We start from the raw sequence: 64,231 nt of genomic DNA on the forward strand, positions 1-64,231 counted from the left end.
CCATCAGGCAGAAGATACAGAAGTCTGAAGACCCGTTGAAGTGAAGGGCTGGTTTAGCTCAGTGGGCAGTGATGTAAAACAAGGCCAACAGCGCGGGTTCAATTCCCGTACCAGCCTCCCCGAACAGGTGCCAGAATGTGGCGACTAGGGGCTTTTCACAATAACTTCATAGTTGTGACAATAAAAGATTATGTTATTACATCCAGACATAGATGTTGGCCCATTCTTCCCCACAGCTACTAGACTCATCAATGACTCCCCCTCAGACACTATTCACGACACCCTATGCTGCTCTGTTTGGCCCTTTTTCCACACTGTAACCAGTCACTATTTGTTGATGTGCCATTTGTCAATGTACTCTGTCTACTATGTACGTGTACATACTGTGTACGTGGCCGCAGTAAAATACTTTTCACTGTACTTCGGTACAGGTGGCAATAAATATCAATCACAGGGAGAATGCACAGACTCCGCACAGTGACTCAAGCCGGGAATCAAACCAGAGACCCTGGCACTGTGAAGCAACAGTGCTAACTACTGTACTACCATCTCTCCATGTCTGCATGGGTCTCCCCCCCACAAAACCAAAGATGTGCAAGTTACGTAGGTTGGCTATGCTAAATTGCCCCTTAATTGGAAAAAAAAAAGAATTGTTACCCTAAATTTAAAAAAAATTTTTTTTTTTTTTTTTAAATCATTGGTGGTGGGGGCAGGTCCAGACTGTGAAGATGATGGTTCTCCTGAAGTTTTTGTTTGTCAGAATCTGCCAATTTTCGTGGCAAAGTCACGCAAAGTAAACAGGATGATCACAGACTTTATATGGATGGAGAAGGGGTCCTGGATTCAGAGGGTATTTTTGGAGGGGGAAGAATTACTGGATGGCAAATGGCAAGAAGGTGTAGATATGGGTCGTGGAGGAGGGGTCAGTGTGGGGGCAGATGAAGGAAACAGAAGGGACAAGTCTGAGGGCATTGGTGATGGCACCCATTCTATTTGCACCGGCTCAGTACTCCACAGGTGGTAGCCACTTTTTAAAAAAAAATTTAGATTAGCCAATTATTTTTTCCAATTTAAGGGGCAATTTAGCGTGGCCAACCCACCTATCCAGCACATTTTTTGGGTTGTGGGGGTGAAACCCACGCAAACACAGGGAGAACGTGCAAACTCCACACGGACAGTGACCCAGGGCCGGGATTCAAACCCAGGTCCTCAGCGCCGTGAGGCAGCAATGCTAACCACTGCGCCACCATGCTGCCCTAGGTGGTAGCCACGTTAAGGGCCTGGAATCAGTGCAGGCAGCATTTCAAGATTGAGGACATGTCGTTGTGGGCATCGATCTGTGGCAATCACATGATTTATTCCAGCAGGTTGGACATAACGTATGGGGCGTGGGAGCGGATAGAGAGGTTTAGGGGTTTACTCCTGGAGAGTAGGTTTGCAGAGTTGGGAGAATTGGAGAAGTTTCAGTTGCCAAAGGGGAACGGGCTTCAGTTCTTACAGATTAAGGATTTTATTAGGAAGGAGCTGGTCAGGGCAGCACGGTGGCACAGTGGTTAGCATTGCTGCTTACAGCGCTGAGGACCTGGGTTCGAATCCTGGCCCTGGGTCACTGAGGAGTTTTCACATTCTCCCAGTGTCTGCGTGGGTTTCACAACCCAAAGATGTGCAGGTTAGGTGGATTGGCCACGTTAAAATTGCCTCTTAATTGGAAAAAAATAATTGGGTATTCTAAATTTATTTTAAAACATTTTTTTTTAAAAAAAAAAAGGAGCTGGTCATGTTTCCACGGTTGTCGCAGGCTTGGAGGGCTGCAATTTTAGTTCCCGCCCCCTTCCTTGCTCAAAAAGTTTATGCCAGGGTGAGAATGGGGAGGGAAGTCTTTTATCTACAGGCAGTTGATAGAGGGATTCATTGGGGGAAGTGAAGAGAAAGTGAGGAGCTGGATGGGGTATTTGACAGGAAGGTTGAGTGAGGCCTTCCAGCTGGTAAATGCGACTTCCTCCTGTGCGCAATTGTTTAATTCAATTTGAAGTGTATGGACAGCACTGTGGCACAGTGGTTAGCATTGCTGCCTACGGCGCTGAGGACCCAGGTTCGAATCCCGGCCCTGGGTCACTGTTAGTGTGGAGTTTGTACATTCTACCCGTGACTGCGTGGGTTTGGCCCCCACAACCCAAAAGATGTGTAGATTAGGTGGATTGGCCACACTAAATTGTCCCTTAATTGGAAAAGGAAATTGGGTACTCCAAATTTTTTTATTTTTTTTTAAAATTCGATTTGAAGTGGGTCCCAGAGAATGTTGAAAAAAAATAACATATTGCAATCATTCCCATTCCTTACCTGTAATGGTCAGAAGGTCACATACGCAGATGGAAGGTCATTGATGAAGCAGATGATGATAGTTGAGCCGAGGAGATCTCCTGCAGCTGTTAGTTCAACAAACGGAACCATCTTCCCTTCTGACACACAAGACTCCAACCAATGCAGCGTTTTCCTCGATTCCCATTGACTCCAATTATGATAAAGTTCCTTGATGCCATTAAGACAACTGGATTAGTTTGGTTAACAGAAGTGGAAATAAGTTGTTTTATGCTATGTAAAACAAGATATCAAAACTAGGAATTTCAGCAGCAATTGGTCCCAGCACTATGTTGATACTTATTTAACGTGCACTCTATTGCACAGAAACATTACCCATGTAGTTTTTTCAGCACCTTGGGACAATGGCTCGGAGATTGGTCAATAGGTATCTGACCAGAAACCTAAAGATAATGTGGATGGCTAAGTACCCAAAGTTAACAATGAAACTCCATAGCAGTGGTTAGGACTGTTGCTGCACAGCGCCAAGGTCACAGGTTCAATTCCTGCTTGGGTCACTTGTGTGGAGTCTGCATGTTCTCAGTGTCTGTGTGGGTTTCCTCCAGGTGCTCCGGTTTCCTCCCACAAGTCCTGAAAGACACGCTGTTAAGGAATTTGGACATTGCAAGGACAGCACAGTGGCGCAGTGGATAGCATTGCTGCCTCATGGCGTAGAAGGCCCTGGTTAGAAGGCCCTGGTTCGATCCCGGCTCTGGGTCACTGTCCATGTGGAGTTTGCACATTCTCCCAGTGTTTCCGTGGGTTTTGCCCCCACAACCCAAAGATGTGCAGGGTAGGTGGATTGGCCACGCTAAATTGCTCAATTGGGAAAAATGAATTGGGTACTCCAAAATTAAAATTTGGACATTGAATTCATTGAATTCTCCCTCAGTGTACCCGAACAGGCACCAGAGTGTGGCGACTAAAGGATTTTCACAGTAACTTCATTGCAGTGTTAATGTAAGCCTACTCGTGACAATAAAAATTAAGGGTTTTTTGTATCCCGATTAAACTGCTCATGCCCCAGTCAAGTGTTTGATTGTTTGAGGAAATCAACCAAAAATAGATTCCAAAATTACAAATTTTCATTTTCTACTTATTTTTTCGCTAAGCTACCCGATAGTGAAAATTACAAAGAGGGCTGGTGGAAAAAAAAATTGGGACCACAAACAAACTAGCCAGCAATGAACCCAATAGGAAATGGAAGATAATCTTCCTTGTCTATAAAATGGCGAGAATGATAGGAGTAGTCCAAGGAGGCTGGTTCCCGTACCAGCCTCCCCGGACAGGCGCCGGAATGTGACGACTAGGGGCTTTTCACAGTAACTTCATTGAAGCCTACTCGTGACAATAAGCGATTTTCATTTCATTCCAGGAGTAGTCAAAGCAAATAAAGCCAGATAAGGGAACTATGAATAGAAAAAACCCAGGTGAGACCTGTTGGTCCAAATGGTCTGTTTGCACTTCAGGCGGGCTGGTCAGGCGGGCTGCAGGCAGCCAGCAATGGGCTGGTCAGGCGGGCTGCAGGCAGCCAGCAATGGGCTGGTCAGGCGGGCTGCAGGCAGCCAGCAATGGGCTGGTCAGGCGGGCTGCAGGCAGCCAGCAATGGGCTGGTCAGGCGGGCTGCAGGCAGCCAGCAATGGGCTGGTCAGGCGGGCTGCAGGCAGCCAGCAATGGGCTGGCCGTTTAACAAACGCCCTAATCTGCATATACCGGAAAGCATTTCCAAGGGCAGGCCCCACCTCGCCTCCAAAGTCGCAAACTTCCCATCGAGGAAAAGGTCCCCCATCCGTCTGATGCCTGCCCTATGCCAACTCAAAAAACCACCATCCATTCTCCCTGGTGCAAACCGGTGATTGCCCCGTATCGGGGCCCACACCGAGGCCTTCACTTCCTCCCTTCTTCGCTCCAGGAATACCCTCACTCTCGGGGTCTTCCGCGCCCACATGAACCCCAGAATACTCTTATTCACCCTCTTGAAAAAAGCCTTCGGAATCATGATGGGTAGACACTGGAAAAGAAACAAAAACCTCAGGAGCACCGTCATCTTAACCGACTGGATGCTGCCCGCCAAAGAGAGTGGCAGCGTGTCCCACCTCCTGAACTCCTCCTCCATCTGTTCCACCAGCCTCTAAAAGTTTAGCCTGTGCAGGGCCCCCCAGCTCCTAGCTATCTGGACCCCAAGATATCTAAAGCTCCTCTCCGCCCTCTTCAACGGGAGCTCTCCTATCTCCCTCTCCCTCTCCTGGTCCCCCAGGTGCAGCACAAACAGCTCACTTTTCCCCACATTGAGCTTGAAGCCCGAAAAGTCCCCAAACTCCCCAAGTATCTTCAACACCTCTGGCATCCCCCCCTACCGGATCCGCAATGCACAACAGTAAATCATCTGTGTACAACGACAACCGGTGGTCCCCCGTCTCTCTTCCCCCCCCCCCCCCCCCCCCCAACAATCCCCCTCCAGTTCTTCGAATCCCTCAGCGCCATGGCCAAGGTCTCAATCGCTAACGCGAAGAGCAGGGGAGACAAGGGGCACCCCTGCCTCGTCCCCCGGGAAAGCCAAAAGTCCTCGGACCTCCTCCCATTCGTCACTACACACCACTGGGAAGCTGTACAGCAGCCTCACCCAGCTGATGAATCCCTCACCAAACCCGAAACTCCTCAGCACTTCCCACAGGTAGCTCCACTCCACCCTGTCAAAAGCTTTCTCCGCATCCATCAATGCTACTATTTCCACCTCCCCAGCCGCCGACGCCATCATCATAACATTAAGAAGCCGCCGTACATTGACATTCAGCTGCCTCCCCTTCACAAATCCCGTTTGGTCCTCATGGATAACCATCAAGATCACATCTTCCACCCTTCTGGACAGTATCTTCACCAACAACTTTGCATCCACGTTGAGGAGCAAAATCGGCCTGTAAGACCCACACTGGAGGGGGTCCTTATCCCGCTTCAGGATCAGCAAGATTATTGCTCTAGACATCAGGGGCAGAGCTCCCCCTTCCCTCGCCTCATTCAGGGTCCTCACAAGCAGCAGACCCAGCAGATCTGAAAACTTCTTGTAAATCTCCACCGGGAACCCGTCAGGTCCTGGTGCTTTCCCTGTCTGCATGCTCCCCAGCGCCTCCAACTCGATTGGGGCACCCAGACCCTCCACCCGCTCATCCTCTTCTCTTGGGAACTCCAGCCTATCCAGAAAGCGGTCCATCCCACCCACCTTCCTAGGGGGCACCGCCCGGTACAGCCCCTCGTAAAAGGATGTGAGCACTCCATTAATGTCCCTGCCACCCCGCACCAAGTTCCCTCCTGCATCTGTGACTCCCCCTATCTCTCTTGCTGCCTCCTGCTTCCAGAGCTGGTGGGCCAGCATCCAACTGGCCTTCTCCCCATACTCATACCACCCCCTGCGCCCTCCTCCACTGCGCTGACGCCTTCTGGGTGGTCAGTATACCAAACTCCCCTTGGAGACTGCGACGCTTCCTCAAAAGCCCCACCTCCGGGACATCCGCATACCTCCTGTCCACCCTTGCCATTTCTTCCACCAGCCTCCCTCTCAATCCTCTCCCTGTACGGCCGAATGGATATCAGCTCCCCTCTAACCACTGCCTTCAGCGCTTCCCAAACCATCCCAACTTGCACCTGCATTATTGTTGGCTTCCAAATACCCCTACGGACCCGCCCACATACTTCCTCCTCTGCCAGAAGCCCCACATCTAACATAGAACGATACAGGCCCTCGGCCCACGATGTTGCACCGACATGGGAAGTCAAAAACTAAAGGCCATTTAACATACACTATGCCATTATCATCCATATGTCTATCCAATAAACTTTTAAATGCCCTCAATGTTGGCGAGTTCACTACTGTTGCAGGTAGGGCATTCCACAGCCTCACCACTCTGTCCTATATCTATTACCCCTCAATTTAAGGTTATGTCCCCTCGTGCTAGCCACCTCCATCGCGGGAGAAGGCTCTTGCTGTCCACCCTATCTAACCCTCTGATCATTTTGTATGCCTCTATTAAGTCACCTCTTAACCTTCTCTCTAATGAAAACAACCTCAAGTCCATCAGCCTTTCCTCATAAGATTTTCCCTCCATACCAGGCAACATCCTGGTAAATCTCCTCTGCACCCGTTCCAAAGCTTCCACGTCCTTCCTTTAATGAGGCAACCAGAACTGTACGCAATACTCCAAATGCGGCCGTACCAGAGTTTTGTACAGCTGCAACATGACCTCATGGCTCCGGAACTCAATCCCTCTACCAATAAAGGCCAACACACCATAGGCCTTCTTCACAACCCTATCAACCTGGGTGGCAACTTTCAGGGATCTATGTACATGGACACCGAGATCCCTCTGCTCATCCACACTACCAAGAATTTTACCATTAGCCAAATATTCCGCATTCCTGTTATTCTTTCCAAAGTGAATCACCTCACACTTCTCCACATTAAACTCCATTTGCCACCTCTCAGCCCAGCAGCTTATCTATGCCCCCCTGTAACCTGCAACATCCTTCCGCACTGTCTACAACTCCACCAACTTTAGTGTTGTCTGCAAACTTACTCACCCATCCTTCTGTGCCCTCCTCTAGGTCATTTATAAAAATGACAAACAGCAACGGCCCCAGAACAGATCCTTGTGGTACACCACTCGTAACTGAACTCCATTCTGAACATTTCCCATCAACTACCACTCTGTCTTCTTTCAACTAGCCAATTTCTGATCCACATCTCTAAATCACCACATCAACTGCTCTACCCTCGTCTACCTGTTCAGTTACCTTCTCAAAGAACTCGATAAGGTTTGTGAGGCATGACCTATCCTTCACAAAACCATGCTGACTGTCCCCAACCTCCACAGCGGGCACAGATCCTTCCCCTCCCCCAGCTCCACCAAACGCAGAGCATGGTCCCCCACCACTCTCGGGATTAGCACTCTGCTGAGAACATAAATCAATCCGGGAATAAGCCTTGTGGACATGGGAGAAAAAGAACTCCCTACCCCCCGGCTTCAAAAACCTCCAAGGGTCTGCCCCTCCCATCTGATCCACGAACCCCCTCAGCACCGAGGCCGCCGCCGGCATCTTACCCATCCTAGACTTCGAATGATCCAGAGCCGGATCCGACACCACATTGAAGTCCCCTCCCAAGATCAACCCCCCCCCCCCCCGGTCCGGCTCAACATTCGCCGCATGAAGCCCGCGTCGTCCCAGTTGGGGACATAGACATTGACCAGAACCACCCACTCCCCCTGAAGTCTACCACTCACCATTACGCATCTACCTGCACTGTCCGCCACCACATTCGACGCATCAAACGACAAGCTCTTGCCAACTAAGATCACCACCCCTCGATTCTTCGCATGAAGCCCTGAGTGAAACACCTGCCCCACCCAGCCTCTTAGCCTCACCTGATCCGCCACCTTAAGGCGAGTCTCCTGGAGCATAGCTATGTCCGCTCCCAGCCCCTTCAGGTATGCCAAGACCCGGGACCGCTTCGCCAGTCCATTCAGCCCCCTCACGTTCCATGTGACCAGCCGAATCTGGGGGGTCTTCCCCCTCCCTCTGCACCGGTCAGCCATAGCTCTCCCTCGGCTCACCACATGCCCAGAGAACCCCCAGGCCCGTTCCCCATGGTGGCAGACCTCCCCCCTCCAGTCTCTCCCTTCACCAGCCATTCCCCTACAGCAGCAACTTCCATCCCAAACCCCACCAACCCAACACGTGGGGAAAAAGACGGGCACCTGACCCAGCAGGACCGCGAACAGCTCCCCAACCCTCCACCAGTGAAAAAACTAAAAAGCACCCCAATAAATAAATAACAGCCCCAAAAGTGAAAAAGCAGAACAGTGAAAAGGCAAAATCAAACACAGCCAATAAAAACGAAAGGGTACGGAGGACAGAGCCTCCGGACTATGTACGTCATTCCCCAGTTCGAGTCCAACCTCTTCTGGAGAGTCAAAGTGGAGCTGGCGATCCTTGTAAGTGACCCAGAGGCGAGCCGGCTGTAACAGGCCAAACTTCACCCCCTGCCTGTGAAGCACTCCCTTCGCCCGATTAAAACCAGCCCTTCTCTTCACCACCTCCACACTCCAGTTCTGATAGATCCCGATCTCTGCATTCTCCCACTTGCTGCTCCTTTCCTTCTTTGCCCATCTCAGCACATGAGTCGCCATGAGCTCGTCCAGTGAGGCTTTAAACGGCTCCAGGATCTCAGCTTGCAGCTCCTGCGCCCACTGCTGCCACGCTGCCGGTTCCCCGCCCGCCACCATCTTGGTTTTCCTGCCTCACACCTTTCTCTGCTCCAAAGCCGATTTTTTGACCGCCCCACTCCTGGTCCAGTCCATCCACTGGCAGATGAGCACAGTGGATGTGTTCCCACCAGGGGAAAAGTCCAACCAGCACCGCTGCAGGCCCTTAAAAGAGCCCGAAAGTCCAAAAATAGCAGGAGCTACCAAACGTGCGACTTAGCTCCGCATTGCCGCAACCAGAAGTCCTACATAAGCTAAATTTGACCTGACTGGCAAGCCAAATGAAGGAAGACTTCCAACGGTGGGACATGCTCCCAATATCACTGGCTGAGAGGGTACAGATGGTGATAATTACAGTCTTCCCAAGATTCCCGTTTGTTTTTCAGTACCTCCCCATCTTTATTCCACAGGCCTTTTTTAAATGGATAAACAAGATGATCTCTGGCTTTGTATGGGCAGGCAAGACCCCACAAGTAAAAAAGGGATGCTGCAGCGTAGCCAGGCAGAGGGTGGGTTGGCACTGCTGAATTTTAGCAATTACTATTGGGCAGCAAATATAGCCATGATTAGGAAATGGGTAGTGGTTTGGGGGGGGGGGGGGGGGGGGGGGGGGGGGGTCAGTGTGGGAGCAAGTAGAGGCAGCATGTCAGGGCACGAGTTTAGGGGCATTGTTAACAGCACCTCTGCTGTTCTCACCAGCATGGTACTCCACCAGCCCTCTGACGATGGCGGCCCTGAGGGTTTGGGGGCAATGGAGGAAGAATGTGGGAGCAGAGGGAGCATTGGTTTGGTCTCCAATCTGCAATAATCAGTTTGCCCCGGGAATGCTTGGAGGGTTTCGGAAATGACAGAGCAGGGATTGAGCAGATGGGAGATCTGTTCGTAGAGGGGAGCTTTCCCAGCCTAAAGGAGAAATTTGAGGGAATGAATTTAGGTACCTGCAAGCACGTGACTTCCTATGCAGGCAGGTCTCAACCTTCCCACTCCTACCACCAAGGGGGGATACAGGACAGGGTAGCTTCCAGAGTATGAGTGGGAGGGGGGAGGGTTGTGGACATCTAGAACGACTCATGGGGTCAGAGAAAACCCGGACCAAGGAGCTGAAACACATGGGTAAGAGTTAGGAGACAGGCAGCTGCATCGAGTAGTCTTTTTTTTCCCCAATTAAAGGGGCAATTTTAACATGGTCAATCTACCTAGCCAGCACATCTTTTGGGTTGTGGGGGCAAAACTCAGACATGGGGAGAATGTGCAAACTCCACAGTCGGTGACACAGAACCAGGATCGAACCTGGGACCACTGCGCTGTGAGGCAGCAGGGCTAACCCAGCGTTGAGTAGAGTCAATGCGTCCACATCATTCACCAGGCTCAGCCAGATTTAAAGGTCATTCACCAGGCACACATGACAGTGGCTTGGATGAGCAGGTTCTTTGGGATAGAAGTCAGGTGTGCAGGAGGACCAGCAAACCACGTTCATATGTTCTGGGCATGCTCTAAGTTTAGGGGATTCTGGCAGGGGTTTGCGGATGTCATGTGAAAGGTGTTAAAAACAAGGTTGGTACCGAGTCCAGAGAAAGAGGCAGACGTTCTGGCCTTTGCCTCCCTGGTAGCCCAGAGACAGACCTCATTAGCTTGGAGGGACTCAACAACAACCCCCCCCCCGATGTTAAGAGACCTGGCTCAGTGACATGGCTAGCTTTCCCTGTCTGGAGAAAATAAAAGTTTGCCCCAAGAGGGTCAATGTCAGGGTTCATCCTGAAGTGGCAGCCGTTCATCGACTTCTGAAAGTTAACTGTCCGGGGGGGGGGGGGGGGGGGGGGGGGGGGGGGGGGGGGGTTTAGTTTAGAGCGCAAGAAATAGAGGAAGACAGCCTTTGCACTATCTTCATATTTGTATTTACACTTTCTTCTGTTATTGTTACAAAAATCACAAATACCTCAATAAAATGTTATATATAAAAAAAGCAAAGTCTCAAGTCCATGTCCTGTTTGACACTAGATTGGGGTCTAGATTTTGACCATTTGTAACATAAGAACTAGGAGCAGGAGTAGGCCATCTGGCCCCTCGAGCCTGCGCCGCCATTCAATTAGATGATGGCTGATCTTTTGTGGACTCAGCTACACTTTCCGGCCCGAACACCATAACCCTTAATCCCTTTATTCTCAAGTAAGGAGACCAAAACTGAACACAATACTCCAGGTGTGGCCGCACTAACACCTTATACAATTGCAACATAACCTCCCTAGTCTTAAACTCCATCCCTCTAGCAATGAAGGACAAAATTCCATTTGCCTTCTTAATCACCTGTTGCACTTGTAAACCAACCTTCTGTGACTCATGCACTAGCACACCCAAGTCTCTCTGAACAGCGGCATGCTTTAATATTTTATTGTTTAAATAATAATCCCGTTTGCTGTTATTCCTACCAAAATGGATAACCTCACATTTGTCAACATTGTATTCCATCTGCCAGACCCGAGCCCATTCACTTAACCTATCCAAATCCCTCTGCAGACTTCCAGTATCCTCTGCACTTTTCGCTTTACCACTCATCTTAGTGTCATCTGCAAACTTGGACACATTGCCCTTGGTCCCCAACTCCAAATCATCAATGTAAATTGTGAACAATTGTGGGCCCAACACAGATCCCTGATTGCTTCTCAAACTTCACCAAAATCCCCAACTTTTCCAATCTGTCCTCATCTAAAGCCCTAATCCTTGCAACTGCATCTTTAACCCTTTAAGCTGCATCCATTAATACTTCCCGTTTACTTTTCTTACCAAAATAGCACTTCACATTTCTCTGCACTCAGTACTATCTCAAAAATGTTTGTGTCCTGCAAGTCCAGAAACACCTGTCCTAGTGCAAGCTCCAATGCATACCTCACTCCAGCAGCCATTCGCCATTACTCTCAACCGCCTCAGGCAATTTAGTGTCTCTGCAGCTACCATTAACTGAGTAGGTACTGCCCCAATTTGATCTACCAAAATGTCAGTCCTTGAACCACTACTCAAGCCCGAAAATTGTTATGAGAAACAGCCAGTGGTCAATAAGTGGCCACTTTAAGGGCCTCTATTGAGGCAAGGGTAGGCCAGCCTAGGCTTTGTCCAACCCAGTAACTTGAGGTCAGGGTGGCAGGAACCAGTGAAAGGCCAACCAAGGTGTTTTAATCCTGTCCCTCCACCAGGTTCAAAGTTAATGGTGTTATCACAGAATCATATACTAGTTGATAAGCTAAAAGTAGAATGGTTTTGTAAGAATAGGAGACAGCCATTCAGCCCCTGGAGCCAGCTCCACCATTCAAATTATTGTGGCTGATCTAATTATGGCCTTAACTCCACTCTTCTGCCACCCTAGACTCACTTCAATAAAGATTTTCTCCCCCCCCCCCCCCCCCCAATTCTGATAAACACTAGGTATGGCCCAACCTTTCAGCCTAGAGAATCTTCTAAACATCTTCCAATACGTTCTTCCTCACCAAGTGTACACAATACTCCCAACAGGTGTGGTCTCACCAATGCCCTACACAGTTGCAGTTGTTACCTATATTTAGTGGATAGCATTTCAAAATTTTGAATTAATACTGCAAGCATGCACTTAAAAGCCACAATCAACTCTAATCTTAGCACTCATGGCACCAAGGACCCGGTTTCAATCCTGACCCTGGGTCACACTGTGGAGTTTGCATATTCTCCGTGTCTGCATGGGTCTCACCCCAACCCAAAACGATGTGCACGGTAGGTGGATTGGCAATGATAAATTGCCCCCCATTACCAATTTTCATGTGGTTCAGAGTATTCCAGGTCATTACTTTTGTGTGTTTGAAAATCTAGCTTCTCACGCTTCAGACTTATCCTACCTTAGTCATTGGTATCAAACTTGGATCAAAACTGAATCCTTCATCCTCACACCAGAGGCAACACGGCCTTTGGGAGTCACATCACAGCTGCAGAGAACCTTATCTAACCCCATAAAAATGTTATGATGTGGAGATGCCGGCGTTGGACTGGGGTGAGCACAGTAAGAAGTCTTACAACACCAGGTTAAAGTCCAACAGGTTTGTTTCAAACACGAGCTTTCGGAGCACGGCTCCTTCTTCAGGTGACTGAAGAAGGAGCCGTGCTCCGAAAGCTCGTGTTTGAAACAAACCTGTTGGACTTTAACCTGGTGTTGTAAGACTTCTTACCATAAAAATGTTGTCCCCTAACCGAGAGCAGAGTGGCACAGCGGAAGCATGCTGGGCCCAAAAATGCTGTCCCCAATTTCATCTACTTTTGTTAAACTCATGGATCATTGTAATTGTGTAATGCTGGTGACCTCAGTTTAGAAATAAGTCTTAGAACACCAGGTTAAAGTCCAACATGTTTGTTTCAAACACTAGCTTTTAGAGCATTGCTCCGAAAGCTAGTGTTTGAAACAAAAATGTTGGACTTTAACCTGGTGTTGTAAGACTTCTTACTGTGCTCACCCCAGTCCAACGCTGGCATCTCCACATCAGTTTAGAAAGGCTGCCTAATGGTGGAACAAAGGAAATCCACAAGGGCTGGAAAGTTTAACAAGTTACAGGGATTGGAAATAATGAAAATAGAGTCCAAAGCAGATAGGAGATGTAGCACAGTGGCTAGCACTGCTGCCTCCGCTCCAGGTTCAATTCCAGCCTCAGGTGGCTGTTTATGCGTGCAGAGTTTGCACTTTCTCCCAGTGTCTGCATGGGTTTCCTCCGGGTGCTCCAGTTTCCTCCCACAGTCCAAAGATGTGCAGGTTAGGTGGATTGGTCATGCTAAATTGCCCCGTAGTGTCCAAAAGGTTAGGTTGCGTTACAGGGATATGGTCGAGGTATCGGGGTTCTTTTCCCAGACAGCATGGTGGCACAGTGGTTAGCACCAAGGCCCCAGCTCTGGGTCACAGACCTTGTGGAGTATGCACATTCTCCATGTTTGCGTGGGTTTCGCCCCCACAACAAAGATGTGCATGGTAGGTGGACTGAACACTAAATTGCCCCAATTGGAAAACAATTTAATTGGGTTCTCCAATTTAATTTTTAAAAAGTCCCAGGATATAGAACATTACAGCGCACTACGAGCCCTTTGGCCCTCGATGTTGCGCCGACCTGTGAAACCATCTGACCTACACTATTCCATTTAATATATGGACACGATTTGCAGAATTATCCCCACACTATCCTCCACCCCTTCAAAAACCCTGCTCATGCCTTGTGGACCACCTTATCAGGCCAAGCCTGGCACACAAATGAGGACACATTCAGACTGCTTACTTGAAAAGGATATAAATGCATCAGTTCAGAAAAGGTTCACTCATTCTTGAGATGAGGAGTGTCTTATATCATTGAACAGGCTGGCCTGTATTCATTTAGAGTTCTGAAGAATGAGATCTTATGAAATACAAGGACAGGAACTTAACAGGATGACTACAAGATTGTTTCCTCTTATTGTAAAACTAGGGGAGTTTAAAAGTACTGGTTTTAATATGGAGGTTAACTTTTTTGATGGTCACATTAGTCTAATTCTCTTCCTCGAAGCAGGAGACTGGGTCGTTCTATTCAAGGAGCCAAATAGACTTTTGATAGCAAAATCATTAATAGCTATAGAATCATAGAATTTAGTGCAGGAGGCCATTCGGCCCATCGTGTCTGCACCGGCTCCTAGAAAGAGCACCCTACCCAAATTAACACCTCCACCCAATCCCCATAACCCAGTAACCCCATCCAACACCAAGGGCAATTTTGGACACGAAGGGCAATTTATCATGGCCAATCCACCTAACCTGCACATCTTTGGACTGGGGGAGGAAACCCACGCACACACGGGGAGGATGTGCAGACTCCACACAGTGACCCAAGCCGGAATCAAACCTGGGACCCTGGAGCGGTGATGCCATTGTGCTATCCACAATGCTACCGTGCTGCCCACGGTGCATAGGGAGGCACACAAAGGGTCACATGGTCTATCCCCAATTTCCTCCTAGGAAATCTACAGCAAATTCTTCTCAACTACCTTTATTTCAGGAATTCCAAACTATCCAAGCTGGTTTGTTATTTACATAAATTAACTGCTCTAACTATATTTGTGAAACAAGGCACCAACATTTTACTGCTGAAAGTTACTGGTAATTCATTATGTACTTACTGCAATTTCTTATACCTGCAATTGTGTGTATCCTGCTCCTTCAGTGCATTGTTCCTCCTCTCGATCCTTGAGTGCCCCAATAGCCAGTGTGGTAGTTGGGTGTGCAACAGGCTATTTGTAAGGTTCCTGCTCCCAGTTGGACCAGCAGCCGACTGGCACTCAATTTATGTTCACCCATATAATCTGGGCATTAATATATGCACAGAAAGCAAAATACTGCAGACGCTGGAAAATCAGCAGTCCAGGCAGAATCTGTGGAGAGAACAGAAATCAACATTTCCAGTGGAATACTCCTTCACCAAACTGGAGGACTTTTCATATTAGTCATTAGTATATTTTTGGTTTCTAAAAGAAAGTTTATTCGAGACATCAACTGAACATTTCAACACTTTATTTTTCCATTTGACATCAGTCTCCAAAGCGGCAAGTTTTTTGTACAAAAACAGTCCATGCTAACTCATGAAAATTCAATAGAAACAGCTTTCAACTTCCTAGCAATATGCAATTTTAAAAAAACTCAATATTAGTTTAAAGAAAGGATATTGTATTGTCTAGAATAGGATGGCATAATATTTCACTGCAGGCTATTACTGGATGAACCAGAGGCCAAACCAAAAACAGCAGTGGCATCCCAGCTGGGTTGGCACCAGTCTTTTCAGGTTACACAGAAAGCAGTTCGTCTGATTTTTTGTTTTAAAACACGACCCACTAAATGCTAGGCAAGTAAAAATTGTAATCGATGGATCATGTCACAAACCAGCCCCCCCCCCCCCTCCCCCAGATTGTTAAAGCCCTACAATCGCTAAAGCATGGTATTTTCTGTAACAGCAGACAAGTTTGAGAAACATTTGTACACACACCATAATCTTGAAATTGGTAGTGTTTTCCCAATCGGCAGAAACACTGGGGCTATCCCAGGTTATTCTTTGGAAAGAAAAGTCGAAACAGACACCCTTCCCCCCACTTCAAATCAGAAAACCGGCAAAAAGGAGAATTGAGCGGGGAAACCCCACTTCCAAAATTGGTCGAAGACAGGCGCCAAAGTTAAGGTTTGATGCAGGAAGCAACTCGCCCAGGCACCCTGGCGGCCCAGAAGGTTACTGCGGCCAGCCAGCCAGGCGGGAGCACGTTGTGGAGAGAGACTGTGCGCAAGGTGAATGCGCCATTTTAAAACCACCAGAGCCACCCGGGGAGGCAAAGCAAAAACCCGAGGAATGTGAGGGAACAACACCATCGAGTCCCAATGCTGGGAAAAGCATACAAAAACAGGATAAAGTTGCAAGTACAAACCAAGTGCAACTTACCCAAATAATTCCCCAAAAAAATCGTGATTTATTTTTATACTTAAACGGAATAAACACTAGTTAAGTTATTGTGGTCTTGTGAACAATAGCACTTAAATTTCGGAACATGGCCCCCCAGTTGGGACTGAAAACCCCTTTACTGCCATTCTAGAGTAGGTGTGTGTGGGTGGGGAGAAGTTAGACAGCGTCCCGAATAAGCAAGATTGAATTCAAGAGATTAGACGGCGTTCGCCCCAAAAAAAAGTCCCTTCAGAAACAGTTAAGCGGCCGATGATCATGACGACCTGGAAAATGTCTGGCTGGCCACCATCCCTATCTGGAGCTGTATCGTTCGTAGCTGCCGCCACGGGAGTTGCTGCTTCCCTTGTATTCGTATTGCTTGTAGCCGCCGCCTCCCCCGTAGCCACCGCCGCCTCCACCGTAGCCGCCGCCTCCCCCGTAGCCGCCGCCGCCGCCACTGTAGCTGCTGCTGTAGCCGCCGCCGCCGCCGTAACCGCCGCTGCCATAGCTGCCACTATAGCCGCCGCCGCCCCGGCGGTAACCGCCGCCGCCGCCGCCCCCGCGGCCTCCTCCGTAGCCGCCGTCGCCCGACTTCTTCTCGGCGTGGTCCACCCGGATCTGCCGGCCGTCCAGGGACTGGCCGTTCAGCGCCTTCATGGCGTCGCTGGCGTTCTCCGAGCTCTCGAAGGTGACGAAGCCGAAGCCGCGGGATGCCATGGTGCACTTATCCTTGATCACTCGAGCATCGACAACGTCGCCGTACTTGGAGAACACCGCCTCCAGGGCCTGCTCGTCTGTATCAAAGCTGAGGCCGCCGACAAAGAGCTTTCGGTCGTCGTTCCGATCAGTCATGTTGGTGTTTTGTTGTAAACAGCTCAGGAGACCGCCTGAACACTCGTCTCCTGATCTCCTTCCTCCTCAGCAGCAGTAATGCGCAGATATTGGCGAGGACACCGCTTTTATAGCCCTGCCTCTGTGCACCACCTGGTAACTGTCCCCCGGTCGCCGCTGCCCGGACCGTCGTTCCGCTCCACACGTGGTGTGCAGATGGAGGGCCACGTGACCATTGTTCATGAAGAAGACGCGCGGTTTGGCGCTGGCGGCCATTTTGGCGGCGGGGTTTTAATCCTTCTTCAACCCTCACAGCAGCCAGTGCTCCGAGCATTTAATGTCTCTCTATATATTTATGTACATTAATACTAATAAGAAATATTAATTCACCAAAGACCAATTTCGTTTGTCATAATATCCACTCATTTATATAATGAGATGCAGACAGGCAGTGATTGACACACAGGATAACCAATGAACACACACGACACATAACAACCAATCACCGGACAGGACAGGACTATGAGGCCGTCGGCTTTCACGCTCTCCCTCTCACAGGACACGGCTAGGCCCTAGTCACAGTGCACAGGCCAATGAATTTCATCAACATGTGATAGAGAGCTAGTCTGATCAAGCCAGTCTGAGGTTATCAGTTAGGTTAATAGAGTGTCAACCCACAGCAGATTATGTGCAACAATCAACAGGTTCAATAAAACAGTGTTGGACCGTCTCCTGTGTCAGAAGCCTGTTTCTCGTTTTACTGCATCCAGTTGCAGTCGATGTTAGACCAACACAGATAACACATCACCGTTCTGCCGCCATTTCTCTAATGACCGGGTAAAGTGTGGAAACCTTTAAGGAGTCTTTAATTTCAAATCAACGTATTTTATGTCGCCGTTGCTGTGCACCTGATTGCAAGCCAGGCTCGAGCGCTTGAACTCTGTATAGAATAAATAATGCCTGTTTGTTGCCAAAACAAAACTCGTATCAACCCACCCCAACCTACTGATCAGCTGTGCCTGCTCAGCCTCCTACAAACCATGGTAGTCTTATGTTTGACATTAAAGGCCTCCATGTTCAACAAAAGACCTAATATACAGAGCAGTTATTGTCACCACGCTTCTGGACTGCAGTGAGACCTGGATTGTGTATATAAGTGACACGTAAGGGCCCTATAGAAATTCTGCCATCAATGCCTCCGCCACGTCCTCTAGATCAGTGTTTTTCAAACTTTTTTTCCAGAGACCCATTTTTACCTACCGGCCAACCTTCGAGACATAACCTGGCCGACCTTCGCAACCCACGCCGGCCGACCTTCGCAACCCACCATTTTCTCTTACCTTGTTTGTTGCTGACAAAAATGGAGAAAATGATTTTGGATCCCTTTGGCCCCCAAACTTGGAAAAAGAAGTCTTACAACACCAGGTTAAAGTCCAACAGGTTTGTTTGAAACACGAGCTTTCAGAGCACTGCTCCTTCCTCAGGTGAATGTGCAAAGACTTCTTACTTGGAAAAAGAAGGCTGCGACCATATAGCAAAAATGTGGCCGCACTGCGTATGTGTGCCCGATCTTCGGTGCACATATGCGCAGTGCAGCCAATTTTTTTTTATCTGTTCCTGGCCATTTTGAAGGCCGCTCGCAGCCAGCATTATTAGAAGCCACAATCGGGAGCGTCGCGACGGACAGCTTCGCGACCATCCGATAACCGCCCGTGACCCACCCGCGGGTCGGGCCCCGGAGTTTGACAATGCCTGCTCTCGATCAGTATTTTTCAAACTTTTTTGCCAGGACCCATTTTTACCAACCGACCGAACTTCGCGACCCAAGCCAACCGACCTTCATGACTCTCACTGGCCAACCTTCGTGACCCACCATTTTCACTCACCTTTAATGTGACAGGTGAGCCTGGCTTGGTCCTCACTATCTTGCTTGCTTTGTTATTCAATGTTACATTTCTGATAATGACTTCAGCTGATGATTTAAGATCTGCATCAGATAGAATCCAACGCTGGGCGTTGCTACTGGCAGCGTATAGATACGATCTGGAGCACAGACCGGGAACGCGAGTAGCAAATGCAGATGCTTTGAGCAGACTTCCCCTCCCGGACACTCCGCCGCAAATACCAAAAGTAGAGGAGACAGTAATGACTCTAAAGTTTTTGGACACCCTACCAGTAGACGCACAACATATTCGGTTATGGACGCAAAAAGACCCAGTTTTAGCCAAGATGAAGCATTTACTGTTAACAGGGGAACTGGAAAGACCAGTGGAGCCCCAGATGCACCCATACTGGAGCAGAAGGGACCAAATAACCGTAAAAGACGGTATCCTATTATGGGGAGCCCGGGTAATAGTCCCAGCTCAGGGCCGTCAGGCAATCTTAACTGAGTTACATCACGGACACCCAGGGGTGTCTAAAATGAAAATGCTAGCTCGAAGCTACGTTTGGTGGCCAGGTTTGGACACAGACATAGCAGCCTTGGTACGTCGGTGCCAGGAGTGCCAACAGGGGCAAAGAGTGCCACCAGCGGCGCCATTGCAGCCGTGGGAATGGCCAGGCAGACCGTGGACCCGCCTGCATATTGACCACGCCGGCCCTTTCATGGGCTCAATGTTTTTGGTGATAGTGGACGCCCACTCCAAATGGTTGGACGTCCACCGGGTAAACGCGGCAAGCACAGCATCGACAATTGAAAAGCTCAGGGCCTCATTTGCAACACATGGACTTCCGGAGGTATTGGTGTCGGACAACGGAACGGCATTCACAAGTGGGGAATTTGGAAAATTCCTGAAGGAAAACGGAGTCCGTCACATCAAAGCAGCCCCTTACCTTCCAGCGACCAACGGCCTGGCAGAGAGAGCGGTCCAGACACTTAAAGCGGGACTCAAGAAGCAGCCCGCAGCGTCAATGGACACAAAGCTCTCCCGCTGGCTGTTTAATTACAGGACCACACCGCATTCCACAAAGGGCATATCGCCAGCTGAACTCTTAATGGGAAGGCAGCTGCGAACGAGGCTGAATCTCTTTTGCCCAAATTTAACGGGGAAAGTGGAGAAACAACAGGAGGCCCAACGCAGGGGGCATGATAATAGTCGGCAGCAGAGACATTTCCAGGTGGGTGCACCGGTTTGGGTCAAGAATTATGGGAATGGACCAACGTGGGTCAAAAGCACGGTAGAGTCCCAAACAGGGCCCATATCCTATGAGGTTTCGACAGGAGGTAAGGTGCTGAAGAAACACCTAGACCAAATAAAGGCAGCAGAACCACACCTGGAGGCAGGCGAAGCAGGACCGCCTCAAGCTGGGATAGCCCAGACGGAAAAGATCCCCAGCCCCGAGCAATTTCTCCAGATCCAGTCATCAGAGTCGGAGATGGACACGTTCGACGAGGCCACCGCGACACCTCTCCCCCAAGGAGGAGGAAGAACAACTTCCAAGGAGGTCGTCGAGGAAATGACGGGCACCTATAAGGTACACTGCGCCCACTTCGGAGAACGACCCGGCAGACGACACAGAGGTGACAGACCCAGACATGAGGAGCAGGAAGAAGCTCAGAGGAATGCCAGCTGGCAGGAATTCCTCTGACCTTGGGGGGGGGGGGGGGGGGAGGTGTGTAATGAACTCCAATTAGCTTTATTGGTTGGCCAATTGGAGTATGAGCTCCCTCAATGATAGCTCATTGAGGGGGGCCATATAAGCACCTGTGTAGGCTTTGTGAGCCAGTCTTAAGTTGACTGGACTGCTAGCAGCACTGTTTGTTCCTGTAATATTGTTATTGTAAATAAATATTGGTGTGGTGACGGAACTCCTGCCTCCCGTGGATTACTACAGGATGGGAGACTTCAACTTCCCCAATATTGAGTGGGACTCACTTAGTGCTAGGGGCTTAGACGGGGCAGAGTTTGTATGGAGCATCCAGCAGGGCTTCTTAAAACAATATGTAGACAGTCCGACTAGGGAAGGGGCTGTACTGGACCTGGTATTGGGGAATGAGCCCGGCCAGGTGGTAGAAGTTTCAGTAAGGGAGCATTTCGGGAACAGTGGCCACAATTCAGTAAGTTTTAAAGTGCTGGTGGACAAAGATAAGAGTGGTCCTGGGTGAATGTGCTAAATTGGGGGAAGGCTAATTATAATAATATTAGGCAGGAACTGAAGAACCTAGATTGGGGGCGGATGTTTGAGGGTAAATCAACATCTGACATGTGGGAGGTTTTCAAGTGTCAGCTGAAAGGGATTCAGGACCGGCATGTACCTGTGAAGAAGGATAAATACGGCAAATTTCAGGAACCTTGGATAACGAGAGATATTGTAGGCCTAGTCAAAAAGAAAAAGGAGGCATTTGTCAGGGCTCGAAGGCTGGGAACAGATGAAGCCTCTGTAGAATATAAGGAAAGTAGGAAGGAACTTAAGCAAGGAGTCAGGAGGGCTAGAAGGGGTCACAAAAAGTCATTGGCAAATAAGGTTAAGGAAAATCCTAAGGCTTTTTACACGTACATAAAAAGCAAGAGAGTAGCCAGGGAAAGGGTTGGCCCACTGACGGACAGGCGAGGGAATCTATGTGTGGAGCCAGAGGAAATGGGCGAGGTACTAAATGAATACTTTGCATCAGTATTCACCAAAGAGAAGGAATTGGTGGATGTTGAGTCTGGAGAAGGGTGTGTAGATAGCCTAGGTCACATTGAGATCCAAAAAGACGAGGTGTTGGGTGTCTTGAAAAATATTAAGGTAGATAAGTCCCAGGGCAGCACGGTGGCGCAGTGGGTTAGCCCTGCAGCCTCATGGCGCCGAGGTCCCAGGTTCGATCTCGGCTTTGGGTCACTGTCCGTGTGGAGTTTGCACATTCTCCCGGTGTTTGCATGGGTTTTGCCCCCACAACCCAAAGATGTGCAGGCTAGGTGGATTGGCCACGCTAAATTGTCCCTTAATTGGAAAAAACAAATTGGGTACACTAATTTTTTTTTTAAAAGGTAAATAAATCCCCAGGGCCTGATGGGATCTACCCCAGAATACCGAAGGAGGCTAGAGAGGAAATTGCTGAGACCTTGACAAAACTCTTTGGATCCTCACTGTCTTCAGGTGATGTCCCGGAGGACTGGAGAATAGCCAATGTTGTTCCTTTGTTTAAGAAGGGTAGCAAGGATAATCTAGGGAACTACAGGCCGGTGAGCCTTAACGTCAGTGGTAGGGAAATTACTGGAGAGAATTCTTTGAGACAGGATCTACTCCCATTTGGAAGCAAATGGACGTATCAGTAAGAGGCAGCATGGTTTTGTGAAGGGGAGGTCGTGTCTCACTAACTTGATAGAGTTTTTCGAAGAGGTCACAAAGTTGATTGATGCAGGTAGGGCAGTGGATGTTGTCTATATGGACTTCAGCAAGGTTTTTGACAAGGTCCCTCATGGTAGACTGGTACAAAAGGTGAAGTCACACGGGATCAGGGGTGAGCTGTCAAGGTGGACACAGAACTGGCTAGGTCATAGAAGGCAGAGAGTAGCAATGGAAGGGTGCTTTTCTAATTGGAGGGCTGTGACTAGTGGTGTTCCTCAGGGATCAGTGCTGGGACCTTTGCTGTTTGTAGTATATGATTTGGAGGAAAATGTAACTGGTCTGATTCGTAAGTTTGCAGATGACACAAAGGTTGGGGGAATTGCGGATAGCGATGAGGACTGAGGATACAGCAGGATTTAGATCGTTTGGAGAATTTGGCGGAGAGATGGCAGATGGAGTTTAATCCGGACAAATATGAAGTAATGCATTTTGGAAGGTCTAATGCAGGTAGGGAATATAAAGTGAATGGTAGAACCCTCAAGAGTATTGAAAGTCAGAGAGATCTAGGTGTACAGGTCCACAGGTCACTGAAAGGGACAACATAGGTGGAGAAGGTAGTCAAGAAGGCATACGGCATGCTTGCCTTCATTGGCCGGGGCATTGAGTATAAGAATTGGCAAGTCATGTTGCAGCTGTATAGAACCTTATTTAGGCCACACTTGGAGTATCAATTCTGGTCGCCACACTACCAGAAGGATGTGGAGGCTAGAGAGGGTGCAGAAGAGATTTACCAGGATGTTGCCTGGTATGGAGGGCATTAGCTATGAGGAGCAGTTGAATAAACTCGGTTTGTTCTCACTGGAATGACGGAGGTTGAGGAGCGACCTGATAGAGGCCTACAAAATTATGAGGGGCATAGACAGAGTGGATAGTCAGAGGCTTTTCCCATGGGTAGAGGGGCCAATTACTAGGGGCCATAGGTTTAAGGTGCGAGGGGCAAGGTTTAGAGTAGATGTACAAGGCAAGTTTTTTACACAGGGTAGTGGGTGCCTGGAACTCGCTGCCGGAGGAGGTGGTGGAAGCAGCGGCAATAGTGACATTTAAGGGGCATCTTGACAAATACATGAATAGGATGGGAATAGAGGGATACGGACCCAGGAAGTGTAGAAGATTGTAGTGTAGGAGCGTGTGGCAGCATGGTCGGCACAGGCCTGGAGGGCCAAAGGGCCTGTTTCTGTGCTGTACTTTTCTTTGTTCTTTGTTTGTTCTTAGTCAGGAAGCTTGTGAGGATATTTGACAGGGCCTTCGAGCTTAGAACATAGAACATAGAACGATACAGCGCAGTACAGGCCCTTCGGCCCTCGATGTTGCACCAACATGGAAAAAAACTAAAGGCCATCTAACCTACACTATGCCCTTATCATCCATATGCTTATCCAATAAACTTTTAAATGCCCTCAATGTTGGTGAGTTCACTACTGTTGCAGGTAGGGCATTCCACGGCCTCACCACTCTTTGCGTAAAAAACCCACCTCTGACCTCTGTCCTATATCTATTACCCCTCAATTTAAGGCTATGTCCCCTCGTGCTAGCCACTCCATCCACGGGAGAAGGCTCTCGCTGTCCACCCTATCTAACCCTCTGATCATTTTGTATGCCTCTATTAAGTCACCTCTTAACCTTCTTCTCTCTAACGAAAACAACCTCAAGTCCATCACCCTTTCCTCATAAGATTTTCCCTCCATACCAGGCAACATCCTGGTAAATCTCCTCTGCACCCGTTCCAAAGCTTCCACGTCCTTCCTATAATGAGGCAACCAGAACTGTATGCAATACTCCAAATGCAGCCGTACTAGAGTTTTGTACAACTGCAACATGACCTCATGGCTCCGGAACTCAATCCCTCTACCAATAAAGGCCAACACACCATAGGCCTTCTTCACAACCCTATCAAACTGGGTGGCAACTTTCAGGGATCTATGTACATGGACACCGAGATCCCTCTGCTCATCCACACTACCAAGAATTTTACCATTAGCCAAATATTCCGCATTCCTGTTATTCTTTCCAAAGTGAATCACCTCACACTTCTCCACATTAAACTCCATTTGCCACCTCTCAGCCCAGCTCTGCAGCTTATCTATGTCCCTCTGTAACCTGGAACATCCTTCCGCACTGTCTACAACTCCACCGACTTTAGTGTCGTCTGCAAATTTACTCACCCATCCTTCTGCGCCCTCCTCTAGGTCATTTATAAAAATGACAAACAGCAACGGCCCCAGAACAGATCCTTGTGGTACGCCACTCGTAACTGAACTCCATTCTGAACATTTCCCATCAACTACCACTCTCTGTCTTCTTTCAGCTAGCCAATTTCTGATCCACATCTCTAAATCACCCTCAATCCCCAGCCTCTGTATTTTCTGCAATAGCCGACCGTGGGGAACCTTATCTAACGCTTTACTGAAATCCATATACACCACATCAACTGCTCTACCCTCGTCTACCTGTTCAGTCACCTTCTCAAAGAACTCGATAAGGTTTGTGAGGCATGACCTACCCTTCACAAAACCATGCTGACTATCCCTAATCATATTATTCCTATCTAGATGATTATAAATCGTATCTTTTATAATCCTCTCCAAGACTTTACCCACCACAGACGTTAGGCTCACCGGCCTATAGTTACCGGGGTTATCTCTACTCCCCTTCTTGAACAAAGGGACCACATTTGCTATCCTCCAGTCCTCTGGCACTATTCCTGTAGCCAATGATGACCTAAAAATCAAAGCCAAAGGCTCAGCAATCTCTTCCCTGGCTTCCCAGAGAATCCTAGGATAAATCCCATCAGGCCCCGGGGACTTATCTATTTTCACCTTGTCCAGAATTGCCAACACTTCTTCCCTACGCACCTCAATGCCATCTATTCTAATAGCCTGAGTCTCAGCATTCTCCTCCACAATATTATCTTTTTCCTGAGTGAATACTGACGAAAAGTATTCATTTAGTATCTCGCTTATCTCCTCAGCCTCCACACCCAACTTCCCACCACTGTCCTTGACTGGCCCTACTCTTACCCTAGTCATTCTTTTATTCCTGACATACTTATAGAAAGCTTTTGGGTTTTCCTTGATCCTACCTGCCAAAGACTTCTCATGTTCCCTCCTTGCTCGTCTTAGCTCTCTCTTTAGATCCTTCCTCGCTTCCTTGTAACTATCAAGCGCCCCAACTGAAACTTCACGCCTCATCTTCACATAGGCCTCCTTCTTCCTCTTAACAAGAGATTCCACTTCTTTGGTAAACCACGGTTCCCTCGCTCGACCCCTTCCTCCCTGCCTGACTGGTACGTACTTATCAAGAACATGCAATAGCAGTTCCTTGAACAAGCTCCACATACCCAGTGTGCCCAACCCTTGCAGCCTACTTCTCCAACCTACACATCCTAAGTCATGTCTAATGGCATCATAATCGCCCTTCCCCCAGCTATAACTCTTGCCCTGCGGGGTATACTTATCCCTTTCCATCACTAACGTAAAGGTCACCGAATTGTGGTCACTGTTTCCAAAGTGCTCACCTACCTCCAGATCTAACACCTGGCCTGGTTCATTACCCAAAACCAAATCCAATGTGGCCTCGCTCTTGTTGGCCTGTCAACATATTGTGTCAGGAAACCCTCCTGCACACATTATACAAAGAACGACCCATCTAATGTACTCGAACTATATCTTTTCCAGTCAATATTTGGAAAGTTAAAGTCTCCCATAACAACTACCCTGTTACTTTCGCTCTTTTCCAGAATCATCTTCGCCATCCTTTCCTCTACATCCCTAGAACTATTAGGTGGCCTATAGAAAACTCCCAACAGGGTGACCTCTCCTTTCCTGTTTCTAACCTCAGCCCATACTACCTCGGAAGAAGAGTCCCCATCTAGCATCCTTTCCGCCACCGTAATACTGTCCTTGACTAGCAGCGCCACACCTCCCCCTCTTTTGCCCCCTTCTCTGAGCTTACTAAAACACCTAAACCCCGGAACCTGCAACAACCATTCCTGTCCCTGCTCTATCCATGTCCCTGCTTAATCCTTTGTTCCTAATCCTCGGTCTCTCAAATGGGAGAACTGTTGGCGTTAATGAAGAAAAGCTGCATAACATCCTAACGATTGAAGCACAACCAGAGAATTGGCGCCAATCGCGCCCACGCAGTCGCCGCGGCACTGGTCGGGGGCCGCTGAAATAGCCCCCCGTGGCGATTCTCCACGGGCGATGGGCCAAACTCATTTCCAGCTTGGGTCACTGTCTGCGCGGAGTCTTCACGTTCTCCCTGTGTCTGCGTGGGTTTCCTCTGGGTGCTCTGATTTCCTCCCACAGTCCAAAGATGTGCAGGTTAGGTGAATTGGCAATGATAAATTGTCCTTAGTGTCCAAAAAGGTTAGGTGGGGTTACTGGATTACGGGATAGGGTGGAGGCGTGGGCTTAAGTGGGGTGCTCTTTCCAAGAGCTAGTGCAGACTCAATGGGCTTAATGGTCTCCTTCTGCACTGTAAATTCTATGATTCTATTTACAAGGCTTTATCCTTTTTTTCCCCCAATTAGTTTTTTTTCGGATTTTTCCAGTATGAAAACTGGAGGCACTAGTTCAGAAAGTCTGTTATTCTAAAGTCATCCTGTTGTGTTCATTCTTGTATTCACAAATAATTCTTGTTCTGTACTATATCAGTTTTGCATTGAAAGTATTTGTTTTGTTGGGTTATTTGTAATAAAATTTGTACTCTTTATTTTCTTTATTTTCTATTGTCTCTCCATTTCCTTCCGACCAAAATACATCACCTCACACTTTTCCACATTGGTCGGCTCATGAAGAAAGTAAGGAGGTGTGGGATGGAGGGAAATTTGGCCAATTGGATAAGTAACTGGCTATCACATAGAAGACAGAGGGTGGTAGTGGATGGAAAATTTTCAGACTGGAGACCAGTTACCAGCGGTGTACCACAGGGATCAGTGCTGGGTCCTCTGCTATTTGTGATTTTTATCAATGACTTGGAGGAGGGGGCTTAAGGGTAGATCAGTAAATTTGCTGATGACACCAAGATTGGTGGAGTAGTGGATGAGGTGGAGGGCTGTTGTAGGCTGCAAAGAGACATTGATAGGATGCAGAGCTGGGCCAAAAAATGGCAGATGAAGTTTAACCCTGATAAGTGCAAAGTGATTCATTTTGGTAGAAAAAATTTGAATGCGGATTACAGGGTCAAAGGCAGGGTTCTGAGGAATGTGGAGGAACAGCGTGATCTTGGGGTTCATGTCCACAGATCTCTGAAGGTTGCCACTCAAGTGGATAGAGCCGTGAAGAAGGCTTATAGTGTGTTAGCGTTTATTAACAGGGGGCTTGAATTTAAGAGCCGCGGGGTTATTGTGTGCAGTTCTGATCACCTCATTATAGGAAGGATGTGGAAGCATTGGAAAGGGTGCAAAGGAGATTTACAAGGATGCTGCCTGGTTTGCAGGATAGGTCTTATGAGGAATGGTTGAGGAAGCTAGGGCTTTTCTCTTTGGAGCGGAGGAGTATGAGAGGTGACCTAATAGAGGTTTATAAGATAATGAGGGAGATAGATAGAGTTGACGTTCTGAGACTTTCCTCGGGTGGATGTACTATAAGATTCAGGGTGGGAGATATAGGAGGGATGTCCGAGGTAGGTTCTTTACTCCGAGAGTGGTTAGGGTGTGGAATGGACTGCCTGGTGTGATAGTGGAGTCGAACACTTCAGGAACTTTCAAGCGGTTATTGGATAGGCACATGGTGCACACCAGAATGACAGGGAGTGGGATAGCTTGATCTTGGTTTCGGACAATGCTCGGCACAACATCGAGGGGCAAAGGGCCTGTTCTGTGCTGTACTGTTCTATTACAATGAAGACCTCTCAGACGATGATATAGCCAGCATGAAATCTTTTGGTATGGAGGAAAAGCTTAGTACTAACTCACACAATTCAAGTTACTTGCACTTTATGAAACAAAAGAATAGGTGTATTTTTAAACGTACAGTGAATCCCGTTTGAATTGCGATTGTAGCAGCAGTACTGCAGCCGGTCAGTGGACTCTGCCCAAGTCTCAAATTTCCCGCCATGAAGGCAGGCTCTGGCTTCAGAATTTGATGAGCATTGCCATTATCTTACAATCCAACTCATTATTTCTCCCTTTGTGCATTGAAATATTATGCTGTTGAATCAATTTCAAAATGAGATGACGCCTAAAAAAGATGGATGGCTGATGCACTGTAAATGAGTGTATCATATAAATTTATTTTTAAAAAGAATAACATTTATCGCATTTCTTTATAGCTGAATTCACGTTGATACAGTGCTCCCAAATCAGAGAATGTGTTCAGGTATGTGAGATGGTACACAGCCTGTCAAATCTTCAGATCGATTAAGCAGCCTTTTCAAACTTTGGAGCCCAGAATTAAATCTCTGCTTTGAGTTGGAAATGTGCCATTGGACAAACCAGCGATTTCAGCGTCGAGGATGTAAAACTGTTTGCAAGTTAAATTTGCACAGTACAAGGTGGAATTATTTTGTTGCCATGCAACATCTTGGCTTTAAGTATGCAGAACTGAATGCAAGTGAGGAAGATCAAGTGTATTAATTTTGAATGCCTAAAAGTGAGGACAGGCCCACCTGAATAGTAAGTGAATGTGGTGTGTGTCACGAAGGACAGCCATTTGGTAAAAGTGGGTTGCCAGGAAAAAAGTTTGATAAACACAGGTCTATTCAACACTTCCTCCTGGTGAATTTTGAACCCTTCTTGGGATAGAATTTGCTCACTGCCACAATGTTCTGGGTAGCATCTACCTCCTTGGTAAAGATGGGTGCAAAATATTCATTTTATATTTTAGCTATGCTTCCATGTGTAAATTCCCTTTTAGGTCCAGAATCAGCCCTACTCCTTTTCCCACCCGTTCACTATTTAAATACCTATAGATGATTTTGGGATTCCCGTTTAAGTCGGCTGCTGGTCTTTTCTCATTATCCTTCTTCACTTCCTGAATGTGTTTTTCGCCTCCCCTCTGAACCTTCTGTATTTCTCTTGATTCCCAACTGTATTTTCTATCTGAAACCTGTTATAGGGACAGTTTTCTTCCATATCTTACTTTCTATCTCGTTTTTCGTCCAGGGACTCTGGATTTGTTTGCCCTACCGTTTCTTTTTAAGGGAATATACCTTGACCATGTCCGGACCATTTCTGTTTTGGAGATAGCCCATTGATCAGCTAGAGATTTTCCCGCCAACCTTTTGTTCCAGTCTAACCGGCCCAGCTCCATTGATATCAGCTCTCCTGCGGTTATTTATTTTTACTCTGGATTGCCTATTTTCCTTTTCTATCATCATCCTAAACCTTACAATACAATGATCACAGTCTACAAAATGTTCTCCCATTGACTCTTGATCTACTTGCTCATCTCATTTCCTTTTTTCTTTAATTTAGAGTGCCCAATTCATTTTTTCCAATTAAGGGGCAATTTAGCGTGGGCAATCCACCTAGCCTGCACATCTTTGGGTTATGGGGACAAAACCCACACAAACACGGGGAGAATGACCCAGAGCCGGAATCGAACCTGGGACCTCAGTGCCGTGAGGCAGCAGTGCTTACCACTGCGCCACCCTGCTGCTCCTCTCATCTCATTTCCAAGAACCAGGTCCAACATTGCACCCTTGCTTGTTCAACTGGACACATACTCTGCAAGGAATTTTCATGAATACATTCGAAGAACCATTTCCCTCTCTGCTTTTCATATGACCACTGAACAAAGTGTACATTCGGGTAATTAAATTCCCCCATTATAGCTAATCTATAATGTTTGCATCTCTCTGTAATTTCCCTGCAGATTTGTTCTTCTACATTCCTCTTACTAGTTGCAGCCGAGAGATTATACCTAGCAATGTACTTGCAGCAGTTTTGTTCCTTAGCTTTCGTCTAATTGATCCTGTCCTTGAAAGCTCTGGGAGATGCTTTCCTTTACCAATACCTAGCTTTCTGAACACCTTGTGCCCAGGAATATTTAACACCCAGTCGTGCCTCCCTTGAGCCAGGTCTCTGTTATTGCCACAACATCTTATTTCCACAATGCAATCTGCACCTGTTACTCCCCAATCTTATTTACTATACTTTGTGCATTCACATACATGCACACTCGCCCTCAGGGAGTAACCCCAATGGGAGCGCGGTGTGGCTGGTAGATGCCGGGTGAAGTTTCCCGCAGGCTTCCCGACAGCCAGGACGCCATGGGTGGGACCAAGCCGCGCTCGGGTAAGTAGACCTTCAACCTACGTGAGGCCTACTTACCTGGTAAGTGCCATTCAGTACTGGTCCACACAAACGTGGACCAGGTGGAACAGCAGCCAGGGGGTCACCCAGGCCATCGGAGACCCCTGGGTGGCCAGCGATAGAGCAACATAGCCCCTGGAATGTGGGCACTCTGGCACTGCCAAGATAACCAGGTGGAACTGCCAAGCTAGCAGAGGCACTGCTAGGTGGCACTGGCAGGGGTCAGGAGGGGGGGGGGGGGGGGGTGCAGGGCTGACAGGTTCTGGAAGGGGGAGGCCCCCAGAGACCCCAAAGTGGGGTTTCCTACTTGAGGGGGTGTGGAGTAATGCCCATATGTGTAGGGGGTGACAATGACCGGGGGGGTGGGGGACCCATAAGCCTACTTAGAGATCATGGCACACTTTCAAAATGGCGGGCCGATTTGAATTCAACTCCCCAGTGATAAAAAATATTCTAAGTGTGGGCTATACTGGTGAGAAACTCCCCAGGGCCCAAAAACAGTGACTGTCATTCGACAGCGGTGGGGAACTAAAACCACCACAACTGAACTTCAAAATGTTCCATTAAATAGCGCCTAAGTGTCATTCCTTTCCCACACTCCAACTTCACCGATTAACTTACTATTCTTTATACTCGTAGTTTCTGTCTCTCCCAGTATTTTGTGCATCCTGGTATTCCTCGCTAATTTTCTCCAGAGGCAAGCCAATCACAGACCATTTTCTGGGCTGCACAGTTCTGTTAGGAAAAGGGATTGAAGATAAATTGGTTCCATAGACAAAAGGTATGTCTTTGAACAGTGGGAAACTGAGGGATGTTGAGGTGGGGTGGGTTTGATGGTAGTTTGCTATTGTAAAATATCTTCTATTTTCTTGTCCTATACAGTACTAACAGCTCCAAGGAACTTAAAACCCAGAAGCTTCCATTCAGTATGTGAACAGGGAGGCAAAAAGACAATCAGACCACTGAAAAGTATATTGTAGAAAATAAACATTTATTATAGGTAAGGTTCTACATGAAAGCAATTAGCCATGATGCTTGTTAATGGCAATTCAGATTCAGTTAATCCACAAATTTGCATGTGGGATTGCTCCCACGTCTAGCTGAAAGAGCTGGGCATCACAAAGCAAGAATCAGATTTCTCATGAAAACAAAGTAAGTACCAACAATATTAACAGACTGGAAAGGTTTCCTTCAGCTAGTTGAGCAGAGGTGGAAGGTTATAATCTACTTCGCAACATAGTAAATGGGAACGGATTTGCCAATTTGTCTTTGGAGGAGCTTCAGTGAAATGGTTGAGAATTTTAGACAGCAGTAGTTTGCAGGTGAACTTCAGCCAAGACAAAACTTTTCTCTGACATTTGTCAAGCCGGTTTTCATTGGATGATCATCAGTTGAGCTCAACACATGTCCTTCAGAAAAGAGTTTCCAAGAAGTTAAAATTGAATTGGAGAGATAGGTGGGGAGTTGATATTCCCCATCACTTTTTAGCCAGATATTACACTAAGAGCTGCAGTTTACAACTATCTTAAATTGAAATGTGTATTTGAAGTCTTGGACAAACACTCGACAACATGTTTTGTGTTCTGCAGCAAAAATGTGTGTGTCTTCTCATCCCCTCACTAAAGATTGTAAAATGGGAGGTTGTGTGCTGGCAAGTTAGATATCACAATTTACGCAGCATTTTTTATTTAGATTGGTCAAGTTTTCACCTTCAGTTCTTGCAGATCCAGACTTGACAGTCATGGAACATTCCGGCCAAAACCTTTCCCTGGGATTGTTTTTTAAAAATAAATTTTGAGTATCCAATTTTTAATTTTTTTTTCAATTAAAGGGGCAATTTAGCGTGGCCAATCCACCGAACATGCACATTTTGGAGTTGTGGGGATGGGGATGAAACCCTGGTATTGGTTAACATGACCTCTGGTGCATGAGGGCATTGATGGAAAATTCCCAGTCTACAAATATATGTTAAATGCTGAAATGCCACCCTAATTGTAGTTACTTTCATGGCAAACAATACTGTAGTGTTTGACTGAAGGTACAGAGGTATTTATTTTGTTGGTACAACTCAAGGGTTTGAGCAATCAATGCTCTGTGTATTTAAGTATGAAACTTCTCATTCAACTTCATCGGCCACACCTAAGGAACTATGGTGAGCATTTGGTTTGGGCTGAGAATCTCTATCCAGTAACCATCCGGATCCTGAATGAAAGCGAGCCCCTTCATTTTACCTGATGCAAGAAGAAAAAAAGCAACCATTGGTATTGTAATTTACTCCATTTCCCATCTTCTCCATCTTGTTGAAGTCTTGCCTGTGACTTGCCCCACGAGGCATTATTGTTTTTTAAAAATATTTTGATTGGCATTTTCATTTATACACAGTAACACTTTACATTCAATATTTACAATACGCGTGGCACAGTGGTTAGCATTGCTGCCTACGGCGCTGAGGACCCGGGGTTCGAATCCTGACTCTGGGTCACTGTCCGTGAGGAGTTTGCACATTCTCCCCGTGTCTGCGTGGGTTTCACCCCCACAACCCTCTACCATAGGATAGCAAATGTGGTCCCTTTGTTCAAGAAGGGGAGTAGAGATAACCCCGGTAACTATAGGCCGGTGAGCCTCACGTCTGTTGTGGGTAAAGTCTTGGAGAGGATTATAAGAGATACGATTTATGATCATCTAGATAGGAATAATATGATTAGGGATAGTCAGCATGGTTTTGTGAAGGGTAGGTCATGCCTCACAAACCTTATCGAGTTCTTTGAGAAGGTGACTGAACAGGTAGACGAGGGTAGAGCAGTTGATGTGGTGTATATGGATTTCAGTAAAGCGTTAGATAAGGTTCCCCACGGTCGGCTATTGCAGAAAATACGGAGGCTGGGGATTGAGGGTGATTTAGAGATGTGGATCAGAAATTGGCTAGTTGAAAGAAGACAGAGGGTGGTGGTTGATGGGAAATGTTCAGAATGGAGTTCAGTTACAAGTGGCGTACCACAAGGATCTGTTCTGGGGCCGTTGCTGTTTGTCATTTTTATAAATGACCTAGAGGAGGACACAGAAGGTTGGGTGAGTAAATTTGCAGATGACACTAAAGTCGGTGGAGTTGTAGACAGTGCGGAAGGATGTTGCAGGCTACAGAGGGACATAGATAAGCTGCAGAGCTGGGCTGAGAGGTGGCAAATGGAGTTTAATATGGAGAAGTGTGAGGTGATTCACTTTGGAAAGAATAACAGGAATGCGGAATATTTGGCTAATGGTAAAATTCTTGGTAGTGTGGATGAGCAGAGGGATCTCGGTGTCCATGTACATAGATCCCTGAAAGTTGCCACCCAGGTTGATAGGGTTGTGAAGAAGGCCTATGGTGTGTTGGCCTTTATTGGTAGAGGGATTGAGTTCCGGAGCCATGAGGTCATGTTGCAGCTGTACAAAACTCTGTAACGGCCGCATTTGGAGTATTGCGTACAGTTCTGGTCGCCTCATTATAGGAAGGACGTGGAAGCTTTGGAACGGGTGCAGAGGAGATTTACCAGGATGTTGCCTGGTATGGAGGGAAAATCTTATGAGGAAAGGCTGATGGACTTGAGGTTGTTTTCGTTAGAGAGAAGGTTAAGAGGTGACTTAATAGAGGCATACAAAATGATCAGAGGGTTAGATAGGGTGGACAGTGAGAGCCTTCTCCCGCGGATGGAGGTGGCTAGCACGAGGGGACATAGCCTTAAATTGAGGGGTAATAGATATAGGACAGAGGTCAGAGGTAGGTTTTTTACGCAAAGAGTGGTGAGGCCGTGGAATGCCCTACCTGCAACAGTAGTGAACTCGCCAACATTGAGGGCATTTAAAAGTTTATTGGATAAGCATATGGATGATAATGGCATAGTGTAGGTTAGATGGCCTTTAGTTTTTGACTTCCCATGTCGGTGCAACATCGTGGGCCGAAGGGCCTGTACTGCGCTGTATCGTTCTATGTTCTATGTGCAGGATAGGTGGATTGACCACGCTAAATTGCCCCTTAATTGAAAAAAATAATTGGGTCCTCTAAATTAAAAAAAAAATATTTACAATACGTGAGGTTCTTGTATACATATAATCATTTTTGGTGTTCCCTTCTCCCTGCCCCCCTCTCCCTGGCCCCTCCTTGGTATCCCCTCTTTCTTTCAGGATGTTCTGTCCCCTAGCCCCCGCTTCTCCCTGTAGTTTCGCCACGTTTCCTCCTCTCTTCCTCACCCCCCTCCCCTAGAGTTGTGTGTCCCGGTCTGTTTTCTCACGTCTCTCTCTTTTTCCCTACTCACTGTTGGCTTAGAACAGGCCGACAAACTGCCCCTATGCTTTGAGGAAGCCTTCTTCCGACCCTCGGATGGTGTATTTGATCTTCTCCAAATGGAAAAATTCCTCCAGGTCTGCCAGCCAGTCTGCAGCTGTGGGTGGTGCTGCTGATCACCAGCCGAGCAGGATTCTCCAACGTGCGATTAGGGAAGAGAAAGCTAGGGTGTCGGCCCTCTTCCCCATGTGTAGCTCTGGCTGTTCTGGTTGCCACTCTTGGGCACAGCTCCACCCTAACCCCCACAACCTTGGAACCGAAGAAGGCTGTCCAGAACCCTACAAGTTTGGACGGGCCCAAAACATATGGGTTTGGTTGGCCGGGCCTCTCTGGCACCTTTCACATTTATCTTCCACCTCCGGGAAGAACCTATTCATTCGAGTTATGGTTAGGTGCACTCGGTGCACCACCTTGAACTGCAGGAGGCTGAGCCTTGTGCAGGAGGAGGTGGAGTTGGCCCTGCTCAGTGCTTCACTCCAGAGTCCCCAGCTCACTTCTGTCTCAGTTCGTCTTCCCATTTTCGTCTGGCTTCATCCAGTGGCAGTCTTGCACTGTCCAGTAGCTGTCCATAGATTTTCCCACAGTTTCCCCCTTCTTTACCGCCCACATTTATCAGCTCCTCTAGCAATGTGATTCCTGAGGCATCCTACGGTCTCCTTGCAGAGAAAGTGCTTTACCTGGAGGTGTCCAAGTTCCTGTCCAGTCGGTAGATTCTGGTCCTCCCATCAGTTCACTCAGTGCCGCTAATCTGACTCCCCTGACTGTTAGCGTCCCCCCGTCCTGTCTCCATTTTTCGAAGTGGTGTGTAGCATGGCTGGTGGGAACTTGTGGTTTCCGCAGATGGGTGGCATCTCGGTCAGACCAAAACGTTGCCTCATCTGGTTCCATGTCCTACTTTTCCCCGAAACTATGCATGTGGTTTCCATTCAGATAATTGGCTATCACCACTGGGCAGGATGTGTGTTTCGTCATGGGGGAATGGGAGCGCTGCTGTGTCGAGGGCCCGGAGTGTTGTTCCCTTGCAGGAAAACTCCTCCATCTGCACCCATTCCACAGTGGGTTCGTGTATTCATCCCCTCACTCTACCGTAGCTGCCCAGTGGTAGTGCTAGGCCTATGTCTTTTCTCTTCTGCAGTGTTAATTTGGGGATTCTTGGGTTCTTTCCCTCCCACACAAACGCCATGATCATTTTGACTATGTTGTGGAAGAAGGCCTTGGGAATGAATGATCTGAACAGGAAGAGGAACACCAGCAGTATGTTCATCTTGATCACCTCAACTCAGATGTGCAGGGTAGGTGGATTGGCCGCACAAAATTGCCCTTAATTGGAAAAAAGAATTGGGTACTGAAGGTCTGGAATGCATTGACTGGCAATGTGGTGGAGGCCAGTTCAATGGAGACACTAAATCGGTTCGGATTATATTCTTTGAAGTTTAGAAGAGTGAGAGAGAATCTCATAGAAACGTACAAAATTGTAACAGAATTAGACAGGGTAGATTCAGAAAGAATGTTCCCGATGGTGGCAGATCTGAATACCGGCCCTTGTGGAACACCACTACAAACATTCCTCCACCCTGAAAAATACCGATTGACCATTACTCTCGCTTTCCTCTTACTCAGCCAATTTAGTATCAACTTCCTCTTGATTTCCTCTCAGAAATCCATGCTGGCACCCCTAATCAACCCACATTTGTAACTATTAATTCCATCCCAAATAATAGTTTCTAGAAATTTGCCCAGAACTGAATTTAAACTGACTGGTTTGTAGTTGCTGGATTTATCCATATAACCTTTAAAAAAAATTTAGAGTACCCTATTATTCTTTTTTTCCCAATTAAGAGGAAATTTAGCGTGGCCAATCCACCTACCCTGCACATCTTTGGGTTGTAGGGGTGAAACCCAAGCAGATACGGGGGGAATGTGCAAACTCCACACGGACAGTGACCAAGGGTCGGGATTCGAACCCGGGTCCTCAGTGCCATAGGCTGCAGTGCTAACCACTGGGCCACATGCGCCCTCCGTGGCTCTTTTTTGAACAAAGGTGAAATGTTTGCAATTTGCCATTCTTCTGGCATGTTCCAAGCTTAGGGAAGATGAAAAGATTATGGCCAGTTCCCCTGCAATTTCCACTGACTTCCTTCAATACCCTTGGATCCACCTCATCCAGTCCCAGTGCCTTGTCAAATTTCAGTACCAACAGTCTATTCAACGGGTCGTTGGTAGCACCTATGCTCTTGGTACAGTGGCACAGTGGTTAGCACTGCTGCCTCAGAGTGCCAGAGACCTGGGTTCAATTCCAGCCTTGCTTAACTGTGCGGAGCCTGCACGTTCTCCCCGTGTCTGCGTGGGTTTCCTCTGGGTGCTCCGATTTCCTCCCATAGTCCAAAGATGTGCAGGTTAGGTGGGTTGACCGTGCTGTAATTTTCTTTGTTCTTTCAACAGGTTTAGATAAAGGATCTGGATCGTCACAGGGTGGGAGGGCCGAAGGGCCTGTTCCCGTGCAGTAATTTTCTTTGTGCTAAATTGTCCCTCAAGTGTCCAACAAAGTGGGGATAGGGACTAGGTAGGGTGCTCTTTCAGAGGGTCGGTGCAGACACTCGATGGGCCAAATGGCCTCCTTCTGTCCTGTAGAGATTCTATGGCTTTAAAAATAGATGCAAAGTATTAATTTAATACCTCAGCCATGCTCCCTGCCTCAATGTGCAAATTCCCTTTTAGGTCCCCAATGACCCTGTTCCTTCTTTTACCATTTAGAGAGGAGACTTTGGTATTCCTCTTTATCACAGAATCATTGCTGCACAGAACAAGGCCATTTGGCCATCGTGTCTGCATCAGATCTCCAAAAGAGCATCATGGCTTAGTGCCATTTTCCTGTACCCCTGAACATTGTTGGCTGCCAATCTTTTCTCATTATCCCTCTCCACTTTTCTAATCTAATGATGTGGGTAGGTTGTTTCCACTGGCGGGTGAAAGCAGAACTAGAGGGCATAGCCTCAAAATAAGGGGAAGTAGATTTAGGACTGAGTTTAGGAGGAACTTCTTCACCCAAAGGGTTGTGAATCTATGGAATTCCTTGCCCAGTGAAGCAGTTGAGGCTCCTTCATTAAATGTTTTTAAGATAAAGATAGATAGTTTTTTGAAGACTAAAGGGATTAAGGGTTATGGTGTTTGGGCCGGAAAGTGGAGCTGAGTCCACAAAAGATCAGCCATGATCTCATTGAATGGTGGAGCAGGCTCGAGGGGCCAGATGGCCTACTCCTGCTCCTAGTTCTTATGTTCTTATGTTCTTCTGTAATCCTCTTGGTTCGCGACTGTATTTTCCACCTGACACTTTCTGAAATGCCAGTAATCAGTTCTGGGGCCTCAGCTCTTTACAATGTCTATATTAATGACTTGGATGAAGGGGCAGAATGTATTGTAGCTAATCTGTTGCCGATATAAAGGTAGGCGGTGAAGCAAGTTTTGTGGAGAATACAAAGTCAGCAAATGGATACAGATAGGTTAAGTGAATAAACAAAGGTTTGGCAGATGTGGAAAATTTGAGGTTGTCAACTTTGCCAGGAAGAATAAATAAGCGCTATATTATTGGAATGGAGAGAGACGGCAGATCTTGGTTACTGAGGGACCTAGATGTCCTGGTGCATGAATCACAAAAGGTTAGTATGCAGGTACAGCACGGAATTAGAAAGGCAAATGGAATGTTGGCCTTTATTGCAAGGCTATGATGTTCTTGCCATTACACAGACTTGGTTAAGGGAAGGACAGGATTGGCAGCTTAACGTTACAGGACACATATTTCAGGCGGGATAGAGGGGGATGTAGAAGGGGTGGGGGAGTTAAGGAGAATATCACAGCTGTACTGCGGGAAGACACCTCAGAGCTCATACAGCGAGGCAATATGGGTAGAGCTCAGGAATAGGAAGGGTGAGGGCAGCATGGTGGCGCAGTGGGTTAGCCCTGCTGCCTCATGGCGCCGAGGTCCCAGGTTCGATCCCGGCTCTGGGTCACTGTCCGTGTGGAGTTTGCACATTCACCCCGTGTTTGCGTGGGTTTCGCCCCCACAACCCAAAGATGTGCCGGTAGGTGGATTGGCCACGCTAAATTGCCCCTTAATTGGAAAAAATGAATTTGGTACTCTAAATTTATTTATTTTTCTAAAAAAAGGAATAGGAAGGGTGTAGTCACAATGTTGGGGGTTTACTACAGGCCTCCCAACAGCCAATGAGAGATAGAGGAACAGATATGTAGGATTTTGGCAAGTGTAAAAGTAACAGGGTTGTTGTGGAGGGTGATTTGATTTGATTTATTTGTCACATGTATCGAAGTACAGTGAAAAGCATTTTTTTGCAGCCAAGAAAACGTACACAATAGACTTTAACTTTCCCTATATTGACTGGGCCTCACTTAGTGCATAGATGGTGCAGAGTTTGTAAGGAGCATCCAGCAGGGCTTCTTAAAACAGTATGTAGATCGTCCAACTAGGGAAGATGCCATACTGGACCTGGTATTGGGGAATGAGCCCGGCCAGGTGGTCGACATTTCAGTAGGGAAATAGTTCAGGAACATTGACCACAATTCAGTTAGCTTTCGGGTACTGATGGATAAAGATAAGTGTAAGGGCAACACGATGGCGCAGTGGTTAGCACTGGGACTGCGGCGCTGAGGACCCGGGTTCAAATCCCGGCCCTGGGTCACTGTCCATGTGGAGGTTGGACATTCTCCGTGTCTGTGTGGGTTTCACCCCCACAACCCAAAAGATGTGCAGGTTAGGTGGATTGGCCACGCTAAATTGCCCCTTAATTGGGAAAAAAAATAATTGGATACTCTAAATTTATTTTAAAAAGATGATAAGTGTAATCCTCAGACGCCAAATTGGGGGAAGGCTAATTACAACAATATTTGGCAGGAACTGAAGAATGTAGATTGGAGCAGATGTCTGAGAGCAAATCAACATCTGGCATGGGGGAGGCTTTCAAGTGCAAGTTAATAGGAATTCAGGATGGGCATGTTCCTGTAAGGATGAAGGACAAGTATGGCAAGTTACGGGAACCTTGGATAACGAGAGATAGTGAGAGTCTAGTCAAAAAGAAAAGGAAGCATTTGTCAAGGCTAGCAGACTGGGAACACATGAAGCAAGTGTGGAATACAAGGAAAGTGTAAAGAAACTTAAGCAAGGAGTCAGGAGGGCTAAAAAGGGTCACGAAAAGTCATTGGCCAGCGGGACGAAGGAAAATCCCAAGGCTTTTTATACTTTTTTTTTTTTAATTTAGAGTACCCAATTATTTTTTCCAATTAAGGGGCAATTTAGCGTGGCCAATCCACCTAGCCTGCACATCTTTGGGTTGTGGGGGCGAAACCCACGCAAACACGGGGAGAATGTGCAAACTCCACACGGACAGTGACCCAGAGCCGGGATCAAACCTGGGACCTCAGCGCCGTGAGGCGGCAGGGCTAACCACTGCGCCACCGTGCTGCCCTGGCTTTTTATACTTTTATGAAGAGCAAGAGGGTAGTCAGGGAGCGGGCTGGCCAACTCATGAACAGGGGAGGGAATCTATGCGTGGAGCCAGAGGAAATGGGCGAGGTATTAAATTAGTACTTTGCATCAGTATTCACCAATGAGAAGGACTTGGTGGATGATGAGTCTGGGGAAGGGCGTGTAGAATGTCTGGGTCACGTTGAGATAAAAAAGGAAGTATTGGGGGTCTTGAAAAACATTAAGATAGACAAGTCCCCAGGGCCTGATGGGATATACCCCAGAATACTGGGGGAGGCAAGGAAGGAAATTGCTGGGGCCTTGAGAGAAATCTTTGAGTTCTCACTGGCCACAGGTGAGGTCCCGGAGGATTGGAGAATAGCCAATACTGTTCATTTGTTTAAGAAGGGTAGCAAGGATAATCCAGGTAATTACAAGCCGGTGAGCCTTAAGTCAGTGCTGGGGAAATTATGGAGAGGATTCTTCGAGACAGGATTTACTCCCACTTGGAAATAAGTGGACGGATTAGCGAGAGGCAACATGGATTTGCCACACTACCTGAAGGATGTGGAGGCTTTGGAGAGGGTACAGAAGAGGTTTACCAGGATGTTGCTTGGTATGGAGGGCATTAGCTTAGAGGAGAGGTTGGTTTGTTCTCACTGGAACGACGAAGGTTGGGAGGCGACCTAATAGAATTTACAAGATTATGAGGGGCATGGACAGTGGATAGTCAGAAGCTTTTTCCCAGGGTGGAAGAGTCAATTACAAAGGGCATAAGTTGAAGGTGCGAGGGGCAAAGTTGAAAGGAGATGTATGAGGCAGGATTTTCTACACAGTGGGTGGTGGGAGCCTGGAACTTGCTGTCGGGGCAGGTAGTGGAAGGAGATACGATAGTGACTTTTAAGGGGTGCCTTGACAAATACATGAATAGGATGGGAATAGATGGATATGGTCCCCGGAAGGCAAGGGAAGTTTAGTTCAGATGGGCAGCATGATAGGTGCAGGCTTAGAGGGCCGAAGGGCCTGTTCCTGTGCGGTAATTTTCTTTGTTCTTTGTGAACGGAATATAAAAGTAGAGAAGTCTTGCTGAAGCTGTACAGGACATTGATGAACTGCATCTCGAGTACTCTGCAGTTTTGGTGTCTTTACACAAGGAGGGACATACATGCGTCGGAAGCAAATCAGGGAAGATTCACTCAGCTGAGTCCCAAGATGAAGGGGTTGTTTAAAGAACAAATGTTGAGCAGGTTGGGCCTATATTTGGTATTTAGAAGAATGAGAGGTGACCGATTAAAACAAACAAGATTCTTTGGGGGCTTGACAGGGTAGACGCTGAGGGGATATTTTCCCTCATAGGGGAAAGCAGGAACATTTGAAAATAAGGAGTTTCCCATGGTAAAAAAAGAGGAGGAATTTCTTCGGAGGACTTTTTTCTCTTTGGAATTCTCAACCCCAGCAAGTTGGGGCATTGAATATTTTCAAGATGGGGATGGACAGATTTTCAATTGACAAAGGAGGGTTATGGGGACAGGCAGGCTAATGAAATTCAGGCCTCAATCAAATCAGCTATGATATAAGTGAATGGCAGAGCAGGCTCAATATGTCAAATGGTTATCCCAGCTCCTATTTCTGAAGATCGAGAGGATCGTAGAGGCTGTGGTAGAGGCAAGAATTAAAATGGTACAAAATCACAGCCTCTGTATCGTGGAGCATATTATTATTATTATTATTATTATTATTAATAAAAATAAATTTAGAGTACCCAATTATTTATTTTATTCAATTAAGGGGCAATTTAGCGTGGCCAACCCACCTAACCTGCACAACACGCAGACAGAGGCTGTGATTTTGTACCATTTTAATTCTTTCCTCTACCACAGCCTCTACGATCCTCTCGATCTTCAGAAATAGGAGCTGGGATAACCATTTGACATATTGAGCCTGCTCTGCCATTCACTTATATCATAGCTGATTTGATTGAGGCCTGAATATATGGGGAGAATGTGCAAACTCAACACAGACAGTGACCCACGGCCGGGATTCGAACCCGGGTCCTCAGGGCCGCAGTCCCAGTGCTAACACTGCGCCACATGCCGCCCGTGGAGCATATTAGTGTTCAAACAGAAGGCATTCATTACCCTTCAAATTCGATATGATGGTTCCCCAACCATCAAACACTACAAAAGTACAAGTGAAAGGAGAAAACGTTTTGGGCAGCAAATTTAAATTGTAGTTATGCAGCACCATCTCCATTCAATGGAAGAATTTTGAGAATACTTCTGAGAACAATAATCAAATGATTGTAAAATTTGCGAGTGCAAAGTCTCAGTTGAGATTGCTCAAAATAAACAAATATCGGGGCAGCACGGTGGCGCAGTGGGTTAGCCCTGCTGCCTCACGGCGCTGAGGTCCCAGGTTCGATCCCGGCTCTGGGTCACTGTCCGTGTGGAGTTTGCACATTCTCCCCGTGTTTGCGTGGATTTCACCCCCACAACCCAAAGATGTGCAGGGTAGGTGGATTGGCCACACTAAATTGCCCCTTAATTGGAAAAAATGAATTGGGTACTCTAAATTTATATTTAAAAAAATAAAAATAGATAAACAAATATCAGCAACTGCAGTGATTACTCACCATCATCTGGTTTCTTTACAAACTTTACTCCCAGTTCCTCAAAGCGTTTACAGGCAGCATAAACATCAGGGACAGCAATGCCCAAGTGACCTGCAGGTGAACATGAGATCCAAATGAAAATTCAAAACACTGACTGTCAGTTAGATTGCTCGAGTATCCTCTTCCATTAAGAACAGCACAAAAACAGAAAACACTGGACAATCTCAGCAGGCCTGACAGCATCTGTGAGAGAGAAAGAAACTAACGTTTTGAGTCTGGGTGACTTTGACAAATACTTGAAACAATCCACTTTGTCCTCAAGTTAGCTCTCAGCCAAGGAGCAGTATCCAGTGCACATTTCAGTTAGAAACCAGGCGCAGTGGTTAGCCTCACAGCACCGAGGACCCGGGTTTGATCCCGGCCACGGGTCACTGTTTGTGTGGAGTTTGCACTTTCTCTCCCTGTCCGCTTGGGTTTCCTCCGGGTGCTCCGGTTTCCTCCCACAGTCCAAAGATGTGCAGGTTAGGTGGATCGGCCATGATAAATTGCCCTTAGTGTCCAAAAAGGTTACTTTTTAAAAAAAATTTAGAATACCCAATTTATTTTTTCCAATTAAGGGTCAATTTAGCATGGCCAAGCTACCTATCCTGCACATCTTTTGCATTGTGGGGGCGAAACCCATGCAAACACGGGGCGAATGTGCAAACTCCACACGGAAAGTGACCCGAGAGCCGGGATCGAACCTGGGACCTCGGCACCGTGAGGCAGCAATGCTAAACACTGTGCCACCGTGCTGCCCTTCAAGGTTACTTGGGGTTACTGGGTTATGGGGATTGGGTAGAGCTGTGGGCTTAATAAGGGTGCCCTTTCCAAGGGCCGGTGCAGACTCGATGGGCCGAATGGCCTCCTTGTGCACTGTAAATTTTATGAAAAACAGTGGCAGGTACCAGAGCCAACCATTCCTCTAAAACACACAAAAGGAATCTGGAGCAAGGACCTTTGCAAGTTTCCTCACCCTCCTAAAAATATACACTCGTCACTGTTTTCCCATCTAGAATATTGAGACCAATTAACATAATAGTGGCCCAACAACGAAATGTCACTTCATCAATGTGGGAACTGAAGCTGGGCCTTCTCTCTCTTTGTGCAGCACAGTCACTTATTACCAAAATGAGGAGTCGAACTCACCAAATCCTCGAGGATCAGAGTTCCCATTATGATAGGCCTGGTTTTCATCATTCTCAGTTCCCCAGTTGCTGTAAAACACAAACCAGAACATTAAGGGTTCAAGATCACACGGTTCCTTTCTGCAAATATATATCACACCATCGCATCAGCAAATCACTCGTGGCCTAACCCACTCAGCTGTGAAATCTTCACCAATTCCAGGTCCAGCCGTGCACCCACTCCTCCAAGGCAGTAGAGTCCTCTGGACCCGATCCTCTGGAACTCCGTCCTGAAATCTCATCGCTTTGCTACTTCCCCCTGCTTTTAAAACACATCTCAAAACCAGACTTTCTTCCATAACAACTTGCATTTATACTGTGCCTTTAATATAGAAAAATGCCCCAAGGCGTTTCAGAGGTTTAATAAAAAAAATAAGTTGATGAGCCAATTAACTGGATTTTATAAAATGGTGACCAAATGCTTGGTTAGAGAGGAAGGTATTTTTAAATATCCAAAAGGAGAAATTTAGAAAAGGACTTTATCTCCCATTAATCCTAATTTTGTCTACTATCAGCTTGGATGCCCTCAGCAGACACTAAAGTGAATTACTGTAGCTGTTTTGATGTTGGCTCTCCCACAAGTGTTAGGTTGGGAATTCCAAGGTACTGACTTTACAACAATAAAGGAGCACCAACTTGAAGCAGTAGGAATGGCAGGCACAGGAACAGGCCATTAGATTCGTTTGGAAGCTGCGGAGGATGATCCCGAGAAGAGGGCGTGGGGGAGCAAAGCTAATCCAGAGTTTAAGGTGCAGATTGTGGGAAGATCAGCAATTCCATATTGAGAAGCAGGAGGGGGGAAATCTGTTCCATTTGGAGAGTTCCTCTCAGATTGCAAGATAACCTCAGTTCTTACATACAGCAGATTGTCAGACCATTTTTTCACCTGCTAATATGACCAAAACGCAGTCAGAGTTTTTTAAAATTTGGAATACCCAATTCTTCCCCCCCCCCCCAATTAAGGGGCAATTTAGTGTGGCCAATCCACCTAGCCTGCACATCTTTGGGTTGTGGGGATGAGACCCATGCAGACACGGGGAGAATGTGCAAACTCCACACGGACAATAACCCAGGACCGGGATCGAATCAGGGTCCACAGGACTGTGAGACAGCAGTGCTAACCACTGCACCACCGTGCTGCCTTCGTCATAGAGTTTTACAGTATGGAAAGAGACTCTTTGGCCCATTGTGTCCACGCCAGCCATCAAGCACCTAATAACTCTAATCCCATTTTCCAGCACGTGGCCCATAGCCTATGCTATATTTCCCTTAAATGTTGTGAGGGTATCTGCCTCCATCACTCTTTTAGTCAGAGAGTTCCAGATTCTCTCTGGGTGATTCTTCTCAACCTTGCCCCTTGCCTGAGGTGTGGTGACCCTTCAGGTTAAATCACCCGTCAGCTTCCCGCCTCAAGGGAAAGCAGCCTATAGTCATCTGGGACTATTTTGACTTTACTTTACTCTATGCCTCAACTAATAAAGGCAAGTATCACAGGACAGCACAGCGGTTAGCACTGCTGCATCACGGCACCAAGGTCCCAGGTTCGCTCCCGGCTCTGGGTCACTGTCATTCTCCCAGTGTTGCGTGGGTTTCGCCCCCACAAACGGTAGCATTGTGGATAGCACAGTTGCTTCACAGCTCCAGGATCCCAGGTTCGATTCCGGCTTGGGTAACTGTCTGTGCGGAGTCTGCACATCCTCCCCATGCGTGTGTGGGTTTCCTCCAGGTGCTCCGGTTTCCTCCCACAGCGCAGGTTAGGTGGATTGGCCCTGATAAATTGCCCTTAGTGTCCAAAATTGCCCTTAGTGTTGGGTGGGGTTACTGGGTTATGGGGATAGGGTGGAGGTGTTGACCTTGGGTAGGGTGGCTCTTTCCAAGAGCCGGTGCAGACTCGATGGGCCGGGTGGCCTCCTTCTGCACTGTAAATTCTATGAAACCAAAAATGTACTGTGTAGGTGGATTGCCCACGCTAAATTGCCCCTTCATTGGAAAAAATGAATTGGGCACTCTAAATTTATAAAAGATTTTTAAAAAAATTTTTAAAGAAAAGTATCACATACGCCTTCTCAGCTGTGGGATTTCTCCAAGTCTGAGCAAATAATGAGGAGGCTATTTCATTAAGTCTCACATACAGTCAGGTCTCGGCTCGCTTCTCAGTGAATAACTCTCCTCAACTCCCAAAGACACAAAAGGGGCCATCAATTAATCCAGGAACACCTCAGCGCCTGAAAATGCATTCCATAACCACTAATAACATCCCATTACTCAGCTACTGTCTGAGGCTCAACAGAGAATTCACAACCTCGTCATCTTATTTGATCCCAAGCTTCTGACCATGCAGCTTCTTACCAGCTACTTGGTAAATTGTCCCTTAATTTTTTTAAATATAAATTTAGAGTACCCAATTCATTTTTCAAATTAAGAGGCAATTTAGTGTGGCCAATCCACCTACCCTGCACATCTTTGGGTTGTGGGGGCGAAACCCACGCAAACACAGGGAGAATGTGAAAACTCCACACAGACAGTGACCCAGAACCGGGATCGAACCTGGTACCTCGGCGCCGTGAAAATTGCCCCTTCATTGGAAAAATAAAAGAATTACGTACTCAAATGTAAAAAGGCAGTTATAAGTTATTAACTTGCTTTTGTACATTATTGTTTGCCATGTATTTTTTGTATTAGCTTTGAAGATAAATTTAGAGTACCCAATTTGTTTTTTCACCCAATTAAGGGGCAATTTACCCTGGCCAATCCACCTAGCCTGCACATCTTTGGGTTGTGGGGGTGAAAGCCATGCAGACATGGGGAGAATGTGCAAACTCCACACGGACAGTGACCCAGAGCCAGGATTCAAACCCGAGTTCTCGGCGCCGTGAGGAAACAGTGCACCACCGTGCTGCCCTACTGTTTGCCATGTATTACACATATCTGTAAAGTTCAGCAATCATGGAATGTCTTATTAAACCTTTTTATTAAGACACATATAAAAGGAGATAGGAAAGAACAAGTACCTTCAGAGGCAGGGCATTCTAATTGATAATAACCGTGTTTACCCACTTGAATTAAATGAAAATCGCTTATTGTCACAAGTAGGCTTCAATGAAGTTACTGTGAAAAGCCCCTAGTCGCCTGTTCAGGGAGGCTGGTACGGGAATTGAACCGTGCAGCTGGCCTGCCTTGATCTGCTTTAAAAGCCAGCTATTTAGCCGAGTGTGTTAAACCAGCCCCCAATGACACCTCTAGTCATTGACAGTGGAATGAAGTTCCAATCTTCAGCACTCAGTGAAGGCAGAATAATCTCTTGCAGTTGAATTCAAATTCCCTGTCTCCAAACTATACTCACTGTGTCAGCTCAATAGTCCCGGTCCTCGAGAAGGTCCAGGCAGTGTGCTCATTCTTATCGGCTGGGATTTCCTTTTTGTCCTCAAAACCCAAAAAGTAGAGTGTGAATTTCATAGAAGGGAAGTCAAATTTCTGCAGGAGTCTGTAAACAAATTGAAGGGCCATCAGAAGGAGTAGAATAAGGAAAGATAGGAGTGTCTCAAAGGAAGAAAGCAAAATAGAGATAAAAGAGAGGTGTAGGGCCGAAGGCAACTGGAAGTACAACCACCAACATGGAGCAATTATAATTTGGAATGCTCAAGATGCCAGAGTTCAAAGGTTATCCGAGAGAGAAAATTATGTTCAGTTATTGGTTAGGCCACATTTGACCAATTCTGGTCACCACACTACCAGAAGGACGTGGAGTCTTTGGAGAGAATATAGAAAAGGTTTCCCAGGATGTTGCCTGGTATGGAGGGTATTAGCTATGAGGAGAGATTGAATAAAGTGGGATTGTTCTCCCCAGAGAGACAGGGATTGAGGGGGGGTGACCTGATAAAAGTTTGTAAAATTATGAGGGGTATAGATAGGGTGAACAGTTGGAGGCTTTTTCCCAGGGCAGAAATGACAATTACAAGGGGGCACAAATTCAAGGTGAGGGGGGATAGGTTCAGTGGGGATATGCAGGGAAAGTCTTTTTTGCATAGAGGGTGGTGGTGGCCTGGAATGCACTGCCAAGTGAGGTGGTTGAGGCAGATAAGTTAGCGACCTTTAAGACTTATCTGGATAGGCACGTGAACAGATGGGGAATAGAAGGATACAGGCAGTTAGTTGGCCTAGGTAGGACACGTGATCGCCGCAGGCTTGGGAGAGCTGAAGGACCTGTTCCTATGCTGTACTGTTCTTTGTTTCTTTACAGAGATAGGGAGAGGTTATCCAAGTTAGCAAGACAAAAAAAAACATAAGCCAAAAATACTGGAAAGAAACAACTGTCCAGTTAACACCTAAAAATAAAGCGAGATAATTACTTCAGATCTAACCTTTCACTGCAGAAATGGAAGAATGAAAACGTGCAGCCCAAAAAGAAACCCGACTTTCAGCTGCTGACCAAAGAGGGTTTGTTAGCACCATCTTGTTTTCAGTCTGTGGACTGGTCTGTATTTTTTGCTTCTTTTATCTCTACAAACAATCATTCCCTACCTTTCTCTCTCTAATATATTTTAAAAGCTCCTTACGTCATTCCAATTATTCTGGTGTAAAAATCCAGAGATTTTTTCGGATCTTTCACTCTCAACATTGTCTGTTGCATCACAAAATCCTGAAAGAGAGGATCTGCTATGAACATTGGGAAATAAATGTGCTAGTTTTAAAAACTTTATTTTGAAAACATACAACATTTAGGGAAGAAAACAGATCACTTGCAAGTTATTTATTAATTGTACATCTTCACCTGAGGAACAAACCTTCCATCAATCAGTCATGGCTGCTCTGTACCTGTTTATTTTTACTCCATACTTCGAGAAATCCTTATCTAATAAAGATCTATTGATGTTATTCAGTATTCACAGCCTTTGAAGGAAAAGAGGTTCACATTTTCACCACATTTTGTGCTCCTAAATTTCCCTCCTAAATGCCCTGGTTCTGATTGTGTACCTTTGGTCTAGAATTCCCCAGAGGAAATAGCTTCCCTGTATTAACCCCAACTTCGTTCGGTCTCTAAACTTGAGGAATACAACCTGTTTCTGCAACTTGTGCTCATGTTTAAACCTTTTAAGCTATGGTATCACTATGGTGAATATGTACTCTCTCCTAAGACCATTATATCCTTTGTAAGTGTACGATGCAGAAATGAACACAGAAGTTCAAATAGGGCCTGACCAAGGTTCTGTACAATGAAGAATTATGTGCTCATTTTATTTATTTATTTTATAAATTTAGAGTGCCAAATTCATTTTTTTTTTCCAATTAAGGGGCAATTTAGCGTGGCCAATCCACCTGCCCTGCACATCTTTGGGTTGTGGGGGCGAAACCCACGTAAATACAGGAAGAATGTGAAAACTCCTCGTGGACAGTGACCCAGAGCCGGGATCGAACCTGGGAACTCGGCGCCATGAAGCAACATGGCTAACCCACTGCGCCACCGTGTTGCCCTGTGCTCATTTTATATTCTAACCTATACCCTAACTTCTTTAGATTCATGTACAGAGACAACCATATCGGGAGCAGAGATGCGCAGCGGAAGAATGCTGGGCCCATAACCCAGAGGTCGATAGATCAAAACCATTCTCTGCTAGTTATCTAGGGGCTAGGTTAGCACATTAGGCTAAACAGCTGGCTTTTAAAAAATAAATTTAGAGTACCCAATTATTTTTTCCAATTAGGGGGCAATTTAGCATGGCCAATCCACCTACTCTGCACATTTTTGGGTTGTGGGAGCGAAACCTACGCAGACACGGGGAGAATGTGCAAACTCCACACGGACAGTGACCCAGAGCCGGGATTGAACCTGGGACCTCAGCACCGTGAGGCAGCTGTGCTAACCACTAGGCCACCGTTCTGCCCTTCAGCTGGCTTATAATGCAGAACAAGACAGCAGTGTGGGTTCAATTCCCGTACCAGCCTCCCCGAACAGGCGCTGCAATGTGGTAACTAGGAGTTTTTCACAGTAACTTCATTGAAGCCTACTTGTGACAATAAAGCGATTATTATTATATTTTTATTCTATCTATTTGTTCCTCCAAACCTCCCACTTTCATTCCTACTTGTTGAATCTAATGTGGATTACCGTACATTGTCAAATGGAGTTCAATTAATTTGTCTATGTCACTTGGTAATTTACTGATCCTGTCTACACAACTTCAAAAAAAATAAATTTAGAGTACACAATTCATTTTTTTCCAATTAAGTGGGTTGTGGGGGTGAGATCCACGTAAACAGAGGGAGAATGTGCAAACTCCATACAGATAGTGACCCAGAGCCATTATCGAACCTGGGACCTCGGCGCCGTGAGGCAGCAGTGCTAACCCACTGCACCACCATGCTGACCCTGTGTCTACACAATTAACAATTGCATCATAAATGTCATTTACAAACTTGAGTGTACAACTCCACCTAAATCATTGTTCCCCTCCTTATATTTTTTTGTCATTTTTCTAATATTAAGTAGTTATCGTTCACACATGATCCTAGAGAATCAATGTCAGCACACTGTTGCACAGTAAGGGTTGCACAGTCACGCTTGATCTTGTTCTCACATGCTCTTCTCAACAGGCGGATAGCTTTCAAAAGTGAGAACCTTCCCTAAACTCAATGGCACGGAGCCCAACTGCAGCTTATCTGTCCTTTCCAGCTGACAGCAGAGCCTGGTTAGGTTACATGATATTCCTGCTCAGAATGACTCAGTACTACACCAGATTGAGCACTTCATATTGATTTATTAATTCGGGACTGCCCCAACCCCCGCCATTTGTGTTAATCTACACAGTTGGTTGGTCCAGTACCACTGTGGCGGCTCCACCTCCCCAATGGATCCGCTGAGGCCAGACTTTAACCCCAGTCTGCCCAACTCTGCAGCTCTTCTCCCAACCCTCTGCCTAACCTTGGTTTCTGCAGCGGGATCGCAACAGGCACTGGAAGCCTGCTCGTCAGTGAGTCCACTCTGCTCCTGAGACATTGTAGCTGACAGAAGCTTCTAGGCAGCAGCCCCTTTACACAGAGAGCCGGAACCACTGCCACCACCCTCCCAGAACCAAACCAATGACAACGCTGCAACCTGCGGGAACGCCCTTGCCTCACTCTGCACCCAATCAAACACAAGAGGAGCGGAAAGAGATAACCAATTAGAAAAGATGATGGGCACGATTGGTCCACAATTGGACCAATCATGCGCATTGCAGCTAAATATTGCCAGAGCATGTCTAGCTTGACTCGGTCCTCGAGTAGGAGGCAGGCCATTATGTAGTCTGGAAATGAGAATATAATAAACTCAATCTGATAACATGATCTAATTTAATACAGAGTGCAGCGAATCTTTCATTTTTATTCTGTAAATTAAGACCTGCACTTTGCAACATATAATTATTTGTATACTGTTCAGAAATGTGCAATCTTTATTATTCATCCTTTATTTTTATTTCAATGATTGTCATTCGCAATGTTATGAATTACCATTACTAGTTCTATTTGTATCTTTTTTTTAAATTAGAGTACCCAATTCATTTTTTCCCAAATTAAGGGGCAATTTAGCGTGGCCAATCCACCTAGCTTGCACGTCTTTGCGTTGTGAGGGCGAAACCCACGCAAACACGGGGAGAATGTGAAAACTCCAGACGGACAGTGACCCAGAGCCGGGATCGAACCTGGGGCCTCAGCGCCGTGACTGTGCCACCGTGCTGCCCTATGGCAAAAATTCTTAATACTACCTGTGCCGGTGAACTGGATTGACCTGCGGGTTCAATCCTCCGAGTCTCGGTCGTCTCAGCGCCTTCGTCTGCAAAGGTTTTTAAAATTATTTTATTAAATTTTAGTGCACACAATTAATTTTTTTCCAATTCAGGGGCAATTTAGTGTGTTCAATCCACCAACCTTGCACATTCTCCCCAAATACAGAGAGAATGTGCAAACTCCACACAGCAACCCAAAGCCAGGATCAAACCTGGGACCTCGGTGCTGTGAGACAGCAGGACTAACCCACTGCGCCACCGTGCTGCCCTTTGTCTGCAAAGGTGAGCCTCGCACTCTGATTCCTTCTGTCCTCTGCCCCACCATAGAGTCTTTTCCATTGCCTCTGTATCAAGTCTTCGCTAGGGAGGTCTCTTTATGCCTCTTCCTTATACCCCTCTTCGCATCCTTCGAGAAGCTTCTCGGGCCCTCAGCCAATGAGGTCTTGGGGCGGGGATCACAATGAGGTTGGTGATTGCAACTCTGCAGGACATCAGGAACCCACCTGATCTTCAGGTCCATCGTCCTTATGTAACATCCCATACATGGTAGTACTGGAAAATCTAGGTGCCAGAAAGTCGAGCTGCATCTGGGCAATCCACAACAATCGATCCATTTGAATGGGACCGATTATCCAATGACATCTTGTTTACAATGCATGCCCTGGCTGTCTGTCTCTGTCCAGTATATTTAAACTTAGCTGTTCAAATTCCCATCAGGCCTATCTGTGGTTCTGAATGTGGTTCAATTTAAAAAAAATAAATTTAGATTACCCAATTATTTTTTCCAATTAAGGGGCAATTTAGTGTGGTCAATCCACCTACTCTGCACATTTTTGGGTTGTGGGGGTGAAACCCACGCAGACACGGGGAGAATGTGCAAACTCTACACGGACAGTGACCCAGAGCCGGGATCGAACCTGGGACCTCAGCGACGTGAGGCAGCTGTGCTAACCACTAGGCCACCGTGCTGCCCTACTGTGGTTCAATTTTAAATGTCCAATTCTTAATTTAAAGTTACAATTCTATATTGGGCCTAAAATTCAGGCTGTTGGCCTTTTTACCACAGTCCCTCTTCTTGATCCAGTGAACGTTAATGAACCACACAACTCTAACCAAGTTCCCGGATGGCCAAATATCAGAATCTTAGCCAAACAATCCTTTTAAAAATAAATTTAGAGTACTCAATTTTTTTCAATTAAGGGGCAATTTAGTGTGGCCAATCCATCTACCCTGCACATCTTTGGGTTGTGGGGGCGAAACCCACGCAAATACAGGGAGAATGTGCAAACTCCACACGGACAATGACCCGGAGTCGGGATCGAACCTGGGTCCTCGGCGCCGTGAGGCAGCAGGGCTAACCACTGCGACACCGTACTGCCCATTAGCCAAACAATCCTAATCCCCAACCCAACCTTTATACAGTCACAGAATCCCTACAGTGCAGATCCCTACAGTGCTCTCTGACTGACTCTGAGAGCACTCCATTCAAGTCCACTTTCCTACTCGATGCCAATAACCCTTAACCTAACCTACACATCCTGGACACTAGGGGCAATTTATCATGGCCAATCCATCTAACCTGCACATCTTTGGACTGCGGGAGGAAACCGGAACACCCGGAAGAAACCCACGCAGATGCAGGGAGAACCACTGCACCACCGTGCTGCTCTCTCCTTATACACACATGACTGTGTGGCAAAATTCGGTTCCAACTCCATCTACAAGTTTGCTGATGACATGACGTAGTTGATCGGCTCTCAAACAACGATGAGTCAGAGTACAGGAGGGAGATAGAGATGTGTTGCAATGACAACAATCTCGCCCTCAATGTCAGCAAAACTAACTAGGTCGTCATTGATTTCAGGAAGCTAATTAAATTTAGAGTACCCAATTATTTTTTTTCTAATTAAGGGGCAATTTAGTGTGGCCAATCCACCTAACCTGCACATCTTTGGGTTGTGGGGGGTGAGACCCACGCAGACACAGGGAGAATGTGCAACGGGCTGGAACCCAGGTCCTCAGTGCCGTCAAGCAGTAGTGCTAACCACTGTGTCATCATACTTCCTTAATGAATGTTAATGTCCCCTAGCTGCATTACATTGTCAGGATCAACCAGGGAGAAATATGAACACTTTGACTGCATTTAAGAGGCAGTGTTCTCTTAAAAATAAAGAAATACTTGCATTTATATGGCACCTTTAATGACCTCAGACCTTCCCAAAGCATTTTACTGCACCCCCCCCCCCCCCCCCCCCCCATGAAGTACATTTCATGTGTATAGCCACATTTGTAAGAAACACAACAACCAGTTTACACGCAAATAGCAATTTAATAAAGGCTAAGTAATCTGCTTTTGTGATGTGGATACTGGGGAGAATGCCCTTGCTCTTCTTTGAAATGGTACACGGGATCTTCACATCCATTTGAGATGATTTGAGGCATACAAAATGATCAGAGGGTTAGATAGGGTGGACAGCGAGAGCCTTCTCCCGCGGATGGAGGTGGCTAGCACGAGGGGACATAGCCTTAAATTGAGGGGTAATAGATATAGGACAGAGGTCAGAGGTGGGTTTTTTACGCAAAGAGTGGTGAGGCCGTGGAATGCCCTACCTGCAACAGTAGTGAACACGCCAACATTGAGGGCATTTAAAAATTTATTGGATAAGCATATGGATGATAAGGGCATAGTGTAGGTTAGATGGCCTTTAGATTTTTTCCATGTCGGTGCAACATCGAGGGCCGAAGGGCCTGTACTGCGCTGTATCGTTCTATGTTCTATGTTCTATGTTCTATGGCCTCGGTTTAACTTATATCATCCAAAAGGTGGCACCTCTGACAGTAGTGCAGCATGTTGCTCGTTATGCTTTCCCTTAATTTGCTCTGTTTTAATTACCTTTGCTCAAGAACCACAGGGTTCAAAGCCGAATACTGATCAATGACTCGATACACCAGTTAGTAAGTTTGAAATCAATGCACGTTTATTTACATACACAGTCAATTATTACTCATGCATAAACTCTACTCACTAAACTACAACTACTACTAAAGCCTATACTTAGCTTCGAGTGGCCCACTCAGTCAGAGGAACAATGGCCGTTGTCCGGTTCTAATACTGCTGGCTTCGAACTGGGATAGAATGTAAGCTAGGAGCGCCTATCTCGTAGTGTGCGTTGACCTTAGACTTACTTGGCTGGTGCTTGGTGGGCCTCTCATCGCTGAGAGCCAAATGCCAAGGTGAAGATGGAGAAAGTAAGAGTTCTCAAGAGCTTCTAAGAGAGCGAACTGACCTTGGGGACTCTGCTTTATACCCCAAGGGGTTTCTCCCCCTTCTGGGCGGACCCTGGACTTGGTCCCAAGTAATTGGACCATGTCCCAATCGTTTGTATCGATTCTCTCCAATAACGGGGTTGTTCCCTGATCGTTGGGCGGGCCCTATGTAATCGTTGGCCTGCCTTTGTTTTAGCTTCCACTGGCGCCGGGAAGTCTGTCCTGGTACCGATTGTTTCAATGTTTCTTTTTGTCCCCGGAGATAGCTCATTACTATGCTAATGGCTTGTAGTTTCAGTTCTGTCTGGGTTCTGCAGGTTCCAATCCACAGGAAACCTTGCACCTGCTTGTTTTCCTAGTGCTGTCCATTTTTCCCTGCACTCTTTGCGAGTATCCATTTTGGAATCGGGACGTGGCCATCCCAGGTGGCTACAAGCACTCTCCAATCTGCCTTGATTTTGAGCTCAAGTCCAGCAGTGAACCCGCAACCTTCTAACTGAGAGACAACTGTGCCAACTGAGCCACAACTGACATAGAATCTCTACAGTGCCAAGAGAGACCATTCAGTCCATCGAGTCTGCACTAACCCTCTGAAAGAGCACTCGGCCCAGGTCCACTCTCCCATCAACCCCACCCTTGTAACCTGACCTGCACTAAATGGGCAATTTAGCATGGCCAATCTACCTAACGGTACGGTAGCACAGTGGTTAGTCCTGTTGCTTCACAGCGCCAGGGTCCTAGGTTCGATTCCCGGCTTGGGTCACTGCCTGCGCGGAGTCTGCACGGGTTTCCTCCGGGTACTCCGGTTTCCTCCCACAAGTCCCAAAAGACACGCTTGTTAGGTAATTTGGACATTCTGAATTCTCCCTGAATTGTACCTGAACATGTGCTGGAGAGGGTGGTGCAGTGGTTAGCACTGCTGTCTCACGGCACCGAGGTCCCTGGTTCTATCGCGGCTCTGGATCACTGTCCATGTGGAGTTTGCACACTTTCCCTGTGTTTGCATGGGTTTCACCCCCACAACCCAAAAAAGATGTGCAGGTTAGGTGGACTGGCCACGCTAAATTGCCCCTTAATTGGAAAAAATGAATTGGGTACTCTAAAATGTAGGACCAATAGGGTGGTCGTGATGGGAGATTTTGACTTCCCCAACATTGAATGGGACTCATGTAGTGTTGGAGGCGTAGATGGAGCAGAATTTGTAAAGAGCATCCAGGAGAGTTTTTAAGAGCAGTATGTAAATAGTCCAACTTGGGAAGGGGCCATACTGGACCTGGTATTGGGGAATGATCCCGGCCAGGTGGTTGAAGTTTCAGTCGGTGATTACTTTGGGAATAGCGATCACAATTCCGTAAGTTTTAGAATGCTCATGGACAAAGCCGAGAGTGGTCCTAAAGGAAGAGTGCTAAATTGGGGAAAGGCCAAGTATAACTAAATTCGGCAGGAGCTAGGGAATGTGGATTGGGAGCAGCTGTTTAAGAGTAAATACACATTTGAAATGTGGGAGCCTTTTAAGGAAAAGTTGATTAGAGTGTAGGACAGACATGCCCCTGTGAAAATGAGGGATAGAAATGGCAAGATTAGGGAACCATGGATGACAGGTGGAATTGTGAGATTAGCTCAAATGAAAAAGGAAGCATACATAAGATCTAGGTGACTTAAAACCGATGAAGCTTTTGGAGGAATATCGGGAAAGTAGGACAAATCTCAAACGCACAATAAAGAGGTGTCATGAAATATCTTTGGCTAACAGGGTTACGGAAAATCCCAAAGCCTTTTATTCGTAGATAAGGAGCAAGAGGGTAACTAGAGAAAGGATTGGCCCACTCAAAGACGAAAGAGGGAATTTATGCGTGGACTCAGAGGAAATGGGTGAGATTCTTAATGAGTACTTTGCACCGGTATTCACCAAGGAGAGGGACATGACAGATGTTAAGGTTAGGGATGGATGTTTAAATACTTTAGGTCAAGTCGGCATAAGGAAGGGGAAGTTTTGGGTATTCTAAAAGGCATTAAGGTGGACAAGTCCCCAGGTCCGGATGGGATCTATCCCAGGTTGCTGAGGGAAGCGAGGGACGAAATAGCTGGGGCCTTAACAGATATCTTTGCAGCATCCTTGAGCACGGGTGAGGTCCCGGAGGACTGGAGAATTGCTAATGTTGTACCTTTGTTTAAGAAGGGTAGCAGGGATAATCCAGGGAATTATAGAACTGTGAGCTTGACGTCAGTGGTAGGCAAACTGTTGGAGAAGATACTGAGGGATAGGATCTATTCACATTTGGAAGAAAATAGACTTATCAGTGATAGGCAGCATGGTTTTGTGCAGGGAAGGTCATGTCTTATAAACCTAATAGAATTCTTTGAGGAAGTGACAAAGTTAGTTGATGAGGGAAGGGCTGTAGATGTCATATACATGGACTTCAGTAAGGCATTTGATAAAGTTTCCCATGGCAGGTTGATGGAAAAAGTGAAGTCGCATGGGGTTCAAGGTGTACTAGCTAGATGGATAAAGAACTGGCAGGGCAACAGGAGACAGAGAGTAGTGGTGGAAGGGAGTGTCACAAAATGGAGAAAGGTGACTAGTGGTGTTCCACAGGGATCCGTGCTCGGACCACTGTTGTTTGTGATATACATAAATGATCTGGACGAAGGTATAGGTGGTCTGATGAGCATGTTTGCAGATGATACTAAGATTGGTGGAGTTGCAGATAGCGAGGAGGACTGTCAGAGAATACAGCAAAATATAGATAGATTGGAGATTGGGCAGAGAAATGGCAGATGGAGTTCAATCCAGGCAAATGCGAGTGATGCATTTTGGAAGATCCAATTCAGGGGGCGGACTTTATGGTCAATGGAAGGGTCCTGGGGAAAATTGATGTACAGAGAGATCTGGGGATTCAGGTCCATTGTACCCTGAAGGTGGCAACGCAGGTCGTTGGAGTGGTCAAGAAAGCATACAGCATGCTTGCCTACATCGGACGGGGTATTGAGTACAAGAGTCGGCAGGTCATGTTACAATTGTATCTTAGGACTTTAGTTAGGCCACATTTGGAATACTGTGTGCAGTTCTGGTCGCCACATTACCAGAAGGATGTGGCTGCTTTAGAGAGAGTGCAGAGGAAGTTCACCAGGATGTTGCCTGGTATGGAGGGTGCTAGCTATGAAGAAAAGTCGAGTAGATTAGGATTGTTTTCGTTGGAAAGATGGAGGTTGAGGGGGGACCTTATTGAGGTCTCCAAAATTATGAGAGGTATGGACAGGGTGATTCAACAAGCTTTTTCCAAGAGTGGGGGTGTCAATTACAAAGGGTCACAATTTCAAGGTGAGAGGGGGAAAGTTTAAGGGAGATGTGCGTGGAAAGTTTTTTACGCAGAGGGTGGTGGGTGCCTGGAACGCTTTACCAGCAGAGGTGGTAGAGGCGGGCACGATAGCATCATTTAAGATGCATCTGGACAGATGAACGGGCGGGGAACAGAGGGAAGTAGATCCTTGGAAAATAGGCGACAGGTTTAGATAAAGGATCTGGATCGGCGCAGGCTAGGAGGGCCGAAGGGCCTGTTCCTGTGCTGTAATTTTCTTTGTTCTTTGTTCTAAATTTTAAAAAAAAGAACAGGCACTGGAGTGTGACGACGAGGCGATTTTCACAGTAACTTCATTGCAGTGTTAATGTGAGCCTACTTGTGACAATAAAGATTATTAATTATTCAAAATTAATTAACCCGCACAGCTTTGGACGGGAGGAGGAAACTGGAGTAGCCGGAGGAAATCCACGCAGACACAGGGAGAACGTGCAAACTCTACACGGACAGTCACCCAAGGCCAGAATTGAACCCAGGTCCCTGGCATTGTGCGGCAACAGTGCGAACCACTTTGCCACCATGCCACCCTTCGCTATCGCTATAACATTACACTTAAACAGAACTTCCACAAAAAACAGAAAAATGCCTTATTGAGGTTGGCACAATAGTTTGCTGTTCTTGCTATGTTTAACATCTGTTGAATTAAAAGCAAATCAGATATTTCGTTTTTCTTTTTCTCCCAAGCCTTGTTACATTGAGTTGTATAAATGATCTTTAATGCAGGGTGGATTTGCCTTGATTCCCAGTGGGAATTTAGGCTGATGTTTTCTTATTTTTAACCGAGAAAAATTTGCATTTACACAGTGCTTTTTATGATCACAAGGCATCCCGAACACAGTACAGTCAATGAGCCATTTTGCTGATCTCGAAGCCACCAGAAATAAAGACAAAATGTAGTGTTGAGCTGGATTGAGACAGGTTTAAGCCCTTTTCATTTACAGCCCTGAGCGAGATCACCTTCATCTTCATTCATTTGGACTGGAGCACAGGAGAAAGACCACTGTTAATCTACTGCTATTTAACTGCACTGTAGGGGACCCCTCCACTCCCTCACAGATCACACAGGAGAAAATTCCTCAGTTCAGTGTTTGTGGCAGTTCTTGTAACTTGAACAGGAGTCCCTGAGGTGAACAGACCAGTGCTTCAACATTCTCCACTAAATAGACAAGGAGTCATGAATATGCATCTCGATCACAACGGGTGGTCTCCAAACAATGGAACATATTCTGCCTACCCTTCCCCCAGCACTGCAAGGTCTGTCAGCATTTCTGAAAAGCACAAGTTAACGTATAGATCCTCTTTGAGAACTGAAAACCAGTAAGCCTTTAAATGGAACTGAACAAAAGAGGGTGGGGGAGGGGAAATACAGAACAAATGACATGCTTTCAGCATTCCTGCTTTTGAACTGAGTAACTAGTTCTCTGCTCCACAAGTTTGATTCTAGTTAGATCATTTGGGTGTTTTTTAAAATTTCGAGTACCCAATCCTTTTTTCCCCAATTAAGGGGCAATTTAGTGTGGCCAATCCACCTAGCCTGCACATCTTTTGGGTTGTGGCAGTAAAACCCACGCAAACATGGGGAGAACGTGCAAACTCCACATGGACAGTGACCCAGGGCCAGGATCAAACCCGGGTCCTCAGCACTGTGTGGCAGCAGGGCTAACCACTGCGCCACCGTGCTGCCCCAGGTTAGTTCATTTTGGGGCTAGCTTTTCAGTGCCGAATGATATAGAGTGCATGCCTCAGTCATTATCCTGCTGTTTCTATTTTCAAGTACTCATGAACCTACTGTGAGGGCGGTTCGCATTGCTGCCTACGGTGCTGAGGACCCAGGTTCGAATCCTGGCCCTGGGTCACTGTTCAGAGTTCCATCATTGTAGTTTTTTTTCATACTTATGTTAGGAAAACAAAGGTGGTTTAAGGGAATTCGATTTGTATTGGTAGTCACTGTCTGTGGGGTGTTTGCACATTCCCCCGGTATCTGCCTGGGCCTCACCCCCACAACCCAAAGATGTGCAGGGTTGAATTGGCCACGCTAAATTACCCCTTAATTGGGAAAAAAAGAATAAGGTTTAGTTTTAAGTGTGTTTAATGTTGGGGACTTCAGGAGGCGGCCATGGAGTGAATGAACACACATTCGGTTGCTCCCCCTTGAGGTGGATTTCCTCGGTCTTTCCTCACCCGAATTGTGTGGTGTTATGAGGGAAAAAGAAGCACAAGCGTTCAGTGAATGTAATACTCCTCTGGTGGGACTGGTGTATGGCTCATCGGATGAGGAGTGCCACGGGAAAGAGAGCAGTTGGAACAGGAAAGCTTTTGTGGTGCGACACAGGTGAAGATGGCGGAGGGCAAGAAGGCAGCACTGACTGCCCAGTGGTCGACGGAGCATCTGGTGGACTTCTCCCTGTGAGCGTGGGGTTTCCTACGGTGCTCCAGTTTCCTCCCGCAAGTCCCGAAAGATGTGCTGTTAGGTAATTTGGACATTCTGAATTCTCCCTCTGTGACCCGAACAGGAGCCGGAATGTTTCGACTCGGGGCTTTTCACAGTAACTTCATTGCAGTGTTAATGTAAGCCTACTTGTGACAATAATAAAGATTATTATCATTATTTGTTTGGAAGTGTTGGGTCAGTTTGGGTTTGGCCCGCGGTTTGTAGACTGGGTTCGGCTGCTGTTGAGGGCGTTGTTGGCGAACGTTCGGATGAACAGGTTGAGTTCAGGGTACTTTGGGTTACATTGGGGGATGAGACAGGGGTGCCCGCTCTCCCCGTTGCTTTTCAATTTGGCGATAGAGCCGTTGGCAATGCCACTTAGGGCGTCGAGGGGCTGGAAGGGGATTGAGCGTTGTGGGGTGGGGGGGGGGGGGGGGGGGGGTGGGTTGCTGAGCTTAGAGTTTTGCAGCTGGGCCCAGCTACACAAATTAAACTTGGCACAGCTGTTGGATGGAAAGAAGACAGATTTTGAGAGGAGGGATGTGTTGCCACTGTCATTGGCTGGGCATATGCAGGCAGTTAAAATGATGGTGCTGAAGGGCAGCAGCACAGTGGCGCAATCGTTAGCATTGCTGCCTCACAGTGCCAAGGTCCAAGGTATGATCCTGGCTCTGGGTCACTGTCCGTATCTCCACACTGTCGGTGTGGAGTTTGCACATTCTCCCCATGTCTGCGTGGGTTTCACCCCCATAATCCAAAGATGTTAGGGGCAGCACGGTAGCATTGTGGATAGCACAATCGCTTCACAGCTCCAGGGTCCCAGGTTCGATTCCGGCTTGGGTCACTGTCTGTGCGGAGTCTGCACATCCTCCCCGTGTGTGCGTGGGTTTCCTCCGGGTGCTCCGGTTTCCTCACACAGTCCAAAGATGTGCAGGTTAGGTGGATTGGCCATGATAAATTCCCCTTAGTGTCCAAAATTGCCCTTAGTGTTGGGTGGGGTTGCTGGGTTATGGGGATAGGGTGGAGTTGTTGACCTTGGGTAGGGTGCTCTTTCCGGGAGCCGGTGCAGACTCGATGGGCCGAATGGCCTCCTTCCGCACTGTAAATTCTATGTCTATCTATGTGCAGGCTAGGTAGATTGGCCATGCTAAATTGCCCCTGAATTGGAAAAAATGAATTGGGTACTCTAAATTTTAAAATATTATGGTGCTGCCAAGGTTCTTTTTTGAAAACATTATTGTGTACCGTCCACCCTCAGCTAATGAATCAGTACTCCTCCATGTTAAACACCACTTGGGAGGAAGCACGGAGGGTGGCAAGGGTGCAGAATATACTCTGGACTTCATTGTTCATCACCAAGACTGACTCGGTTGTACCACCACAGACCGAGCTGGCCGGGTCCTAAAGGACATACCTGCTAGACTGGGACTGCAGCAGGTGGTGAGGGAACCAACAAGACGGAAAAACATGCTTGACCTTGTTGCTATCTTTTAATGGCTATAAATACAGCGATTAATAAGGTCGCCTTTCGTAATCTTAATTATGAATATGCTTTCAGAGTCGCCAGGTATCTCTTGATACCGTCACAAGGTTCAACCGAATACCGATCAAAGAGCCAATATACCAGTTAGTTAGTTCAAAGTCAATGATACTTTATTTACACACAGTATGGTTTACTCATGCACAATAACACTACAGGCTAAACTACATCTATCACTAACACCTATACTTAACTTCGGGTGCCCACTTAAGTCAGAGGAACAGTGGCCGTTGTTTGGATCTGAGGCTGTTGGGTTTGAAGAAGTAGCGGGGTATAGCTATGGTCGTTCGTCTGGTAGCGGGCGTTGAACTTGAACTTACTTGTTTCTGGTGGTGCAGGTGGAGGGGTCTCTCCAGTTGGGAGCCGATTCCGAGAGCGAACACATGGCGGGGTTCCTTTTTATATTTTGGGGGGGAGGGGCTTTGCGCGATTTTAGGCGGGCCTTAAACTTGGTCTGAATTAATTGAGCAGCTTCTCGATCGCCGCCATCGATCTGAGCCAATAAAGGGCGGGTGCCCTGATGGCTGGGCATGTCCTACGTGGCCGTTGGCCTTGCTTTGTTTGTATCTTCTTGCTGAGGTAGTGGCGCCGGAATGTCTGGGACGGTACCAGCTGCCTGAGCACTAGTCCTTTGTTCATCGGAGATGGGCCATCAATGTGCAAATCGGCCAAGAGTTTCGGTTCTGTCTGCAGTCTGTCTTCTAAATACACATTCAGGCTCTGTGCCTGCTTGTTACTTTGCATTGTCCATTTTTCCCTGTATGCTCTGTGAGTGTCCATTTTATATGCTGAAAGTGGCCATCCCATATGGCTACAACCTCATCTCCACCAATCTGCCTGCTGCAGATGCATCTATCCACAAGACCATAAGACATAGGAGCAGAATTAGGCCACTCGGCCCATCGAGTCTGCTCCGCCATTCAAACATGGCTGATATTTTCTCATCCCCATTCTCTTGCCTTCTCCCCAGAACCTCTTATCCCTTTATTAATCAAGAACCTGTCTATCTCTGTCTTAAAGACTCAGTGATTTGGCCTCCACAGCCTTCTGCGGCAAAGCATTCCACAGATTCACCACCCTCTGGCTGAAGAAATTCCTCCTCATCTCTGTTTTAAAGGATCATCCCTTCAGTCTGAGATGGTGTCCTCTGGTTCTAGTTTTTCCGACATGTGGAAACATTCTCTCCACGTCCACCCTATCCAGGCCTCGCAGTATCCTGTAAGTTTCAGTAAGATCCCCCCTCATCCTTCTAAACTCCAACGAGTACAGACTCAGAGTCCTCAACCGTTCCTCATATGACAAGTTCTTCATTCCAGGGATCATTCTTGTAAACCTCCTCTGGACCCTTTCTAAGGCCAGCACATCCTTCCTTAGATACAGGGCCCAAAACTGCTCACAATACTCCAAATGGGGTCTGACCAGAGCCTTACACAGCCTCAGAGGTACATCCCTGGTCTTGTATTCTAGCCCTCTTGACATCAATGCTAACATTGCATTTGCCTTCTGAACCTGCACATTAACCTTAAGACAATCGTGAACAAGGACTCCCAAGTCCCTTTGTGCTTTCCGAGCATTTCCCCATTCAGAAAATAGTCTATGCCTAAATTCCTCCTTCCAAAGTGCAAAACCTCACACTTTTCCACATTGTATTTCATCTGCCACTTCATTGCCCACTCTCCTAGCCGGTTGAACTCCTTCTGCAGCCCCCTTTCTCCCTCAATACTACTTGTCCCTCTACAGAATTTTGTATCATCT

The 64,231-nt window shown here is 46.9% G+C and overlaps 2 protein-coding genes across 2 annotated transcripts; both read right to left on the minus strand.

Moving 5' to 3' along the window:
- Positions 1–15,131: 15,131 nt before the first annotated feature.
- LOC119966985 (glycine-rich RNA-binding, abscisic acid-inducible protein-like) lies at positions 15,132–17,023 on the minus strand. Its single transcript, XM_038798961.1, has one exon. The coding sequence runs from the start codon at positions 16,913–16,915 to the stop codon at positions 16,376–16,378; it is 540 nt and encodes a 179-aa protein (XP_038654889.1). The 5' UTR covers positions 16,916–17,023; the 3' UTR covers positions 15,132–16,375.
- A 14,429-nt stretch (positions 17,024–31,452) lies between these two features.
- On the minus strand, positions 31,453–51,226 carry glo1 (glyoxalase 1). Its single transcript, XM_038798960.1, has 6 exons — positions 51,036–51,226; positions 48,673–48,755; positions 47,460–47,600; positions 44,079–44,146; positions 42,912–43,001; positions 31,453–32,713 (listed from the first exon to the last, which is right to left on the minus strand). The coding sequence occupies exons 1-6, from the start codon at positions 51,108–51,110 to the stop codon at positions 32,622–32,624; spliced, it is 549 nt and encodes a 182-aa protein (XP_038654888.1). The 5' UTR covers positions 51,111–51,226; the 3' UTR covers positions 31,453–32,621.
- Between the last annotated feature and the right edge of the window lie 13,005 nt (positions 51,227–64,231).

Source organism: Scyliorhinus canicula, chromosome 6 (genome assembly GCF_902713615.1).
Source record: "Scyliorhinus canicula chromosome 6, sScyCan1.1, whole genome shotgun sequence".
Taxonomy (NCBI): Eukaryota; Metazoa; Chordata; class Chondrichthyes; order Carcharhiniformes; family Scyliorhinidae; genus Scyliorhinus; species Scyliorhinus canicula.

Excerpts from the sequence above, each read along its gene's own strand:
- LOC119966985 (XM_038798961.1), bottom strand. The coding sequence starts at position 16,915 with ATGACTGATCGGAACGACGACCGAAAGCTCTTTGTCGGCGGCCTCAGC.
- glo1 (XM_038798960.1), bottom strand. The coding sequence starts at position 51,110 with ATGTCTCAGGAGCAGAGTGGACTCACTGACGAGCAGGCTTCCAGTGCC. Across the intron at positions 44,147-47,459 it reads GGGACTATTGAGCTGACACA|CAACTGGGGAACTGAGAATG; the intron begins GTGAGTATAGTT and ends TGTGTTTTACAG. Across the intron at positions 32,714-42,911 it reads TGTAAAGAAACCAGATGATG|GTAAAATGAAGGGGCTCGCT; the intron begins GTGAGTAATCAC and ends TTCTTGCATCAG.